The 72,089-nt window shown below is 38.8% G+C and overlaps 1 protein-coding gene across 1 annotated transcript; it reads left to right on the forward strand.

Moving 5' to 3' along the window:
- Positions 1 to 20,998: 20,998 nt before the first annotated feature.
- LOC133832743 (uncharacterized) lies at positions 20,999 to 21,532 on the forward strand. Its single transcript, XM_062263051.1, has one exon. It carries the CDS (start codon positions 20,999 to 21,001, stop codon positions 21,530 to 21,532), a length of 534 nt encoding a protein of 177 aa, XP_062119035.1.
- The last annotated feature ends 50,557 nt before the right edge of the window (positions 21,533 to 72,089 follow it).

Raw genomic sequence — 72,089 nt, forward strand, 5'->3', positions numbered from 1 at the left:
TGAGTTTTTCTTAGAGAGTGAAAGAGAGAAAAGGATAAGAACTATCTTCAGCTGGAAGGAAAAAGTAAGTGTCGATTTCTTAAGCTTCTAAATGATTCTTCCTTTTTTTTTTTATTTAACTTAATCTATGTGGTTACCTCAAGGCTCGGGGTACCAAAATGTCCCTGAGGGCAAAATGGTAAACTTCCCCAATATTCCCTCCTAGACATTCTATCCTCGAATATATCTCCAAATATTTATTTTCTTAACCCGATAACCCCATATAATAACTAATACCCAAATTACCCCTCGACTCACCCTGGGTCGGATTCTCAACCCCGTTGTGACTTCCTAGCTAACCGCTCCCCAGGACTGTCTCGGATCGTGCTGCACAGTCATATCACATATATATAGTATTTATCACATTTATACCCCTAATATCCAGTCGAGGCCCACATGCACATTTAACTCAACTAAACATGCATCATTATCACATATTCACATAAATCCACATATTAACATATTAAATCATTTATTGCCCTCCCGGCACACTAATCAAGGCCCTAAGCCCTATTAGCAAATTCGGGTCGTTACAGGAGGCTTGGCTGGCTTTGTTGAAGGTTCGTTAAGATGACGTTTGGAACAAGTCTCTCTCGTACATTTTTGCGTGTGAGCCATGGTATAGTTTGTTGCTATGTTGTGGGCTCACGAGCGATTCAGCCTTGTTGATGTTTGTATTTTTTGGACACGTGGTGAGATTTTTACTTATAACAAATCCTAACTCTTTTTTTTTTTTGGTTAATTTCAACTTTTTTTTATCTTTCTATATTCCTTTCAAAATAATATATATAAGTTTTATTTTATTTTTTAATTTAAATATCTTCCTTAAAGATTAAAAACATATATTTTCTCTATTAATTTTTTAGGGATAATACTTTTTTATCCTTTGTTTTTGCTAAATACCCATATAGACCGCTTTTGTTTTGAAAAATATTTTTTGGGCCTGGTATGTTTGTAAAATGGTTAAAAAGAGTCATCTAAATTCGATTTTGGTTAAAATATTTTTTATATCAAGTTTTATTTAGAGGGTCATCAACTTGGGAAACACGTGATTTTTTTAACGAACATCGATCTTTAAGGGTCATTTTAAAAAATATTTTGATAAAAATTAGATTTAGAGAACTATGTTTAATCAATTTATGAAATGTGGGGTCTAGAAAATTATTTTTCAAAATGAAAGTTCTAACTAGATATTTAGTAAAAACACATTGTCCAAATAGGTTTTTTTTTCTAATACTAAAGAGAATAAATATGATAAAAAAGGGGTACGTAAGTTTTGAAATTTAGGTCTCAATATGATACATTTTAAGGGCGTGTTTGGAAGTACCTGTGTAATTACTAGGTGTTAGAATTAATGTCCTAAAAGCATGTAAATATATTTTATTGAATTAAATAAAAATAACAATTTTATTATATATGAATATTATAACTATCGTTTGAATTAATCATATGATAATATCAAGAAATTTCCTTATTCATTCATGAGAATATGTTCTTGTATAAGTACGAGAGAATTAAGATCGTATATAATTAATAAAATAGTCAGTAACATATTAAAGTAATGAATCTTTAATGAATGGTTACTAGTGCGATTTACTAAGCATATGGGATTCAAGTGATCTAGATTCGAATTACTGATGTGGATAGACATCTCAGTAAATGTGTTGTATATAATAGAGATTATATATGACAGGACTGATAAGAATTAATTATCTTTATAAACTTGTCGTTTGACATAAAGATTTGAATCTTATCATAATAGATGATAATTTGTAGATCAGTCTAAATCTAGAGTATTCATGAACTTCTGTTTGTGTTTATTTGATCTTTTGATTCACTCATAAAGGTTTCTTAGTATAATGAGGCTAATGACTTTTGTTTTGGAGATTCAATATCATGAATGACTGGGAATTTGAATTACAGTAATGGAATTTATACTTTCCTAACATATCGAATATTGGTTCCCTCAAGGGTTAATTCTGGAACTGAATAGTCATTGAGCTCAAATTTATAATTTGATTATAGATTAATTATTCGTTAGTGAATTAATGGTACTAGGATCAAGAGGTAATTAGAAGGGTAAAACAGTAATCTTGACCAACTCTAATTAACGAACCAATAAATGGAGGACATAACTACATTTATTGATTATATCAATGGACTACAAGAGAAAACTATGTAAATATAATTCTATAAATACTTGGAGTGCAATTCCATATTTACAGTGGAGTAATCGTGGAATTAATAAATAAGATTATTGGATTAAATATCATCATTAATAATATGGTTTATTGGAGATTCGTATTATAAGTCCATGGTCCCCAGTTCACGACTGTCCTACACTGTCAAGGGTAAAGATGTCAAAAGAACGATTTGTAGAGAGAATGACTTAATTGCAAAAGAATTATTTTTCCAGGGAAAAGAAATAATTATGGGAAATTGGTTAAATATTTAACTATATAGTTTTTATTTTGAAAAACTATAGGTTAACATAAATAGTAATCATGTTTGGATTAATATAAAGAGAGATTAATAGTTATCTTATTTATAATAAAATATTTATTTAAAACTGATATTTTAAGATAAAGTTAATTTTGAATTAACTAATATTTATTTTTGGCTAAATATATTATCTTAAATATTAATTAAATAAACAAATGAGAAAATTAAGGATAACCCTAATAGTGTGGTCAAGACACTCACTATACAGTGAATGTAACGCCCCAATTTCTTGGAACGTTAACTAACTACTACCTTAATTGATTTTGGAATAAAAAAACTCTTTTATTTATAGAAAATCCATCGTAAATACAAACCAAACGTTTAAAAGAATGAAACTCAGGAGTTTCGTAGTTATCATAAATAAGGTTAAAATAAACAACTTCAAATCCAGCCAATAAACTAAAAACATGATTCTAAAAAAGAAACACTTAATAAATTCACAATGTAGGTCTGATCCCTTATGGTCGTTAAATTCTCGACATGTACGCCCTCCACCAATGCTCTCCAACTTATTGCTTAGTAACCACATCTTTGCATTTACTTGCAGCATAGAGTACCCATGAGCCAAAGCCCAGCAAGAAGAGTTGTGTATGACACAACCCCATAACCTTAACTAGTAGTTCAATTCAATAATAATAAAGATAATTATAACATAAATCATGAAATATCTTAGCCCAAGTTGAATTGAACAAGTATCGTATAGCGTAAGCATTTAATTTCCAACCTATCATAAGCATGCAGTTTCGTAACGTAAACATGCATTTTAAAACGTAAGCATGTCATGCAGTTATAACGTATACACATAAAACACATAAACCAAAATTACATGTACTCTAATAAACATAATCATACACCAACATAATCATACATTAGCATAAACATATCATATCAAACAGTTACTACTGTAAAGTACATCAAGTGTACGCCCTGTGTGCAAGTGTCCAATCTTCTTACCTTAAAAGCAACAACGATCCACACACTCTAATGTGTCTCTTCAAGTATCCTTGGCAAACCTATACATAACACATAACATCAAAGTTTTAAAAACCTCAACCAAACAAAACCGTAATTAGACCCACTAATATTCTTTTTAAGACTAATTCATCCCCATATTATCCTTAAGAAAGTCTTATCACCCATCTGCATAAAGTTCCAAAAATTACAAACTTATATAAAAAAGGTACATAAAAATCCCAAAATATTATGTTTCTGGGCAACTAGCGCGTTCGCGCTCACAGAGCGCCAGACCGAACCAGACACGTAGCGCGGTCACGCCACGGCTGGGCACAGTAGACCCTTTTTTTGGAAATCGCAAATGCAATTTTTAAATCAAGGAATCGACCCTAATCGCAAAATTTTGACCCTAGACCATCAATTAAGCTATTCTAACTTGTTTCTAACCCTTGGAACCCAGATATTATGAATCATAAACCTAAATTAAACATTGATAATCCAATAAATAATAAAAAATAGTCCCACAACTTCAAAAAAAAAAAACTTAGATCTGACAAAACACTTAAACAGTAAAGTTTTGAAAACTTACAGATCAAGATCTAGCCACAAAACTTAAATCCTTGCCGTCTATGAGATCTCATAACCCTTCAATAACCAAGATTGGTGATCTCTTCCAAATCCTCAAGTGATGAAGAATGAGAGATTGTTCTTGGTCTTTTTCCCCTTTTGTCTATCGCAAAACTAGAGTCTGAAAAATTGTACGACATCTAAACCTATTTTACTTATTAATTAATTATTTAATCTGATTTTAATCGTATAAAACCAAATTAAAGTATTGTCCCCAACCTCTAATTTATCCTTAATAATCACTTAAGCCCTTTATTGTAATTTCCACCCAAAACTAATAGTTTTAACTTCTCATAATTACACTCGCTATCATTAAACCATAATTCTACTTTGACCCTAATACTCAACTTCATTTACACTTTGGCCCCTAATGCTTGAAGAAACTAATGTGTGTGGATTGCCTGACGGTACACATAAAATAAACATACACCATAAATCATACATATCATAGTTCATATAATTAAACACATAAGAACATACAATTTACCATAATACACCGACCCAAGCCAGATTACCAAAATACCCTTACTAGTAGAAACAAATATTACAACTATCCCCTCCTAAAAAGAAATTTCGTCCTCAAAATTTACCTGAACAACTGGGTATTGCTCCATCATGTCTATTTCCAATTCCCACGTTGCATCTTCAGTAGAGCCGTTGTCCAAAGGACCTTGACTAACTTGATCGTCTTATTTCGTAATGCTTTATCTTTCTTATCAATAATCTTTATTGGCTTTTCTTCATATGATAAGTTTGGTTGCATATCCAACGCCTCATAACTAAGAATGTAAGACGGGTCTAAAACATACTTGCGTAGCATGGACACATGAAAAATGTTGTGCACTCCTGACAAAGCTGGAGGCATGGCTAACCTATAAGCTACTTCCCCAATTATCTCTAAAGCCTCGAATGGTCCAATAAATCGAGGACTTAACTTTCCTTTCTTAACAAATCTTTTAATTCCTTTCATAGGCGAAACACAAAGGAATGCATGATTTCCCACTTTGAACTCAACATGCTTACGCTTAGGATCAACATAGCTCTTTTGTCAATCTTGTGAGGCAACCATGCGAGCTTTTATCTTGGCAATAGCTTCGTTCGTTTCTCATACCGCCTCTGGTCCTAAATACTTACTTTCGCCTGTCTCATCCCAATGAATCGACGATCTACATTTCCTTCAGTATAGAATCTCGTATGGTGCTACTCCAATAGTCTACCGATAACTATTATTATACCAGAACTCTGTCAATGGGAGGTACTTGCTCCATGATCCACCAAAATCAAACACGCACGCTCTAAGCATGTCTTCCAGAATTTACATGTGAATTTCAGGTCTCTATCTGAAACAATTGACTTCGATACTCCATGAAGTCTCACAATTTCTTGCACATAAAGCTCTGCATATTATTTTTGCTGTGAACACTGTTCTAACAGGTATAAGGTGTGCCGATTTCGTAAATCTATCAATGATCACCCATATTGAATCATGTTGCTTTGTGGTCTTAGGTAACCCCACCACAAAGTCCATATTAATCTCTTCCCATTTCCATTTTGGAATGTTTAATGGTTGTAACAAACCAGACGGTCTTTGGTGCTCCGCTTTGACTTGTTGGCATGTGAGGCACCTTGTGACATATTCTAATACGTCCTTCTTCATCCCAAGCCACCAATATAGCATCTTCAAATCTTGATACATCTTCGTATTCCCTGGATGTAAAGAATATGGAGTAGTATACACCTCATCAAGAACTACTACAAAATTGTACTTAGACGACATGCATGAGATGACGTTTGTAGTAGAACTGTTGTGTCATGTTAAAAATATACATGACACAACAGTCGCTCACAAATTTTTGTGCCATGCAAATTAAAACTCACATGAAACGACAGTTCTAATGAGACTGTTGTAACATGCCTATTTTTAACATGAGACAACATTTCTACTTAAACTATTGTCTAATGTGTTGACCCTGATTTTGGTCAACTGACACGGAGTCAAAAATGCTTGATGTGGACAGATATGTTGAAATGAGAATAATGACAAAAACAATAAAACACACAGGAATTTAGAGTGTTTCGGCCCCAGAATCTGGTAATAATCTACGTCCACTTGAGTTGTTGTTGATATAAGATTCAAAGGAGTGATCAAAGAACTAGGATTCAATGAGTTTCACAAACCTCTGAAGAACAAAGCAATATATGGAATGTGATAGCTCTAATACACTTGTAAAAATCTAATCTCAAATAATTAGAAAGCCAAAAGTCCCTTCCCTGAGCTATCTTTCTCTATTTATAAGCTCAAGGAAGATTACATTAATTTGTTACAGATATTCTTTCCTAATTAATCGGATAATCAGGATTTATTGGAGACAATCTCGGGATTGAATAAGATCTTTATAAAATTATCTTGAAATACGCGGAATGTACGACCATGCTGGTCGTAGGAAAAGCCCAACTGCCTATGCTTGCAATATTTTACTGGTCGATACTCTAACATAATTCTGCCAGGTGCCAGCCACGTGTCCAGAAATCACTTACCACGTCATCCGTGCCTTTTTTTTTTATAACATTTGCCCCCCAAGTTTATTTATTACGAGCAATAAATAAACTTTTAAGGAAACGACCCTTCGGTTACCCCACCAGACCTGTCAGAATAATTCGTGCAATCTTGGGAAAAGTAACCTACCATTGTCTAATCACGGCTTTTTGGCTCCCAAGTAACCTTTCGACGGCTATCACCCTTCCCAATGCTTCGAAAAAGAGGAAACTGATGATTACTCCCTTTTGATGTCACGGACAAAAATATATATAGTCTCCCCAAAGTTTTCTTTTTCTTTTTACGCAAGTTATTACTCTTTCAAGATACCCTAAAATCAGAGCTTCCATTTTCTTCTGGAGACTGTCTTTCAATGTTTCAGGATTCAGTCCATGAGTTCTCCGACCCTCGAAAACTCTCTCAAATCTCCACGATCTTTTTTCTGGTAAGTCTCAGAACTTTTATGCTCTATATTTTTGCCATGCATGCTTCTGTGGATTGACTGTTGAGTTCATTTGTTTCTGGGTTGAGATGCATGACAGTAGGGGGTTTTGTGGGTGATACTGTATAGGATGATATTTCTTCTGCCATTAAGGAGTCACGAGTTAGTTTGATAGTTGAGATCACTGCTTTAGGACGTAAAACCGAAGTAAAAATTCGATTTTTATGCCAGTTGAAAAACTAAGTTTTTCCCGCCCTAAAAGGAGTTGAAAAAGCTTTTTCAAAAAACTTTTTGCTTTCACTTTTTGATCTGTTTCTCAAACTGTTTGTGCGGAAAAATTAGTTTTTTGTTAGAATGCTGTTGTGTAAAAGCTTAACTTTTATACTCGACCAGCGTTATTCTAAAAAACTTTCAAAATTCTTCATCCTCACCTCCCCATTCTTCTGTTCGCAGATTTTAATGCCAGATTTGTGGGGAGGTGAGTGGCCCATCGACGACGATCTTCTTGCACAGCTGCTCGAAGGCAAAGAACAACTAATCGACCGAGTTCACAAGATTCCATTTTCCAGAGTTTCTTCTAGACCTCAACCATCACCACCTTAAATGGCCCGTTCTAAGTCTCCAGGCCAAAAAAAACCAAACCCTGAAAACAATCCAAATTCTCCTACCCAGCCTGATTCGCAGGCTAGGGTTCCCTCGACTAGTAGTCAAGAAAATGTTGCCCCAGACCCTCATATTCAAGTCAGGGCTCGCCCTCGGCATCAAAACCTTCCTGATGTCGAGTGGTATCTCTCTCCTACCAGCCAGGTGACTCCCCGGATGCTTGCCAATTATCGTAGGAAGTATCCTCTTACCGGGGTTAATCTCACAATCCCTGTTGCTGACCAAAGAGCTAACCTGCCTGGGGGCGTCTATAGCGCTTGGTCCAGATATCATATAGAGGCAGGGGCTATCCTCCCTCTACATCCATTCTACCAGGGGGTGGCCAACTACTTTGGTGTTGCCCCCTTTCAAATTACCCCAAACGGATATAGAATGCTGGTCGCACTCTATATCCTTTATAAACTCAAAAAATGGCTAGAACCCACTCCTCATGAGATCAACTTCCTCTTTGACCTTAAGTCCAACCCTCAACAATACGGGACGGGCTTTTTTCATCTCTGTCACCAGGAAACAAGCCGAACGTTCCTGAGTGACACTACTCATATTTCCAACATGGGGCAGTACAATAGAGAGTACTTCCTCACGCCAGACATGACTACGAACAACCTAGCCTTCGCTCGAGGAGGTAAATGCTACTTTCACTGGTCGATACTTTTCCTTATCAAACTCTTCTACACTTCTCTAAATTATATTGTGCCTTTCAGGACCATTGTTAAATCCAAACCCAATACCAGACATGGTGTTGAGGTCCAACGCACTGGCCAAGATGGCAGACGCTGAAAAAAGCGTTAAGTCCCTGGTCACTGATGAAAATCTGAGGTTATCTGGCCTCCTGGCTCCTCGCCATGAAACAAGAGGACCCGTGGTGGCTGATGCCACAGCCGAGGGGGATCCCGAGCAGCAACCTCCGCCGTCTCCTCCCCGAAGGAGGCCAATGGGGGTTACGATCAGGGAACCCACTGGCGTCCCTTCAGCAGAGAGGCCTTATGTGCCCCAAGGCAAGGGGAAACAAAAGGCAACAAAGTCTGTCATAAACCTAGATGAATCCTCAGATGAAAACGGTATTGTTATCTTTCTTTTAAATAGCTTGCCAATTCCCTGTCACTTGTTTGACGGGGACGGAAATTTTACGTATACTCCAAATCTAGGGCCAGACTCCTTCGTGCCAGATAGTGAGTGTATGACTAATAGAGTCAGTAGTATAGCGACCAGTAGTTGTAGCTCGGGTATTAAACTTTGTGACCTCTTTTCTGATTTGCCATGATTTTTTATCCGCCTTTGTCTTACTGTCTGCATGTTTTTCTTTATCTGCAGAGATGGCTTCCCCCAACGTTTTTGATCTGTATCAGACCCAGGAGGAAGAGGAGGTCCCCCTAGTTCACCGAAAATCAGCTAGGAGGCATAATGGCGAATCAAGCCAAGCACCCGAAGCCAAGAAGGGTCGAACAAATGATCCTTCCAAGGACGGACCTACTGGCCAACCTTCTGCCCAGCCTTCTGCTCCTGCTGAAAAGGAGACTGCCCCTGCTGCCAACCCTCCGCCTGCGGCCCGAAGGGAACAGGCCCCGCAAGCAAAACTTCCTGGGACCAAACTCTCTAACTGCTCCCTGCGATCAGCTAAAGATCGCCTTGCTCATATCTTGAAGCATGACCGTTGCAGGGAGGCAATGGCTGAAGCTGAGAGCATGGGGGTCGATCAGATCCTTAACAGGGCTCTTAATGAAGTGGCCAGTGTAAGTATTCTTCCTCTTGGTCTTTACCTTTCCTTCTTATAATATAGTCTAACTTTTATTCCTTGACTGCAGGCCATGCTGAAAATAACTGCCGCCCGTACTCGCGCTAGTGCTAGTATTGAGCAGGCTAGGGCAAAGGCCATCGAGGAGCTTCAGGCTGCAGAGGCCAGGCATGCTGGGGAGTTGGAGGTGGTCACTCAGCAGAAGGATGCTTTGGTGGCAAAGCTGGCGGAGAATGAAGCTTCTCAGGCAGCTTTGAAGAAGCAGAAGGATGATTTACAGGAGTCCAGTCGAATCCAATATCGTGAAGTCAAGAGACTTAAGGAGGAGCACCTTGCTAAGGACAAGACCATAGCTGTTCTTGAGAGCCAGGTGGAGCAGCTGAAGCTCACCAATGCTAAAGATCTGGAGAGGTACAAGAATGCGACACTTCGGTGTTTCTACGACTTTTGGAAACACAACCAGAGTGCCAACTTCAACTACCTTCCAGAGGATGTCAGGAACGCTGAGTTAGCCCGCTGCATTACTCGGCTGGCTGCAGAAAAAGAAAGAGCCAGAGTTCCTGCTTCCCCAAGTATCCAGCCAGCTGCTGGCGCGGAGGAAGGAGGAGTTGTCGAGGATGCGGCTAACCAGAATGCTGAGCAAGACCCTCCTGCTCCTAATGCTCCTTAAACTTTTTATTCTTTTTCTTTTCTTTAATTTCACAACCCACGGGTCGTGATGTAAAGACTAAATTTTTATTTTTAAATTTGCTGCATGGGCAGCAAACTTTCCTTTTACTTTAAACAATTACATCCAAGCAGTACTGCTCGCGGTGTAAAAGAATGCCTTTTGATATTATAATATTTTTGTCTATTATAACATATGTTCGCATGACCGAACTTAGCATAGTACTTTGGCTTGATTTAACAAAATATGAATTTTGAAAATTACTCTAAGTACCGTAGCATGCTTTCACTCATTTTTTTCATGTGTTTACATACCTATTGGTATGCTTTGCTATCGATGTACCTTATATGCCCCCCAAGTGATCAAGGAGCTTTAGGTCCTTGGTCACTTGCCTTGACCACGACCTGTGCGAACATTACTGCTCGGTAGGAAACGTAACACTTATAATACAACAAAACAACACACGTAATGAACAAATACTTGTAAAAATAAATTTACAAAGGTTGGCAAGAATGACTGGCTGCGCATAGTCCCTTATAATTCTCGTATTAAAATGGACTAAACATGTCTTTACGAGTGATCTTAAAAAGATCTTACACTTATAAGCAATTAGCCATACAACGTGGCTAACCCTTTTTCAAAACTTGTAAAAAGTAAAAATTAATACAAGCCAGTCCTTTAAAAAGGACTGTTTATTGATAATACTTGCGCAGGTGTTCTCCGTTCCAATAGCGTGGAACGAGATTTCCATTTAAGCGTGCAAGCTTGTATGTGCCTGGATGAAGGACTTCCTCAATCTGGTAAGTTCCTTCCCAGTTTGGTCCGAGCACTCCAGCAGTTGGGTCGCGGGTGTTTAAGAAAACTCGTCGTAGTACTAGGTCTCCGACGTTGAATTTTCTTTCTTTCACTTTCGAGTTAAAATACCGGGCAACCTTTTGCTGGTACGCAGCTACTCGGAGTTGGGCTCTTTCTCGCTTCTCTTCAAGTGAGTCTAGGGACTCCATCATCATTTGGCTATTCTGGTCTTGGTCGTATGTAATTTGTCGATGTGAAGGCGGATCTAACTCGACGGGCAACATAGCTTCATACCCGTATGCTAAGGAAAATGAGGTATGACCTGTCGATGTTCGATGGGACATTCTATACGACCAGAGTACTTTAGGCAGCTGTTCTGGCCATGCTCCTTTAGCGTCTTCAAGTCTTTTCTTCAGGGTGTCCTTAAGCGTTTTATTCACTGCTTCAACTTGCCCATTTGTTTGTAGATGTGCAACTGAAGAAAAGCTTTCGACGATTCCATGTCTCTCGCAGAAGTCTGTGAATAAGTCACTGTCAAACTGGGTGCCGTTGTCTGAGAAAATTTTTCTAGGCAAACCATACCAGCAAACAATATTCGTGATGAAAAAGTCAAGAACTTTCTTGGTCGTTATGGTAGCGAGCGGCTCAGCTTCGGCCCATTTGGTGAAGTAGTCGACTGCTACAACTGCATATTTTACTCCACCTTTCCCTGTTGGCAGGGATCCAATCAAGTTTATACCCCATACTGCGAAAGGCCAAGGACTCTGCATCTGCTTTAACCCATTGGGAGCTACGCGTGGGATCTTGGAAAATCTTTTACACTTATCGCATTTTCGCACAAATTCCATTGAGTCTTCGTTCATAGTCGGCCAGAAATAGCCCTGCCTTAGAATCTTTTTGCCAGACTTTGCCCCCCAGCGTGATCCCCGCAGAAGCCTTCATGCACTTCCCTCATCAGTTCTTTAGCCTTTTCCGGTGTAATACATCTGAGTAGTGGCATGGAGTATCCTCTTCGGTACAGAACACCATCGACCAGTATGTACCTAGCAGCCTGTCGTTGAAGAGTTCTGGCTTTGTTTCTATCTGCCAGTAATACACCATTCGTGAGATACTCCAAGTATGGTGCCATCCATGTATTCTCCATCCGGATTTCCATATTGGTTTCGTCTGCTCGTATGCTCGGCTCGCACAATCTTTCTACTAGCACAATATTCAAAGTGCCAGCGTCTTTTGCGCTTGCGAGTTTGGCTAAGGCATCTGCGTTCAAATTCTGATCTCGAGGTATTTGCTGGAGGGTATACTTCTTGAACTGAGCCAACAGATCTCTAGTTTTGTTTAAGTAGGCCACCATTTTGAGGCCTCATGCTTGATATTCCCCTAGGACTTGATTCACTACCAGCTATGAATCACTGTAAATATCCAGCAACTTTATACTCATGTCTTTTGCCAATCTTAACCCAGCAAGGAGTGCTTCTTATTCAGCTTCATTATTTGACGCAGTGAAGTCAAACCTAATAGCGCAGTGAAATCGATGCCCTTTTGTCGTTACCAATATCACTCCTGCTCCCGCATGAGATTCGTTGGATGATCCATCCGTGAATAAATTCCACGAAGGAGCTTCAGCTTGGGGCTCAGGTGCTCTAGGCTCTTCGTACTGCTCATTGTCTGGGAGCTCAGTGAACTCGGAGATAAGATCAGACAAGACTTGTCCTTTTACTACTGCTCGCGGTGAATATGTAATATCGAACTGCCTGAGTTTGACTGCCCATTTTAATAAGCGTCTAGCCACCTCAGGCTTTTGCAGAACTTGCCGAAGGGGCTGGTCAGTTAAGACTGTGATAGGATGGGCTTGGAAGTAAGGACGTAACTTCATTGAGGCCAAGATCAAGCAATAGGCTAGCCTTTCAATTGGAGGATACCTCAATTCAGCCCCGATTAACCTCTTGCTTACATAGTAAACCGCCTTTTGTACGCCTTCTTCCTCTCGCACTAGCACCGCACTGGCAGCAAATTCGGTGATCGCCAGGTAGATGAACAAAGTTTCTCCTTCGATAGGCTTTGATAAAATGGGAGGTTGTGCCATATGTGCCTTTAGGGCTTGGAAAGCCTGCTGGCAGTCTCCTGTCCATTCAAACTTCTTGTTGCCTCTAAGTAGATTAAAGAAAGGGACGCATTTATCCGTCGACTTAGAAATGAATCTACTTAGTGAGGCAATTCTTCCAGTTAAACTTTGCACATCCTTGATCTTCTCTGGCGATTTCATGTCGATTAGGGCTTTTATCTTGTCGGGGTTGGCCTCGATTCCTCTTGAATTGACAATGAACCCCAAGAATTTCCCTGATCCGACTCCGAAGGAACATTTGAGAGGATTTAATCTCATTTGATACTTGTTCAACACATCGAAACACTCTTGTAAATCCTTCACATGTCATTCTACTTTTTTCGACTTTACCAGCATGTCGTCTACATACACCTTCATGTTCACTCTTACCAACTTCTTAAACATGTGGTTAACCAATCGCTGGTAAGTCGCACCTGCGTTTTTCAGTCCGAAGGGCATTACTTTGTAACAGTATAACCCCGTATCGGTCCGAAAGCTGGTGTGATCCTCGTCAGGGGGATGCATACTAATCTGATTGTATCCTGAGTATGCATCCATGAAGGAGAGGATCTCATGTCCTGCAGTTGCATCGACCAGCTGGTCGATCCTTGGGAGTGGGAAGCAATCCTTTGGGCAGGCTTTATTAAGGTCTGTGAAATCCACATAGGTTCGCCATTTGCCATTAGGCTTGGGAACCAGTACTGGATTAGAGACCCATGACGGATAAAACGCCACCCTGATGAACCCATTCTCCTTTAGCCTTTCGACTTCCTCCTTTAAGGCTTTCGATCTATCTTTATCAAGCAGCCTTCTTTTTTGTTGCACAGGTGGAAAACTCTTGTTAACGTTCAGGACATGGCTGATAACTGCAGGATCTATCCCAGCCATGTCTTTGTGTGACCAGGCAAAGACTTCCTGGTTCTTTCGTAAAAATTCCACCAGTGCATGCTTCGTGGTTGCTTCTAAGTTTTTCCCGACCTTTACGACTCTGGCCAGGTCTTTTTCGTCAAGTTGGACCTCTTCCAGGTCCTCGACAAGTCCAACATTTTCCTCAAAATCCCCAAAGCAAGGATCTAAATCCCTATCCTCACTTTGGGCAACACCCTATTTGGTGACTCCATCACCAGATTGGGCTTGTGTATCAATAGCCATCTGCGACCTATCTGGGGGAGTGCTCTTTGACGTTCCCTTCTTCGCCTTTGTAACTGAGGCATTGTAGCACTCCCTTGCTTCTCTCTGATTTCCCAACACGCGTCCTACCCCTGCGTCTGTCGGGAATTTCATGGCCAAGTGCCATACTGAGGTGACGGCCCGAAGATCAACCAATATGGGCCTTCTAATGACGGCATTGTACGCCGAAGGACAATCGACTACTATAAAAGTAGTGAGTAATGTCCTGGTAGCAGGCGCTGTACCTGCTGTCACTAGAAGTCTGATTGACCCCGCTGGGGCGAGTCCCTCACCAGAGAAGCCGTAAATTGTTTGGTTGCAGGGCTCCAATTCCTTAACGGACAACTTCATGCGTTCCAACGAAGATTTGTACAGGATGTTCACTGAACTTCCTGTATTAACTAGTACTCTTTTCACCATCATGTTGGCGATTTGAACGTCCACGACCAGCGAATCGGAATGTGGGAACCGGACATGCTGGGCGTCGCTATCAGAGAAGGTTATCTCACCTTCCTCTGACCGAGCCTTCTTTGATGCCCTGTCCTCCACGGTCATCATCTCGATGTCCTGGTCGTGGCGTAGGGTCTGAGCATATCATTCCCTTGCCTTTCCACTGCTTCCCGCGAGGTATGGGCCTCCATAGATGGTGAGTAAAGTGCCAACTATGGGGTCAGGCTGCAAAGGTGGTGAGCGTTGGCGTGTGGGTGCATGCTCGTTGCCACCTGGAGCTTCTCGTTGGGAATTTCCCGAGGCTCGTATATATCTTCTCAAGTGTCCTTGTCTAATAAGGAACTCGATTTCATCCTTCAACTGGTTGCATTCATTTGTATCATGTCCGAAGTCGTTATGATAACGACAGAACTTGGTAGTGTCTCTCTTCGAAATATCTTTTCGAATGGGAGCATTTTATAAGGCACACTGGAACTCGTGGCCTGATACACCTCTCCCCGAGACTCAATAAGGGCAGTGTAGTTAGTGAACTCAGGTTCATAATAATTACCCTTGGCTCGTTTATTGTAAGAGGTGGAAGGCTAATTGTGCGGCTGCTTCCCCCCATTCTTGCCATTGCCATTGTCGTTTCTGTTGCCTTTGTTGTTGCCATTGGGTTTGGATCCATTGGCGGCTTTGGCGGGCTCGGCAGTCCCCTTATCCTTGGCTGGGGGCTTTCCTTCATTGGCTATGGCGTCCTCGAGCTTGATGTATCGATCAGCTCGATCCAAAAATTCCTGGGTAGTCCTGACCCCATGCTTTTTGAGGCTGTTCCAGAGAGGCGTGCAGTTATGGCCATCATCTTGCCTTCGTCTCCCACTGTTTTCGCTCCAGCAGCTGCTCGCATAAAACGCTGGACATAATCTTTCAGTGGTTCTCCGTCTTGCTGGCGTATTTTGACCAGCTGATTTGCCTCAGTTGGGTGCACACGACCCGCATAGAATTGTCCGTAAAATTCCTTCACGAACATCTCCCAGGAAACTATACTTGCAAGAGGGAATTTGAAAAATCACTCCTGTGCAGCATCAGAAAGTGTTGCAGGGAAGATCCTGCACCGAGCGTCTTCGGACACTTTTTGAATGTCCATTTGTATCTCAAATTTGTTGATGTGAGATACCGGGTCACCATACCCGTCAAAGTTCGGAAGCGTAGGCATCTTAAACTTGCTAGGAGTTTCTGCCATAGCTATCCTTTGAACGAAAGGAGTGCCCTTTCTCCTATCATGATCGATATAAGATGTTCCTCCCCCGACCAGCTGTTGCACTGCCTGGTTGATCTATCTGGGCCTGCACAGCGCCAGGAATCGTCGGGGCCTCCACTGCTGCTGGGGGAATGTACTCATCATGTCGTTCCCTGCAATCGTTGAGTACATCTCTTGAATCTTCGTCCCTTCACCGCTGTTCACTGGCTCTAAGACGGTTAAAGACGTTATTTTGTTTGGGCTGCCCCCAGCGTCACGTCTTTCGGGTTGGTCGTCCCTAGGTGGTAAGCTTCTACCCCCACCTCTTTCTTCATTTCTCCGACCGGCGTTTCCTCTGCCTGAGTCAGCCTCATTATAATCATGGCCATCTCTGAATCTTGATTGGCTATGATGGGATCGACTGTTCCCTCGGTTGCCTTCCCGGGCTGGAACCTCCCGAGCGTTAGAGGGTGGCCTGCGTTGGTCGGTAGGTCCTCGTGCTGTGGGGGGCCCCGTACCGCAGAGCCTGTCTCTGAGTTCCTTCTGTTGCCAGAAGGATGTTGTCCTCTGCTCGGAGGGTTTGGCTCTTTGCCCCTATGGCGTCTAGGACTGCGGGGCGGCTGCCCGGCCCTATTCTGCCTTGGTTGCGGGGGATTGCCACGACCATCCTAGGATGGAGGCTATGCCTCAGGGTCCCTAAGCGGGACATCGTCCTGAGGCATCAGTGGCTGCTCGAGCCTTTGGGGGCTCGAGGGCTGGATAGGCGGGCTAGGATTAGGACCCCTTTGAGGTGGCCCATTTGTAGGTTGATTAGGCTACGGAGCAGGTGCAGCCTGATTCCTAGCCAGCTGTAAGGCTGCTTCGAGGGCTGCCATGGCCTCCCTTTGATGGAGGTCCATCTCCGCCTGCCTTTCACTCAGTTCCAGGCGCTGTCGCTCAATCTCTTGTTGGTGCCGTGCCATAATCTCGGCAGCACTTTCTTGACTGGCCCTCAGATTGGCCAGTTCATCCTGCAATACCCCCAGGGTATTCCTCAGCGTCTCGGAATCCAATTCTTCCTCATCGAATTCCAAATGTTGCTCATCTTCGGTCACGTTTGGCGGAGGAGGAGGCAGTTGAGATGGTGCAGCGCTAGCCGCCTGTCCAGTCTTCTTTGTGGTTTTCGCCATTGAAAATTCAACAATATTATATCAAGCTCTCAATGAAAGCACCAGAATGTTGACCCTGATTTTGGTCAACTGACACGGAGTCAAAAATGCTTAATGTGGACAGATATGTTGAAATGAGAATAATGACAAAAACAATAAAACACACAGGAATTTAGAGTGGTTCGGCCCCAGAATCTGGTAATAACCTACGTCCACTTGAACTGTTATTGATATAAGAATCAAAGGAGTGATCAAAGAACTAGGGTTCAATGAGTTTCACAAACCTCTGAAGAACAAAGCAATATGTCGAATGTGATAGCTCTAATACACTTGTAAAAATCTAATCTCAAATAATTAGAAAGCCAAAAGTCCCTTCCCTGAGCTATCTTTCTCTATTTATAAGCTCAAGGAAGATTACATTAATTTGTTACAGATATTCTTTCCTAATTAATCGGATAATCAGGATTTATTGCAGACAATCTCAGGATTGACTAAGATCTTTATAAAATTATCTTGAAATACGCGGAATGTACGACCATGCTGGTCGTAGGAAAAGCCCAACTGCCTATGCTTGCAATATTTTACTGGTCGATACTCTAACAGAATTCTGCCAGGTGTCAGCCACGTGTCCAGAAATCACTTGCCACGTCATCGGTGCCTGTTTTTTGGATAACATAATGCAATACAAATTTTCTAATCAAGTACTAATTTAATTTGTATTTTTTTAATATAATTTAATATATTTTATGTAAATATATTAATAAAAAAGTATTAATTAATCATTTGCAACACACAAAAGCTACTAGTTAAAGAATTAGTTTTGTTTTTAAATGAGTTATTCAAATAATTGTTTAAATTTTTAATACTTTTTTGTAATATCAATTGCTAATTGAATTGCTTATTATATGTTTAATAAAAGAAGATTTATTTTATTAAAAATTCATTAATGATGGTGTTATTTGGTAACACTTAAAAAATAGTTTTTTATTTAGTTAATTAAAAATTTGACAATTAAACATAAAACAGTGCTTGGTAACTTTATTTTTATTTATTATTTTTAAAAATTTTAATTAAAATTCATTAAAGTTTGAAAATATAATTTTTTCACTTTTAATTTTTTTTAAACCGTTTTGACTTTATGTTTCTTCTCTTCTTCAAATAAACACCTCATATTGTTAAACAAAAAATAAAAACAAAAGTTATCAAACGCGTAATAAATGCATTTGATAACTTTGATTTTTATTTTTTGTTTAACAATATGAGGTGTTTATTTGAAGAAGAGAAGAAAAAAAAACGAAACAAAAAGCTGAAAACGGTTTAAAAAAAATTTGAAATTGAAAAAATTCTATTTTCAAAATTTAATAAATTTTAAAAAATAACAAATAAAAATAAAGTTACCAAACACATTTTATGTTTAATTGTTAAATTTTTAAATAATTAAATAAAAAACTATTTTTTTAAGTGTTACTAAAGAATATAATTTTTTTACCAATTAAACACAACCATACTTATTAAAATTTTATAGTATTAATTTTATTTTTTTCTTTTAAAACTAATAAAAACTATTTTCTAAAAAACAAATAATTTTTTCTCAGTGTTTTGTAAAAATGACCTAAATGGAAACTTTTATTAGGCAAATAGCTTTTCAAAAAAATTTATTAACAAAATGGCCTTTCTTTTTAATTAACAAAAAATCTTAATTAAAACTCATTTAATTAACATTAATGTATATTTTTTGGCTGAATCCTCGGAATTAGATTGAAAATAAAAAAGAAACCCTAGGAAAGAGAAATCCTCATGCACTCTTGAACGTGAGTGGTCTGATTCTCCTTTCCTCATTTACTGTAAATGTTAGTACTTTACTTGAATCTCAGTTTTTACAATTGGGTATTCATTATTTCAAGTTATATAACTATATTTAGCATAAATATACCTTTTTCTACTGAAAAAATGAAATTCTAGTGTAAAAATAGGTCCAACACAAGGTTGAAGACGACTTGGCAATATGCGACGCATGTGGGTCTCACAGAGTCTCTTAGTGCAATTTTCAGCAGTGACCAAAATTGTACTAAGCGACCATGTGCGACCCATATGGGTCTCACAGGGTCTCTTAGGGTTATTTTGTATGTTTTAAAATGAACTTGTATGGCTTTAAAGTAATTATAAGCTAATTGATATGTTATTTTTATTTTATACTTGTTAATTTAAGTATTTAACTTTATGATAGATATGGATTATGCCTTTATTTGCATGGACTATAATGGTGAGTGAAAGATTGTAGATAAACGCATTTGGGAATGGTTTGGTACTGGTTGCAACAAGGGACTTTTGGTTGATAGAAGTATAAAGTTTCATCAATTAGTGGATAAAGTCTACAAAAAATAGGTGTTGGTCGAAATTTGTATGAAATTGAAATTACTCATAAGTTAGTTAGTGAAACATTTAGTAAGATGGCACCAAGTCAGGTTTGTAATGATTCTGATGTTGAGGATCTTATGTGTGCGTTAAAAAGAATAAAGATAAAGGAAAGACAAATCTTGTCAGTGATGGTGATGATGATGAGTTTGGTTGTGATGATAGTGATTTTGATAGTGGAAGCTTTTATGATAGCTATTTTGGTTTTCATATAATCGAACAAGTTTCAAATGAAGATCTAGTGCAGAACAATGGAGACATCATTGGTTCCAATCCAACACCAAATGATATAGTACACGAGGGAGGTGACAATGTACTCGAGGAATGTGATAAATTAGTTGAAGAAAATAACAATGTAACTGAGGGAGGTGACAATGTAGTCGAGAGTGGTCAGATCATCCCTTATCAAAATTTTGATATTGGAGAATTTACCAGAGAAGCAAGTCAAAATAGTGGGAGACACGATGGATCTGATTTAAATGTGGGTCGACACTCTGCAAGTAAGGATGAATTGAGTTATTATCTTAGTGTCATTGCCATTAATGGGAGATTTGAAATAAGAACAATAAGATCAAACAAATCATTGAAGAAAGTTTGTTGTATTAGTGAAAATTGCTTATGGCGAGTACGTGCTACAAAGATGAAAGATTCAGAATTCTTTGTCATTCGACAATACCATGGTCTACACACTTGCCCATTGATGAACCAAAATTCCAATCATAGACAAGCATCCAGCCGTGTTATTGGTACTCGTGTACAAGGACACTTTAAGAACAGTAAGGATCCACTCAACCCTAGAAGCCTCGCAGGATTCATGCGCGAGGAAATGAAAGTTCAAGTCAGTTATTGGAAGGCTTGGAAAGGAAAACAATGGGCTCAAAATTTGATTAGAGGAACAGCAAAAGAAATTTTTCCTTGCTCCCTTCGTATTGTCATATTTTAAAGCAGGTAAATCCAGGCACAGTTACCCACATTTAACTTGATTCAGAAAATATGTTCAAGTACTTTTTTATGGCTTTGGGAGTGGCTATAAGAGGGTTCACCTACATGAGGAAAGTAATTGGTATAGATGCGGCTTGGATCAAAACTAAGCATAAGGGTGTATTATTAGTAGCAACTACACAAGATAGTGAATATCATACTTACCCCATTGCATGGGGTTTGGTTGATAATGAGAATAAGGCTTCATGGACATGGTTCTTAGAGACGTTGAAGGAGTTGATACCTAATAGCTCAGACTTGTGTTTTATTTCTGATAGACATCAAAGTATCGAACATGTAGTGCGTCATGGTTATGTTATGGCTTCTCATGGGGCATGTTATTGGCACGTAAAGCAGAATATAAAACATCGTTTCAAAAGCATTGCTTCGACTAAATTGTACAAGAAATTTGCAATTGCATACCGTATCGAAGAGTTTAATAAACATTTTGACCATATTCACAAAATATATCCACGTGTTGCTAAGTATCTTGAGAAGTTGTCGAGTTCAAAAAGTGGTCGAGACCACATTTTGGTGGTAATCGATATGAAGTTATGACAATTAACATAGTTGAGACTGTGAATAATTTGATGCGAAAGGCAAGAGAGTATCCAATTATTGCTATGATCGATTTTATCATAAGCACCATGGGACAGTGGTTCCTTTCTCGTCGTCGAGAAGCATATGCTGTGACAACTCCATTAACACTGAAGAAAGAGGAAACCTTAAGAAAAAGATGGGATGAAGTTGGTTCATTGATAACACTCCAATTAAATGAGAATGAGTACAATGTAATGTGTGAGGAATTCGATGCAATAGTGAATTTAAGGTCAAAAAGTTGTACGTGCAAAATTTTTGATATCGAGAAGCTTCCATGTGTTCGTGCCATAGTAGCAGCAGGAAAGTCCCAACCTCAAAATATTGGGGAACTTATATATTCAATGTGTTCAAAATTCTACACTTCAGAATATTGGTTGTTAGCATATGTTGAAACTATATACCCTGTTCCCCCAAACTCGCAGTGGACCAACATTCCTAAAGATGTTATTGCAATACAGGTGATAGCACCACCTGAAGACATGACTTAAGGGCGACCAAAAATCAACCGCATACCTTCCCAAGGTGAAGTTCTAAGAGACAATATAATTGTGGGGCATGTGGGCAATCAGGACATAATGCACAGAAGTGTCCAAGTCGTCATGCGCCATCAGATGTTAGAAGCACAACTAATATGTGATTTATTATTGTATAGTTTTGTAAGCACTATGTTCACAGTTTCTTCTTTTAATCTATGTAAACTCTGTTGAGATTTATCTTTCTTTTAATCTATATAATCCAATGCGGCCCTTAGGGTCTCTTGGTGCAATTTGAGGGTCTCTTATAAATTAGATGTAAATGCTTCAATGCGACCCTTAGGGTCTCTTAGTGCAATTTTAGGGCTTCTTATAAATTAGGTGTAAATGCTTCAATGTGACCCTTAGGGTCTCTTAGTGCAATTTTAGGGTCTCTTATAGATTAGGTGTAAATTCTTCAATGCGACCCTTAGGGTCTCTTAGTGCAATTTTGGGGTCTTTTAGTGCAATTTTAGGGTCTCTTATAAATTAGGTGTAAATGCTTCAATGCGACCCTAAGGATCTCTTAGTGCAATTTTAGGGTCTCTTATAAATTAGGTGTAAATTCTTCAATGCGACCCTCAGGGTCTCTTACTGCAATTTTACGGTTTCTTATAACTTAGGTGTAAATGCTTCAATGCGACCCTTAGGGTCTCTTAGTGCAATTTTAGGGTCTCTTATAAATTAGGTGTAAATGCTTAAATGCGACCCTTAGGGTCTCTTAGTGCAATTTTAGGGTCTCTTATAAATTAGGTGTAAATGCTTCAATGCGACCCTAAAGGTCTCTTAGTGCAATTTTAGGGTATCTTATAAATTAGGTGTAAATGCTTCAATGCGACCCTAAAAGTCTCTTAGTGCAATTTTAGGGTATCTTATAAATTAGGTGTAAATTCTTCAATGCGACCTTTAGGGTCTCTTAGTGCACTTATAAATTAGGTGTAAATGCTTTAATGCGACCCTTAGGGTCTCTTAGTGCAATTTTAGGGTCACTTATAAATTAGGTGTAAATGCTTCAATGCGACCCTTAGGGTCTCTTAGTGCAATTTTAGGGTCTCTTATAAATTAGGTGTAAATGCTTAAATGCGACCCTTAGGGTCTCTTAGTGCAATTTTTGGGCCTCTTATAAATTAGGTGTAAATGCTTCAATGCGACCCTAAGGGTCTCTTAGTGCAATTTTAGGGTCTCGTGGGCAATTTTAGGGTCTCTTATAAATTAGATGTAAATGCTTCAATGCGACCCTTAGGGTCTCTTAGTGCAATTTTAGGGTCTCTTATAAATTAGGTGTAAATGCTTCAATGCGACCCTTAGGGTCTCTTATAAATTAGGTGTAAATGCATATAAAGCGACCCTCAGGGTCTCTTAGTGAAATTTGAGGGTCTCCTGTAAGTGATGTCTAAATTATAATAGTCTGATCGTTTAATAATATTGTATAAGTGATTTACTTATTGAATTCGATTTTATTGTTGATAAATGATAACTCTACAAAATAGAGTTATTTTACCACTTTTTATGTGTTAATTGTTGCTTAGTTCTTGAATTCTTAATTGATTTATTAAGTTTTTAAGTAATTTTACATTTATTAGTCTTATTGTAATTTTCTAGATTTTTATATATTTTTATAGATATTTTATTATAATATGTTGTAGTTTAAATTATGTGTAATTAATATAGTTTAGTTAGAAGTAAAATAAAAGTGCAATTTTGTTGATCTTTATTGATAAATTAAATTAAGTTCTAATTAAGTATTTTCAAATAATTAATATGATTTATTTATAATTGAAAATATTTGATTGTTATTTAATTTAATTTTTTATGGTGTAGGAATTATGTTGTATCTTTGTTGTGTTTGAAGAATAAAGAGAAAGAAAGAAAATTGGCATTTGCGAAGAAGAAATAGAAAAAATTAGCACAAGGCCATCTTCTTCAGCAGGCCCACACCAAGGCCCGGTTGCTTTCGAAGCCCAGGCCCACGCCGAAACCACCTCAGCATCAGCACTCCACCGAAGCCACCTTCGGACCAGCAAGCCCCAATCCACGCCAGCTGTCCTCTTTTGCCCAGCTGCTCCCAGCCGTTTGTCTCCACCAACTCAGCCAACTGACCATTTCCTTCTCCCCAACCGTGGCCCAATTCATCTCTCCAGCCCCAAGTCAAATGCCACCAGCCATTCAGCGCCTGCCACCTACCCTCACAGCCAGCCTCCAAAGCACCCACCCAAGCACACCTGGGCCCTCTTCAGTTCACTCCCCAGACAGCATCTCCTCACGGGCCAGCCACAACCGAACACAGCCACCAAAAAGGCTAAAAAATCATATTCTTTCCCAATGTTTTATTTTTCTTTTCACTCAAATATCAATTCACTCTTCTCTATTTTTCTCACCTAAATAAACATTCCTAATTCATTTTTTTTACCCTAGCTTTTCACTAATCTTTTACCCAACCAAACATTTCATATTTCCAATTCTCTTACACTTACTCTATTTATCCTACCACTTCCCAACACAATTAAATTAATCAATTTATTTATTTTAATTTGATTAATTTAATCTCCATATTTTGCCTATAAATAGAGTCTTGTAAGACCATTTGGGAGAGCTCTTCTTCATCTTTTCAACCTCTCCTACACTTCATATTTTCTCTCTTCTTTTCACTATTTTCTCTACCATTTTCATCTTTTGAAGAGCATGTCAAGTATGTTATTTTGTAATTTTTATTTCAATCTAGTTATGAGCTTCTAATCTTTTTTCAAGATTATTAAGATGATGATGAAGCAAAATGTAACTAGATAGTATTTTTTGTTGTATGTTGATTTCCCATTTGTGCAACATTGTTTATCGATTTTTCTATCAAAGATATGCATTTTTCATCTATTATTGATTTTTAAAGCATATTACACTTAGCTCTTCATTGTACAAAAATATGATATTCTTTGATTAAATGTTTTTCATTAAATTGTTCACATCTAATTCTTAGAGCATAAGTATCATATTTTGCCTAAACATGATCTCTTTGATTTTTTGTAGTTTCATTAGGTTGTAACACAACTAATGCTTAGAAATTATATCTTATATAAGTGAAGAAATATCCTACATTTTTTAAAGTAACTTGTGCTTGAATAGAAAATGTATTTTGAAAAAAAGTACAGTGTGATTTATTTCAACTATATCTAAACTTGGGAATCAATATACTTATAAATACTATTGAACTTGCATTTTGTGGATTCTAATCTCTTAATAATTTTATTTTACATATCTCATTTGAAAACCATTTTTCTATTTAATCTTAAATCTTTTTATTACTTGTCTTTTATTTTTCTAAAACAAAATCTCATCAAATATTTGGAGCTAGGTTAGAATATTCTTGCTTTGTTTGAAATAGTTTCTTTTGATGTTAGTCAACTCCCATGGGTTCGACCTCGTACTTACATGAACATTATATTCTGAAACGATTCATGCACTTGCAAGTTTAAATATTAAAACACCCTCTTTTGGGATCAACAATAAATAATCCAATTAGTATCACTCCATAAGTACTTTCATCATTGAATTGCAATATAAAAGTCCAATTTTAGGACTACTAATTAGGTGTAAATGCTTCAATGCGACCTTTAGGGTCTCTTAGTATCTATTGGGCTCTTAATGCAATTTGAGGGTCTCTTATAAATTAGGTGTAAATGCTTCAATGCGACCCTCAAGGTCTCTTAGTGCAATTTGAGGGTCTCTTATAAATTAGGTCTAAATGCTTCAATGCGACCCTCAAGGTCTCTTAGTGCAATTTGAGGGTCTCTTATAAATTAGGTGTAAATGCTTCAATGTGACCCTTAGGGTCTCTTATAAATTAGGTGTAAATGCATAAGTCCTTCAATATAGTAAGAAATACATAACACCAAAAGTGGATGTTCGTAACAAAAAAAAAACATATCTAACTAGGGATCTGCACTACCTTCATATAATTGAATTGCATATGTCTGTCTAAAAGTATCTATGTTGTCATCGTTTAGCAACGTTCTAGCTGACTCGTTGCACTTACCAGCAATGTGCATTTCTATTGTTCTTCAGCATGAATATACCACAATCTCCTCTATGAAAGACAAGGTTAACTATATTAGTATTATCTTTAAAAGTTGACTCATACATGTAAATTTAAATGAAACTTACATTCTATTGCTTTGAGGAACAGTATCTGCGGGGGCAACTTCTATCTTCATGAAGTACATACATTGAGCACGAAATTCATTAAAATGACCACTATCATGAAGTAATAGCAGAAAATATTATGCAAGTGGTTGCACTGATCTTTCCATTACTTCTATGGAGATCCAATAGTCTGGATTGGAGTTATAAATCCATATTGTCCACATTCTAATGTCTACTACCAATGCCATCCAATTTTTGTTATTATTGTTCCATGGCACATAGAAGTAATTCACTTTGGACCAAGCTCTCCCTCTAATGGGTCTGATTGCATCAACAAATGACATTAGTTGTGGAGACTTTTTGTATACTGTGGTGCTAGTCTTTCGAGACTTGCAATATAACTCACAAACATATTTCCCAAACTCATCAGTCAAAATGCATCTATCTTGTGGAAAGATGTCTTGAAATTTTTCCATTCGTTTTCTAAATATATAGGTTATTTCATCCACATGCTGCCCAAAAGCATCAACTATTCAATATTAGTTAAGTTGGAAAATAAAACTAGTATTAACTAATTATTATGAAATAATTGAATGATAAAGCTTACCTCTACTCCCACAATAATACGAGGATTATTACACAAGATGACATTGCCGCCTAAAAATGAAGAAATCTGAACTATAGTGTCATCTGCATTGTCTACATAGTTATGAAGTCTTTCATAGAACAGTTGTACCTTCTCTTCCGCACTTGGAACTAGAGTAGGTCGCACAAAGAACTGAAAAACCAAATAAAGAAAAGTAAAATAAGTTAACATAACCAAATATATTTGCGTTTTAAAAAATTCATAAGCAATTTTTATAAGTGGATAAATACCTCATCATCTTCTTCTATTACTTTGGATATTCTTGCAACTGTGATATTTTGGACCTTAACATTTATTTTCCAACCAATCCACTGTGGAATATGATTTCCTGGAATTCTTTGTCCAATCATTTCTCCCAATTTTGGCATTGCTTCACAGATCCATATCTATAAGAATCAAAACATAAATTATAGGCATGAAAAACATATGATAAGCCATACTTATCAAAATTTAGATACAAAATTTTAGATTTTTTTACCTGAAATATCCAAGGACAACATATGAAGTTCCACCTGATAATATCTTTATTATGATCTTTCCGGAACTTTACACGAGTGATTTGATCTATAATCTTCTCATATACCAGCCTCCCCCAAGGATATTTATCAAATATTTCCAAATTGTCCACTAGTCGTAGCCAAGATAAATCTATTGTAGTACCGGCACTTGAATTTAACAGAAATGCAATTAGTAGGTAGATAAAGCACAACTTCACTCTGTCTTTCGTTCTCTCCTCTTTTGGTATATTATCTAGCACATTTGCTACATCCTCTATTTTTATAGACCTATCCTTGGAGTACTTATTCTTTAAATTGTTGTTTGATGAAACCACATTTAGTTCTTCTGGTGTTAATTCGCCACCAGTGTATAATCCAGATACTATTGCAAACTCTTGGATAAAGAATCTCACAAGTTTGTCATTTATCAAAAACCACAACTCATGCTTTTTTTTTACAATTTATCCTCCTTGCAATTATCTGGTGCGATAAGGCCCCCCAAAACTTCCATTTCCAAGGGAGGTCCAACAAATGACCCAACTGACCATATTTTCTAAAAACAATCTTGTCAGTTTTTGATAACCAAGAATTTATTTTTTCAAATATTTGCATCGAAGACCTAATGGTAACTTTAGATTTCGTTTGAACATTTTCATTCATAATAACACTCGAGACACAAGAAAGCTCTGTTGTCAAAATAGTTCTAGAAATCTGAAATTTGCCAAACAAACAAAATACAATGTAAATAATAAGTGCAAATATTTATTACAAAATTGAAATAAGCGACCCTAAGTTGGGTTAGGTCTCTTAGTGTATATTTACATCAACAAGAAAATTGAAATAAGCGACCCTAAGAGACCCAAAGGGTCGCAAAGGTCGCTTAGTGTATTTTAACATCTAAGAAGAAAATTGAACTAAGCGACCCTCTGAGTCGCAAAGGTCGCTTATTGTATTTTAACATCAAGAACAAAATTAAACTGAGCGACCCTAAGAGACCCAGAGGGTCTCAAATGTCACTTAGTGTATTTAACAATTAAGAAGAAAATTGAACTAAGCGACCCTCGCTTAGGGTCGCTTAGTGTATTTTAACATAAAGAATAAAATTGAACTAAGCGACCCCAGGGTCGCTTAGGGTCGTTTAGTGTATTTTAACATAAAGAAAAAAATTGAACTAAGCGACCCTGTGGTCGCTTAGTGTCTTTTAACATAAAAAATAAAATTGAACTAAGTGACCCAAAGCGACCATAAGCGACCCTGAGGGTTGCTTAGTTCAATTTTATTCTTTATGTTAAAATACACCAAGCGACCATAAGCGATGAGGGTCGCCTAGTTCAATTTTATTCTTTATGTTAAAATACACTAAGCGACCATAAGCGATGAGGGTCTCTTAGTTCAATTTTATTCTTTATGTTAAAATACACTAAGCGACCATAAGCGACCTAGTTCAATTTTATTCTTTATGTCACAGAAGGTTGCTTAGTGTATTTTAACATTAAGAAGAAAATTACACCGAGATACCCTAAAAGACCCTTAATTGCACTAGGCGACTCTATAAGTTACATATGGTCTTTTAGTGTAATTTTCAACTCAATATTCATATAATTTTCAGAACAATGATGAACTCTAACAATGAAAATAAACTTAAAATTATAGAATTTTCACTTTTTTCAAATTGTACATCAATTTACTCAAAATCAAAATTATTCTAATCCATTAAACTCATAATCTTAATCATTCTAATTCATTAAACTATAATCATAATCTTACTTGTTCATTTGATGACAACGGAAAAAATGTAGTTGATTCTTCCATTGTTGCTTCCATTATATTTTCTTCAAAATAAAGAGCATAAGAGAGAAAGGGAATGAGTGAAAGTGAAACTATTGTGGAAATAAGTAGAAGAAAATAAATACCAGGAAAAATCTTGTCGCTGTTGAGGGTGGCCGGAGCTCGTCGCCAGCGAACTTTTCATGGTAGAATGAGGTTGTTGTCTTCAATGGAGAAGGAGAGGGAGAGGTATGTGAAAGAGAAGGGAGGAACACGATGGACTATTGTTTAGGGTTTTGTTATATGTATTAAACTTATTTTGTTTAAAAATCCTGCCACATCATCAGATTTTAAAAAATGTAATAACTATAAAAATTAATTAAAATAAAAAAGTCATTTTGCAAATATCAATATCTGATAAAGGCATTTTGGCAAATTCCTCATTTTTCTCTTCTTTATTTTTTTTAAAGAATGACTTATTTCTAGGTTAATCGTGACCCCCTCCACCTCTGTTCGACAACCCCGCGTGCAACACCTCCTCCGTGACGGCACCCCTCACCTCCGTTCGACAACCCGGACAGCACCCCAAGACAATAGCCCAACCACCGTTCGACCCCAGGACAGCAACACCTCAGGTGACTGGTTTCCTCCTTCTCAGGCGACAACACCTCAGGTGCACTACGGATTCCCCAGGTATGACCTCCGCCCTCTCTCATATTTCCTTTTTCTTTATTTTTTTTCCTCTCAAAGTTCAAACTCCCAAAAATTCTTCTCAACTTTCTTTCTTCTGATTTCTGGGATTGAAGATTTAGAATGCCGAATTGGGTCTTTTGTAGAGTCTATAGAAACTGTCTTGTATTGTAGAAGAGCTACATTTTGTTTGATTCTTTTTTTGCTTCTTGTTCATGTTGCAGTCCTAGTTTAAGTTGATTGATTGGCTTTCAAGTCCTGCTATCTTTGGAAGTTAAAGGCCTCTTCTTTAGTTACTTTGCAAGATTCATCGATCTACCATTTCAATGTGGTATACTTGTTGGGTATTTCTTAATTTGTTAAGAATCTATTTGATTTTTGAATAGTTTTGGATTTCAATAATGCTAACAGTACTTGTTGGATTCACTGAGCTATTAGTCATTACTTTGTGGATTATTAATTTTCATTGTTTGATTAATAATGCACCATGAGCAATGCAAAGAATTGGTTATGACTTTTTGTGCTCTTCCTATAACAATGGAGCTTCGTATTAAACTTTAAATTCTTGATTGTAACTACGACTATTATTTGCATTATTGAAGACATCATATGCTTCATATTCTGCAAGACCGTAACTAATATTGAAATTGAAATAATGCATTTTTCATTGTTTACCAGCATATGCGTAATATCCCTCTAGTAATTATTTTTGAAATCATGACAAGGTGGATCGTCAAGCAAGAATTAAAATGTTTTTTTCCCTAGTCATTCATCATGTACCTTACTTTTTCTTAACAGACTCCTATAGATGTCTAAATAAGTGACTAACTCAGTAGGTCTCAACTCAAGTATAATTTGGCTCATGTATATCTCATGTCTTTTTTAACACCTCTTGTAAATATATGTAGTACCTTTGCGCAAAACTCTTAAATTGTTTTCTTAAGGGCTTTCATTTGTGGTTTTATAGGGTTTTGATGAATACATGAATTTGGTTCTTGATGATGCTGAAGAAGTCAATGTCAAGAAGAAGAGCAGCAAGACACTGGGTATGTGTCTTTAATTTCTCGTCCCATTCTCTTGTGCTTGTCGATATACTTAGGTCTGATTTTTTTTCCTTGTTCCTCAAGGAGGATAATTTTGAAAGGAGACAACATAACTCTGATGAAGAATTCGAAAGTATGCCATAAAAACAGCTTATATTTGTATGTATATGCTATTTAAATATTTCCCTCTCCCTCATTGGTAACTTCTTTTCTTTCTCAGGGGAAAATGATGATCATGTCACTGATTGGATTGATTAGGGCGTACAATGTTGTTCCCGTAGCATAGCATGTATGTTGAGTTAATTTAGAATTACTATTTTGGCTGCTTGGTTTGAGTATATTGTTGGATAACATGTAGGGGAACTCATTGAATGTTGATTTTATATGCCTATAAGTAGATAAGTTGTTGCATTCGCTTCTCTTAATTAGTATTTGCTATGCTCTGATTTGTCATGTTTGTGAAATCTAATCATGTCATTTCTCCTAGGTGGAACTATGATGTCTGAGGCTGAGTCATATCCCCTCATAAGTTAATAACCATGTGAAATTGTCTGCATCCTCTTTCAAAAAAAAACTGTTTTGGAAAATTACTCTTACGGAACATTTACATTTACCTCTTGGAGTTTTCCAGGCACCACATTGTAATGTCACAAATTTTCAAAATTTTAGTCACAGGATGGGGATAACAAATTATCATGTCTTTAGGAAGGGTTGCTATATTCTGAACCCAAGTATCATAGAAAATTCTTTGCATCTAGACGGAAAAACTGGTGATGGAAAAGAACAAGGAATAAAAAAATAGATTTAAACATTATAAAATATAATATAATAATAAAAAAAATCTTGTAGTGCATTGTAGCTACCACAGCATCACCATATTTGCGGCACGTTGGAGATGACCTTAATCCATTTATAATCAAAATTTTACTAAGTAATCAAATTTTTATTAGATAAAATCAATTAGATATTTTTTTTTTTTAAAATGATCAAATTTAAATTTGTACTTATTTATATATATTAAATTTAACTTATACAAACTAAAAAATAATAAATTAGTATTATATTTTAAATATTATTATTAATAATAGTATTTTAATTTATATTAATATAATTATTAAATATTTATATACTTGGCTTAAAAATTGTTTTACAGATATTTATATACTTGGGTTATATTTGTATTTCTTTAAAGCATTTTAGAAAATTTTAATTCGGGAATAGAAGGAAACAACTCGAGCTCTTTCGGAAACTGCTGCAGGTCTGAATGGACCTCCGTCACCTTTCATTGTAGCTCTGTCTGAAGAGCTTCGAACTTCTCTTCCAAGGCTTCTAGCTGAGAGTCCTTCTTCGGTCCCATATTGAATCTTACTGGCTCTGATGCCAATTGATATGCGGTTCCTGCTTAGGTTAGAATAAACCAGTGAAATCCAGGGAAACAATGGCAATGGAAATGGATATTTGTATTAAATTATCACGAATTTGAGAGCCTGAGTTCTCTCCAAAAGTTTTACAGATTACCACAATCTTCTCACCCAAACAAACTAACCAATACTCTCTTATTCTAAACCACTCGAGTAAGCCACAATACCGTATACCCTACTCACACACAAGTTGCTCTCCTATAACTAATTCATGATGTGCCCCCTCCCCCCTCCCTCTGTGCTGACTTGTCCAATTCCTTCCCTTTCCCCTTCTAGTGTAGACATAAGTGATGGGAGGCCTGTCAGTTTCTTTTCTCCTTGTTCTCATTTATTACTTTATATTATATTTTCAAATTCAAAATGCATAAGAAATGTTGATGTATTGTATTGATACTTCTATGCAGGGCGTAACTCTAGATGAACGAGGACTTGTTACTAATGAAGAAGAGAAGAGACTTGAAGAGGTATTATTTTCTTCCCTTGTAATTTTTACTCGCAATAACAAAATAGATGTAATTTATAGTTGAGGGGTCTGTTTTTTTATTTTTTTTCTTTCTATTTATTAAATTATTCTGCTCCTTCTTTTTCTGCTCATTTTGTTAATAAAACTTTATGCATCATATTATAAAAGGAAAAAAAAGATGAAACATAACAGTGTTCGGGTGTATGTGAATATCGTTTTGGGTTTTCTCTTCATGTGCCTGAATGTCTCTTTTATTCTTCCTTGTGCCCGAATGTTTATTGTTTATATTATTATGTGTTTTCATATGTAAAAGTATGTTTTCTCATGAGATTTTTCTCCCCTTCCTCTTGTTATAGCTTGGTAGAAGGTTACAAGGTTCTTCTACAACCAATCGCTTTGAAGATCTCAACTTGCCTGGAAAAACAGCATCAGATTTCTGTACTTCTGAAGAAATGGTTCAGTTTAAAAAGCCCAAGAAAAAGAAATCATTGCGAAAAAAAGGATAAGCTAGACTTAGATGCCCTTGAAGCAGAAGCAGTTTCTGTAGGTATTGGTGATCTTGGTTTCCGTAAGGATGGGAAGTGGCAGTCTGTTAAACAAGAGCAAGAGAGAGCTGAGGCTGAAAGGAGGAATATTGCATACCAGACAGCATTGGCTAAAGCAGATGAGGCATCTAAATAATTACAAATGGAACTGTTGAAACAGAGGAATTAGAAAACCCTCCACTATCAAATGAGGAAACACACGATTAAAGCTGCAATATTGTGACCGTTGCTACAGCTGTGCAATTGTCCTTGGAGATTCCCTCTCGTACACAAAATAAGGAATGGATGTACCATATTTGATGAGCTGTATTTTCTCTCCAATCACAGCATGTATTTTATAACCGTTTTGGTCTATTTATTCTCTTACTTTCCATTTTGTAAATTGAGCCAATTGAATACAATTAATTGAAGGAGAAAGTTTAGTCCTCTGTTGCCTTTTTTACTCTGCAATTTATTACCTTTTATCTTGGTATCAGAGCCCAGGTTCTCACGTCCATGGCTACCCGACAAGAATCAGACACAAACTCCTCTGCAACAAACCAGAGTGCTGCTCTGCCCACCACAGTCGCCACCACCCTTCCTGGAGTCGAGACTCCTTCACCTTCCATTTCTCTTCCCATTCCAACACCACATGCAGCTTACTCTCTTGGGTCATCAACCCTCAGTCAAGCCCCAGGCTTCTTCCCTTCTTCCCATTTGGCTCCACTCACAATAAAACTCGACAGAACAAACTATTCGTTTTGGAAATCACAAGTCCTACCTGCACTTCGAGCTCAAGAACTCGATGGGTTCATTCTCGGCACTAAACCGTGTCCACCACAGTTTGTTGACAGCACAATCGGAGGAACTGTCCCTGGTGAATCTCGCCAAGTCAATATCGGATACACTATCTGGATACGCCATGATCAAGCTATCCTAAGTTGGCTCATGAACTCTATCTCTGAATCAATGTTTGGTCACATAGTTCGATGTCAAACCTCCATGGAACTGTGGAATACCCTTGAACTTCTTTTTGTCACCAGCTCTAAAGCCAGGACACTTCAACTACGATTTCAACTTCAATCAATGAAGAAAGGAAACCTCTCCATTCACGACTATATGCTCAAAATGCGAAATTTGGCAGACAATCTCTCTGCTGCTGGCCAACTAATTCCTGATGAAGAACTTATTCTCTACATCCTTGGCGGTCTCGGTCATGATTATGAAGCCGTGGTCATTAACCTCACTTCTCGCCATGACCAACTCACCTTTCAAGAAGTTCAGTATATGCTTCAAAGCCAAGAAATGCGTCTGGACCAAATCAATACTCCCACGGACCAGACTCCTCCAAGTGCCAACTTTGCCTCTCAATCTAGAAGGCCTTCAAACTTTCAGTTTCAACCTCAATCCCAATCTTTCTCTGGTCGTGGTTTTCCCAATCGTGGCCGCGGACGTGGTCGAGGTGGTCGAGGAAATCGTATAGTGTGCCAACTCTGCACTCGTCCTGGTCACATCGCCTCAAAATGCTATCACAGGTTTGATATCTCCTTCCAGGCACCTGCCAGTTCCAACTTCTCCTCACCAAACCAGCAAAACCACTCTGGCTATCCTTTCAACAACCAAAATGCCTCAGGTAACCATCAACAAGCCTTCCTCACCTCAACTATCAACCCTGATGAAAATGCCTGGTATATAGACAGCGGAGCCACAAATCACATCACAGCAGATGCATCCAACTTGCAGCAAAAAATGGACCAAAAAGGTATAACTCATCTTGTTATTGGAAACGGCCAATCTCTCTCAATCACTCAAACTGGTAACAGCAAACTCACTCTATCACATTCACCAAATTATTTGCATCTCAAAAATATTTTATGTGTCCCTGCCATAACCAAAAATTTGCTCTCTATTTCTCAACTTACAAAAGATAATCATGTTTTTGTTGAGTTCCATGCTGACTGTTGTCTTGTGAAGGATCGAATCACGGGGAAGGAGCTGCTTCGGGGAATGCTTAACCATGGATTATATCAACTGCAGTTTACACAGTCATCTTCTCCACATGTTCTGCTCAAGTCCACCAGTCTCTCAAACACTTCAAGTTCTATCGAGTCTGTCAAAACCACCACTGTCCATGGTGGAGAGTCTTTACTTGCTTAATCAAAATCTGATGTTAGTGTATGGCATCAACGTCTTGGTCATCCTAATCTCAATGTAATGAAAGTCATGTTGGCTAATGAAAAAGTTGCTTTTAAATATGAAATTCCCTTTTGTGATGCCTGTCATATAGGAAAATCAAAACATAAACATTATGCCATTTCCCAAAACAGCTCCAGCAAACCTCTAGAGTTGATTCACTCTGATGTTTGGGGTGCTGCCCCCATTCTCTCTAAAGATGGATATAGATATTATGTCCATTTCATTGATGATTTTAGCAATTTTACTTGGATTTTCCCACTCAAACTGAAATCTGAAGTCAAAGACATTTTTATTAACTTTCAAAAGTTTGTTGAAAGAAAGTTTGATACAAAAATTAAAACTCTCCAATCTGATTGGGGAGGTGAATACAGAAGTCTTGCACCATTTCTCAAATCCATAGGTGTCCATTTTCAACATCCTTGTCCACACACTCACCCTCAAAATGGAAAATCGGAAAGAAAACACCGTCACATTGTCGAAATGGGCCTCACACTACTGTCCCAAGCCTCACTGCCCTTGCACTACTGGTGGGAATCCTTTAGTACAGCCACATTTCTTATAAATCATCTGTCAACTCCCACCTTAGATCACAAATCACCAATCGAAGTCCTCTTTCAAGTCAAACCAAAATTACACTTTCTCAAAGTCTTTGGCTGTGCATGCTTTCCCCATCTTAGAGCTTACAACAAACACAAATTAGACTTTAGGTCCACCAAATGTGTCTTTTTAGGATATAGTCTACACCACAAAGGTTATAAATGCTTACATCCAACTGGCCGTATTTATATAGCTCAAAGTGTCACTTTCAATGAACATGAATTTCCTTTCTCCACTGATTTTCACGTTCTTGACTCCACAGTTCAGTCTTCCTCTTCCCCAACTATCCAATACAGTCAATGGTTACCTTCTCTCTGTACTTTTCAACAGGAAAATGATTGTGTAAATTCGGCACCAGCTGAAGAATCCATGAGTTCAGCAATCCCAGATGCATCTTCACCTCCCCGTGGCACACCTCAATCCTCCAACATTCAGCATGAAACTCCAAGGTCAGTTCCATCCTACCCTTCCATACCTCTTGGCACTCATCTCCCTTTCAATAACAACTCTCCAATTTCAGCATCCACATCATCGTCCTCTCCACCAACATCTTCCCCACCTCCCCTACCCACTCATCCCATGATCACCCGCTCCAAAGCCGGCATCTTCAAACCAAAAACTTTTCTTGCCTCTCTATCCGCTAAAACTGCCTCTGCCCTTCTCACTTCCATTCCTGCCACCATCGCTGAAGCCATTGCCATACCCGCCTGGAAACATGCCATGGATGAGGAATTCTTTGCCTTAATCAAAAATAAAACTTGGACGCTGGTTCCCTTCCACCATACAATGAATGTTGTCGACAACAAGTGGATTTTACGCATCAAACACAACTCCGATGGCTCCGTTCAACGCCATAAAGCACGCCTTGTTGCCAAAGGATTCCAACAACAACCAGGTGTTGATTTCTTTGAAACGTTCAGTCCCGTCGTCAAGCCACCTACCATTCAACTTGTTCTCACTTTGGCCGTCACATACGATTGGGACATTCAGCAAATTGACATCAACAATGCCTTTCTCAATGGCACTATTGATGAAGAAATTTACATGTCTCAACCCGAAGGTTACATTGACTCTACCTATCCAAACCATGTCTGCAAACTCAATCGGGCTCTCTATGGGCTCAAACAGGCTCCTCGCGCCTGGTTTGACCGCTTGCGCAACACCCTTCTTCAACTTGGTTTCCACAATTCGGTCTCCGACACCTCCATGTTCTATTTCCATCAAGGTGATGCTCTCATGTTTGTCCTCGTATATGTTGACGATATCCTACTTACTGGCACTAAATCACAACAGGTTACCTCCATTATCTCTCAACTCAATGTCTCTTTTGCCCTCAAATCCTTAGGCTCAGTTCATTACTTTCTTGGTTTTGAGACAACTAGGGGGGCTGATGGCATTCATTTGTCCCAAACCAAATACACAATTGATCTTCTCACTCGAACCAACATGATACATGCCAAACCATGCCCCACTCCCATAAACCAGAACAATTCTCTTCACCTACAGGACAGTCAACCTTTTGAGCATGTCACACTCTATCGAAGCACAATTGGGGCGCTCCAATACCTCACGCTTAGCAGGCCCGACATTGCATTCACAGTCAACAAATTGAGTCAATTCCTACAAGCTCCCACTCAAAACCATTGGCAAGCATGCAAGAAAATTCTTCGGTATCTGGCAGGGACAGTTGGAGAAGGAATTAAATTTACACCAGCAACAAATCTCTCAATTGAAAGCTTCTGCGACTCAGACTGGGCTAGCTCGTTGGATGACCGGAAATCAACAACTGGGTACTGCGTTTATCTCAGTGGTAATCTGATAAACTGGAGCTCTCGAAAACAAAAATCGGTGGCTCGTTCAAGCACCGAAGCTGAATATAGAGCTCTTGCTCAAGCGTGCACCGAGATAGTATGGCTTCAATCTTTACTCAAAGAAATTGGAATTACTAGCAACACTCCAGCCATCATTTGGTGTGACAATTCAGGGGCTCGACAATTGGCCTCAAATCCGGTATTTCACTCGAGAACTAAGCACATCGAAATAGATGTCCACTTTATCAGAGACAAAGTTTCAAGCAAAGAAGTCGAGGTCAGATATGTCCCCTCCAGTGAACAAACTGCAGACATACTCACAAAGTCTCTATCGATCGCAAGCTTCCAATACTTAAAAGGCAAGCTGGCTGTTGTCTCATCACCCCAGCACAGCTTGAGGGGGCGTGTTGAAACAGAGGAATTAGAAAACCCTCCACTATCAAATGAGGAAACACACGATTAAAGCTGCAATATTGTGACCATTGCTACAGCTGTGCAATTGTCCTTGGAGATTCCCTCTCGTACACAAAATAAGGAATGGATGTACCATATTTGATGAGCTGTATTTTCTCTCCAATCACAGCATGTATTTTATAACCGTTTTGGTCTATTTATTCTCTTACTTTCCATTTTGTAAATTGAGCCAATTGAATACAATTAATTGAAGGAGAAAGTTTAGTCCTCTGTTGCCTTTTTTACTCTGCAATTTATTACCTTTTATCTGGAACAAACTCTTCCCTCCAAACCAGAGGAAGATTCAGTTTACGCAGATGATGATGAAGATCTTTATAAATATCTGGCAAGAGCAAGGACATTAGCTCTCAAAAAGAAAGACGATGCACCATCTGGTCCTCAGGCTTTTGCACTTCTTGCCGCCAGCACTGCCAACAACCAGACTGCTGATGAACAAAATCCTACAACTGGAGAGCCTCATGAAAACAAGGTTGTCTTTACAGAGATGGAAGAATTTGTATGGGGTCTTCAGCTTGAAGAAGGTATTTTCTGTTTATTTTTAGTCAAAATAATAATGTAGAATAATTTTTTGAGAATAGGGATCTATTATATTTCATGAAAGTAATATCTAGCGTACTGTACATGCATGGTGCTATATTCTCATTTTCTAAGCTATGTTTTAAGGAATAATAACAGGTTGGAGAGTCTGGTGTCCTATCCATAAATCTTGTTCTCATATTTTAGATTTAGAGAAATTTTAAACATGTGATTCGTAAATGGAAAGAAATAACTTGTATGTTTCTTTTTTATTTTTCAGAAGCCCATAAGCCTGATGGCGAAGATGTTTTTATGGAAGAAGATGAGGAACCGGAAATTTCTAACGAGGAAGTAAAAATTGAGCCTGGTGGGTGGACTGAAGTTAATGATACTGAAAAAGATGAAGATCCCAGTAAAGAGGATAAGGAGGAGATTGTTCCAGATGAAATTATTCATGAAGTTGCAGTTGGTACAGGATTGAGTTACTTAAAGAGAGAGGAACGCTGAAAGAAAGTATTGATTGGGGTGGTTGAAATATGGACAAAAAGAAAAAGCAAACTTGTTGGCATTGTTGGGGATGATGATGATGAGCCAAAGAAGGGGATGCAACCACCTCGCCAAAATAAGGATGAGACTCGTACTTCATCTTTGGTCCATTCAAAGGAGACTCACCCACCTAAAGTCTATCATGAAAGGGACATCCACATTGAAAGGACTGATATTGTAAGCATTTCATTTTCTTAGCCTTTTGATCTTTTCATATGCTTTGTTATATATGATGTAAAATGTTTATGTAAAGTCTTTGGCTTTGGGGGTTAGAGACCTCTCACAGATCTATATATTTTAAATTAATACTCAACTGAAGGTTCGGAGACTATAGTGTTTGCTCTGTTGTTGATTAGCTAGGACTCAAAAGGCTTCCTTGGTGGATCCATGCCATTCAACTGTTGTTGGACACTCACAATGCACGAGTGAATTATGTCCATGCAAGCACTCCTCAAAATTAAAGGAATAATTTTATTTTTTGAACTTTATATTAGAAGAATTTTTTTTAGTCACTCATCCACCAACTTTATATTAAATACTTTGATTGCTTGCTTATGCATGTATACTGATAACTTGAATTTTCACTATAGACTGATTTGGAGTTACAACCTGTCAACATGTTTTGACATTATGCTTCTTTTTCTTGCTTTTTCTTATGATCACGCAAAAGCATCTCTTTTCTCACTAGTGCTTTATTTGATTCTGACAGCCGACTCCAAAGGAAGCCTTTTAGATTCTTTCTCATAAGTTCCATGGAAAGGGGCCTGGAAAAATGAAACAAGAACAGCGCATGAAGCAATTCCATGAAGTGTTGAAGTTGAAGCAGATGAAGAGTTCGGATACGCCATCATTGTCTGTGGAGCGGATGAGAGAAGCTCAGGCTCAATTAAAGACTCCATATCTTTTCCTTAGTGGTCATGTCAAACCAGTATGTTTTGTTCTTTTGTTTATTTAATTATTTTCTCTCACAATGTTGGATATTAATTGCAGAATTTCTGAAGTTCAACAAAATATTTAAAACACTTTGAGCCTTGAGATAGTGAATCTGTGAGGCTATTAAATTTGAATCAACATATATGCTTGTGATCCAGTGCACTGGAAGTTAGTGATCATTAATCTAGATGACCATACATGTTACTATCTTGATCCACTTAGAAAATCTCCTCCAAATGATTTGAAGAACCTTATGAACAAGTAATACATTTGAAACTCATTTTAGAATATAATATAGTTATTTGATATGGAAATAAAAAATTAATATGCTGTTCATATTGATGTATATGCGTCTCTTCACACATTATGCGAAAGACAGGAAGGAATGAAAAAAATTACAAGTGGAAAGTAGTCAATTGCCCTCGTCAAACATCTTCAGTGGAGTGCGATTTTTATATTATAATGATGATGAAGGACTATTTCTTGAATGAGACACTCATGCGATGGCTAACTAGTAATGTAAGTGTATTTATTATTATTGAACTACAATTCGATTGAATTTAATTTCTGACTTAATTTTTTATTTTCTGTTTTGTAGTGTGGTGGGAAGAATACATATACACTTGGAAAAATTAATGAAACTCGAAATGAAGCCAAGCTTCTTGAGCGGATGAGTCATAGCTAGAGTAACTTTTGAAATCAGAATTAAAAAAATATACTAATTGTAGTTTTTAGTTAGCAGTTACATAGTTATTCAAAGTGTACATTTTGATCTTGTAATTTTTAGATTTGGAACATACTGAGTTCTATTGATTTTGTCTGCCTATTGATTTTGTCTGAACTATGTTGTAATTACACAAGAAATTATGAATGAATATAGTTGTTGAAAATAGAGAGATGAAAAAAATTTCATATTCTACATGGGACGTCGATCTCCACAAAACTGTTGTCTTATGTATTACAGGGGATGATGCTTGCACATAAATTTTCATCTCATGTACTGCAAGAGGATGACACTTGAGTAGGAACTGTCGTCTCATTTACTGCAGTGGATGACGCTTGCACAAAAACTATTGTCTCATGTACCACAAGAGACAAGGTTTGTATAGGAACCATCGTTTCATGTACGATGGGAGATGACACTTTTATTTAAATCGTTTCATGCTTTATATGACATGACATTGCATGAGATGACGGACGTATGAGAGTCCATACGACGATCTAAAACCATCGTCCCATGTCAATTTTGTAGTAGTTTGTAATTTCTAAATCTTTTGACACACATATTCGTTCCTTATATCTCATTGTTCCACGGTTACTGAGAGTAAAATCTTTGCTATTTCCATCTTGGATTCCTTGTTTATACATTTGTATTTGCAGATCCTTATTCTATCCTTATGTAATTGTGTCTAACACAGTTGAATGTAGAGTCGAGTTTGCTAATCCCCCTATGATCAACTCTATACGTGCTCGTTCTACTTCTTCCATCAACTTGGCACATATTTTTCTTATAGCCATTACTTTCCCTTGGCTTCTACGACTTAGGGCCTCGGCTACCACATTCGCCTTCCCCGGATGATACAATACTTTACAGTCGTAGTCTTTGACTAATTCTAACCATAGTCGTCGCCTTATATTTAACTCCTTTTGAGTGAAGAAATATTTCAGGCTCTTATGGTTCGTATAAATTTCACATTTCTCCCTATAAAGATAGTGTCGCCATATCTTCAGTGCGAATACTACTACTGCCAATTCTAAGTCATGTGTCGGGTAATGTTGTTCATACTCTTTCAATTGCCTAGATGCATATGCTATCACCTTCTCTGCTTGCATTAATACGCACCCTGGTCCCTTCTTCGATTCATCACAGTATACGACAAATTTCTCATTATCTGTAGGTAGACTTAATACAAGTAACATAATAAGTCTATTCTTCAAATCCTGAAAGCTCGGCTCACAGTCATTAGTCCATACAAACTTGATGCCCTTTCTGGTCAGTTCTTGTTAGGGTTTTATGCCCTAATTAAAACCCAAATTCTTTGTAATATCATTTTATTATCAATAAAAGAATAAAAATCATTTTTTGACTTGGTCAATCACTTTGCTCACATGTTTTATTTTCATGATTATTTGTTTAATATAAACTTCTATTAAATCCCGAGCATATAGTTGATCGTATTTATAGTGACGTAATCACAGTGGAATATAAATATGATTATATGTTCAAAATAAGTTAGTCTTAAGATTAGTCAGTGCACAGGATTTACACTGACTTGTCAATCTACGATATGATCTACTTACACATTGTAGTGTTATGTTCTTTCCAGAACATTAGCAAAGTAGATAAGATCGGATGTATTTGTTACATCGGACATGACCGATATTGACAGTTGATAAGATAAGTAAACATACCGTTATTATCTATTCTAGTCATATCATATAGTTGACCATAGGTCAATTCAATCTCAATTTTGAGTGGTTAGTATTCTAACTGATTGTATTATTTGAGTTCTTTGACTTGTTCGTTACCAACTTACCCTACGGACTAGCCCATACTTACATCTTGGGAGCTCGGTAGTATAATTGAGTGGGAATGTTAATCATAGATATGAATATCTATAGCTCCTGGTGAAGAAGTGAAACGGTGGTTTCCTTTTAGTTTGGTTCAAGGTGTTAAATGATAGAGATCTCATTTCAGTAATTAAATTAGTTTACTGAAATATCATTTATAAGGAACTAAGTGTTTTAAGGATAAAATACAATGAGAGGTAAAACGATATTTTAGTCTCATCTCATTGTAGATCGTCTATAGATGATTGAGTGACAATTGTGGTTGTAACAATGGATAATTAGTAGCGTATATATATTTGTTATAGGGCGTTCTATGAATTCAAGAGTGCAATTCCAAGTCTATAGTGGAGTCACAAGGAATTAATAAGTTAGTAAATTTATTTGTTAGATTTATGATAACTTATTGGAGCTTGATTTCATAGGTCCATGGTCCCCATTGTACCTTGGATAAAATCATCTAGATAGTCTCAATTAATTGATTTAATTATCAATTAGAATTATCAAAGTTGACCAGGTCAATTTTGGATAGTTTCACAGAGTTATATAATTTAGAGAAGAAAAGAGAAATTAAGGCAGATTTATTAATTAAGATAAATTAGAATCTAAATTAATAAATAAGTTTAAATCAAGGTTCAAATTATAAATAATTAATTAGATAAATGATTTAAATGATTATTTAATTAATTAAATCAATATAAAATAATACAAGCCTTGATTTTAAGTCCAATGGGCTTATAATCAAATGGGAAATTTCACGGGCCTAAAGCCCATGATAATTTCGACCTAGGGCTTCAAATTGGCTATTATTTTATTGATTTTTTAATTAAATTAAATGGCCTAATTGATTTTATAAAAGGAGTGCTTAGAGAGAAGTCAAAACACAAGTTTGATAAGTCACAAGTCAGATTTTCTGATAGGTTTTAAATTCTCTATAAACACAAGTCATTTTCTAAGCCTCTTTGTTATTTTCTCTTATTCTCTTTGTATCTATCTCATGTGTTGAGAATTGCCCACTCTAGTCTAGGTGATTCTAAGGATACTTTGGAAGGCTGTGAAGAAAATAAAAGATCGATTCAGTTTCTTGATAATACTTTGCGACAGAAATGATACAAGGGTTAGAGAAACTGAAGGAATGACTCATTCATTCCGTTGCGTATACTGTAAGTATTCTTATCATTGTTTCTCTTTGAATTCAATTTTAGAATCATGTTCTAGGTTATCTAATATTAATTTGTTTAATATTAGATGTACATGAAAATAAATAAAGATCTTGTATAAGTTTTCCCAACAGTTCTGTCAATGGCGTGGCAATCTTTGAAAACCCTTCTGCGAACTTCCGGTAATACCCTGTCAACCAAAGAAAACTTCTCACCTCTGTAGCATTCATTGGTTGTGGCCAATATTTTATGACTTTTATCTTTACTGAGTGCACCTTAATACCATCCTTACTAACAATGTGTCCTAAGAACGCCACTTGAGTTAGCCAAAATTCACACTTCTTGAATTTTGTGTACAATTGATGCTTCCCTTTTCAGTGTCAACCTTAGATGTTCTTCGTGTTCCTCTTCAATTCGCGAATAGATTAGAATATCATCTATAAATACTATCACGAACTCATCCAAGTAGTCCTTGAAGACTCTGTTCATGAGGTCCATAAATGTCGCAGGAGCATTGGTAAGTGTTTACCCAAAAACGGCTGCTGATGACGTGGCAAGGATTTCTCACACGTGGTTGACACGTGGCAGATTCGAAATAAGGAGATGTTGTTCGATTATCGACCAGCTACACATTGCTTCGTCAAACCTCACGATTAGATACGACCAGGCTGGTCGTATGATTTGGTTTATTTCCTTAAAAGATTGTAATCTTGTAATAACTACATTGATTATTTCCTCTTTATTGCCTTGATACACGGATATTAAGGATAGTTAAGGCCCATTGGCCCATGTAACCCCCCTTGAGCCTATAAATATGCATGAAATAGCTCAAGGAATGGACTTTTGACCTTTTAATCTTTTTCCTGAATATTGAGAGATGGAGCATACAGTGGGATTATCCTCCAAATAGTTGTGTTTCCCCTAAAGCTTGTGAAACTCAAGAACCCGAGTTCTTTGATCACGGCATTGGGATTCAATATTAATAATAGCACTAAGTGGACGTAGGTCATTACCATTCATTGGGGTTGAACGACTATAAATCATTTGTGTCTATTCTTTACCATTAGATTACATTTTTTATTATTATCACATTTCTTGTTGTATTCTTGACTCCGTGTCATTGGACAAATCAAGGGTCAACATTCTGGTGCTTTCATTGAGAGTTGAACTCAAGAAGCTGTAAGAAAATCTAATGGCAAAGACATCTAAGAAAACTGGATCGATTGCTGGCGCTGCATCATCTCAACCTCCTCCTCCAAATGTGGCAGAGAATGAACTACATTTAGCGTTTGAAGAGGAGGAGTTGGATACGGAAACACTGAGGGCAACACTGGGGGTGTTGGAGGATGAGTTGGCCAATCTGAGGGTCAATCAAGAGAACGCAATGGAGACAATGGCGCTGCAGCAAAGAGAAATTGAACGTTAGCGTCAGGAGCTGAGTGAGCGGTATGCAGACATGGGCCGTCGGCAGAGGGATGCCATGGCCGCTCTCGAAGCAGCCATTCAATTGGCTCGAGGACAGGCTGCACCGGCCTCTCAACCGGATCAGCCACCGAGCGCGCCACTGCAGCGGGCTCCCAATCCAAGTCCTCAGCTCCAGCCAGTAAGCCCCCAAAGGCCGGAGCAGCCACCTGTGGCTCAGGATGATGTCCCAATTCAAGATCCTGAGCAGCAGCCTCCATCTCAAGCTGGTCGAGGCAATCCCCAGCGCCAGAGGCAGAATAGGGTCAGGCGACCGCCCGCAGCCCTAGATGCCCAGGGGACGAAGAGCCAAATCCACCGAGCAGGGAACAACGTCCTTCTGCCAACAGAAGGAACAACGAGTCAGGCTCTGTGGTCAGCCCCCCCCCCCCCGACATAATAATGCACGGGGACCCAACAACCAGCGCAGGCCTCCCCCTGACGCTCGGGAAATTCCAACCCGAGGAGGAAATGTTATATTATTTCATATAATATAATATTAGATTAAATAATGTGACAAAATGTGATTTGTCACACCTTGTAACATATTATTGAGAGTCACAAAATTGGGCACATGTGTGTGTCCAAATGTGACATATTTTGGAGTTACAAAATCAGTTACAAATTTGTAACTCCCAAATATTACCCAATAATGTGTATATTATATGTTACACATTTGAGATTGGATTTCATAAAGCCATATGAGAAATGGTTGATAGAGATGTGATTTTAACTCCCATATTGTGTATGGAAGTTACAAAATCAAGTGGGAATAAATTGGAACGTTTTGGAAAAAACTTAAAAAATTAGTTGCTGAAACTGACCAAGGGCCGCGACGCTTGAAACAAGCGCCGCGGCGCTAGTGGCTGACAGATTCATACTAAGTCGGTTTTTATCCAATTTTGAACGTTCCCAACAGCCAAGTAACTCCCAAATCTCTATTTTAATTCCATAAAACATCCAATTAAACATTGGTAACAGCCATGGGGGTTGGTGGAATTTGAAATTCAAAGGGGTATCTCAAACTCTATAAATAGGAGCCTAATGCTCACTTGTAAGACACACCATTTTTCATCCACAAAGCACTTGGCTGAAAAATACACCAAAAGGCTTGATAATTCCAGAGAGCTATTTCCTAGAGAGATCCCTTAGTGCTTAGAGAATAGGGGGAAATAAGCTTTTGGACAAAGGTCTTGAACCTTGTTCAAGTTGGTGATCCCCACTACTCTACACTTTGGTTGTGTGAGAGTTAGTTTGTGTTCTTATTCTTTTGTTCTTCTTATTTACTTGTATTGTTATAGTATTGAGTTTGTAATATTCTTCTTCTACATCTTTATATTTACTTGTATTTTGAGCAATTGAGTTGTAATACTTATTTAATCAATATTATCTTGTCCATTGTATTTTTGCATAGAGTTGTAATTGGTTTTTCCATATTTCCATTGAGCAATAATATATATATTCTCTAACAATCAAAAGCTTATATTCCTTTTCAATGGAAGGAGAAGCCATAGAGATTTTGTGAGGATCCAACTTTGAAAAGATGGTAAGATAAGGTAATGCTCTTTTTTGGTTTTCTTAGAAGATCTAATGGTTTTTATATAGTGATAGAAATGAGAAGAAGAAAAGTTTATAAATGAGATTCATTGTTTTCTAATCTCCTTTGTTTTATAATGGTTAGATTAGAAGATAATTCAATATGTTGAGTTTTTGTTATATGTGATTAATATGTAAATAATATAGTAGATTATTGGGTAATATGATAAGCATGTTATAGAATTGTCTTATTATGAGATAATGATAAATTATTGAGATGATAATTTATGAGTTTTATATGACATGCCTATATATTGATTTTGTGAATCAATAGAAATGTGAAATCATATGTGTATGATATTTGTAACTCATGTTTTCATATTAATAAAGAGCCATATTGTATGATATTTGTGATATATTTACAATATCATTATGAGATTAACAATGCATGCTAATATGATGGATATATGTTGACAAATTGTGTGAAATTTCTTTGAGACATAATTATGTTAATATATAAATGTATATTGATACATACATGAGAATTATCATGATTATTATGATATGCCATATAATATGATTATTAAGGTGATAATAATGTAAATATGATTATCATTGCAATGTGATGAGTTACCATTTATTTGGTAAATAAAGAGAATTATTTTAGAAATTAAACTTCTCATTTAAGTGTTGACCATCTCATTTTTATGAGATAAGAAAAGATGAACCTAAAGGGGTTACATTTTTTAATAGTTGTGTCTTGCCATTGCAAGGAAAATGAATCAAAGTGGATTCAAAAATTGTGGGATGACATATTGACTCAATAGAGTTATAATCTATAGTGTGGTCAAATAAAATATATTTGAGAATTATTTAGTGATAATAATTCTTAAATATTCAATGAGGAGACATTTTCAAAATTGGAGAAGCAATTTTGAATCTTTACACCAATGATGAATTCAAGAGAACTTTATTCATTTTGGTAAAAGATGGTGATATGTTTAAATTAATCTCAATGAGGAGATAATTTTAAACAAAAGAAATCAAAGTGTTTAAATAAATCAATAAGGGTTTATTTTCTTTGATTTAAAGTGTTTTAAAATTGACATCTTCATTTTGATTTTGATGAGAAAAACAATGGATGTCAAATTGGTGTTTTCAAAAGAATCTCAAAGACTCTTAAGAAATACCCAAAAGTTGTTTAAGTGATTTTGAGATTATTTAGACAACTAAAATTGAAAATTTGTGATTATTTGTTTGAGAAATTCTCACATTACATTTGTGTTCACATTTTTATTTTGTGAAATATATAAAAGAAAGCAACCAAGTGAAAGTTACTTTCAAATAAGTGTGCCTTGCTTTAGCAAATAAATGAATCAAGATAAATATTGAGATTTTTTATCTTGATCTATTGAGTGTTTATCATGAAGCTTAAGGACTCATGATGAACTTTGAGAATCATAGGTCTAGATTTATCTTGGAGGATAAATGACTTATTAGAAATGAAGAGATTTCTATTTTAAAGTGATGTTTTATTATCATTATGTGAGAAATGTGGGGGTGATGCTCCAAAGTTAATCAATTTATTTTGTTGTTAATCAATTGATTAATTTGGTCATCCTATCAAATATGTGATTTGGAATTCCACATTCTAAATCACATTGGCTATATGTGTATATAATGAACAAATCTAGACATGTTTGGTGTCTAAAGTCATTGTTTGTAATATTTTGATTCAAGAAGGAATCAATTTAAACATAAAGGAGAATTTTAGAAACAAAGAGGTTTCTAGAATTAATATTCAAGGAAAATGTTTATCTTGGATATAAAACTATAAAAATAGTGGGGGTGTTGACTATGGTCAAAATCACCATTTTAAAGGGGTAACTATTTTAATCAAACTATGGCTAGCAACAAAGTTTGAATAAAATAATGAGAGTGTCTAAGTATGCATACATGAGAAAAGAAATGATTCAAATGGAATCAAAATTACATCTCAAGAGATGGGACTAAGACTCCCTAAAAAGATTCACGGTTGATGGTAACCTATCTTGATACTAGTAACCAAACTAGTATTAGGTTCAATAGGTAATAACAAGTCAATCAAGTGAATAGTAGTAGTACTCAAACTTTGTCCCATCTGAGATATGAGTACTAGTGTGTTACCAAAATGAGGGTTAAAACCGAAAGGTTTTTTAATAGAACTCAGTCTTGAAAAGACAAGTATTTTAGGGTAACAAAATACTGTAAGAGTTCTACCTATATAGACCTAGGGGTGGTGCCGCCCCTCATGAGAATTGGGAGTCATTCTCAAGAAAAGTCTAAGAATGGAATGTGCACATGGCCATTAACGGTGCAAAAGCGAGACATTGAGGTCTCAAGTGAACACAGCAAAAGTGTGTGTGTGTTATCACCGGATTGTTATCAAGGGATAGTGGTTCAATGCTTCGGCAACCAAAATTTCAACAAACTTTGTGATAATTACACTAAGATAAAATTCAAGTCGAAAGACATTTTACTTTATGTACCAATGCAAAGGTTTCTATAGAGAGTGATTATTTAATCAAGTGGGGGAATATTATATTTTAATATAATGTTTGATTGATTAAATAAGTGTTACAAAAAGTGATTATTTAATCTAGTGGGGGAATGTTATATTATTTCATATAATATAATATTAGATTAAATAATGTGACAAAATGTGATTTGTCACACCTTGTAACATATTATTGAGAGTCACAAAATTGGGCACATGTGTGTGTCCAAATGTGACATATTTTGGAGTTACAAAATCAGTTACAAATTTGTAACTCCCAAATATTACCCAATAATGTGTATATTATATGTTACAGATTTGAGATTGGATTTCATAAAGCCATATGAGAAATGGCTGATAGAGATGTGATTTTAACTCCCATATTGTGTATGGAAGTTACAAAATCAAGTGGGAATAAATTGGAACGTTTTGGAAAAAACTTAAAAAATTAGTTGCTGAAACTGACCAAGGGCCGCGACGCTTGAAACAAGCGCCGCGACGCTAGTGGCTGACAGATTCATACTAAGTCGGTTTTTATCCAATTTTGAACGTTCCCAACAGCCAAGTAACTCCCAAATCTCTATTTTAATTCCATAAAACATCCAATTAAACATTGGTAACAGCCATGGGGTTGGTGGAATTTGAAATTCAAAGGGGTATCTCAAACTCTATAAATAGGAGCCTAATGCTCACTTGTAAGACACACCATTTTTCATCCACAAAGCACTTGGCTGAAAAATACACCAAAAGGCTGGATAATTCCAGAGAGCTATTTCCTAGAGAGATCCCTTAGTGCTTAGAGAATAGGGGGAAATAAGCTTTTGGACAAAGGTCTTGAACCTTGTTCAAGTTGGTGATCCCCACTACTCTACACTTTGGTTGTGTGAGAGTTAGTTTGTGTTCTTATTCTTTTGTTCTTCTTATTTACTTGTATTGTTATAGTATTGAGTTTGTAATATTCTTCTTCTACATTTTTATATTTACTTGTATTTTGAGCAATTGAGTTGTAATACTTATTTAATCAATATTATCTTGTCCATTGTATTTTTGCATAGAGTTGTAATTGGTTTTTCCATATTTCCATTGAGCAATAATATATATATTCTCTAACAGGAAATAGTGTGAACAACCGGTCATGCCGTAGTCGGCCCCCCTTTCGAGACGGCTACGATTATAATGAAGCTGATTCTGGCAGAGGGAATGCTGGTTAGAGGAATGAGGAAAGAGGTGGAGACAAAAGCCCCCCACCTAGAGAGAATAGGCCAGCTAGCCATAACGTTGGGGGGAAACCCAAGCAGCATAATGTCTTTGATTGGCTAGGGGTTAGCGAGCAGAGACGCAGGGATGATGATTTAAGGGACGTGCTCAACGACCGTCGTGAGAGGCACGATGAGTACGCTCCCTCGGCATCGGTCGCCCCAGCGATCCCGGAAGCGGTTCAGGCTCATATTGATGCTCTGAACCAGGCAGTATAATAGCTCGTCGGGGGACGAACACCCCACATAGAGTATGATCGGAGGAGGGGCACTCCATTTGTGCAAAGGATTGCTGTGACTAAAACCCCCAGTAAATTCAAGATAACGACACTGCCAAAATTTGATGGGTGCGGAGACCCAGTATCTCACGTCAACAAATTTGAGATACAAATGGATATACAGAAAGTGTCAGAAGATGCCCGCTGCAGGATCTTCCCCGCAACACTATCTGACACTGCCCAGGAGTGGTTCTTTAAGTTCCCTCCTGCTAGTATAGTATCCTGGGAGATGTTTGTGAATGAATTTTACAGACAATTCTATGTACGTCCCGTACACCCCACAGAGGCCAACCAGCTGGTCGAGATACGCCAGAAGGAGGGAGAGCCCTTGAAGGAGTATGTCCAGTGCTTTATGCAAGCAGCGGCTGGAGCCAAGACAGTGGGTGACGAAGGCAAGATGATGGCCCTAACTGCTGGGGTTAGGTGCCACTCCCCCCTCTGGAGTAGCCTAAGAAAGAATGGGGTAAGAAGTACCCAAGAGTTTTTGGAACGAGCTGATCGATATATCGAGCTCGAGGACGCGATTGCCAATTAGGGGAAATCGCCAACAAAGGACAAGGGGCCAAAGGAAGAACCCACCAAGGCCGCCAACAAGTCGGAGAAACCCAATGGCAATGGCAAGGGCAACGGGAATGGCAATGGTAGGAATGGTGGAAAATGGGCAAACAATGAGCCGCCAACCTCTGACAATAAGCGCCCCAAAGGCAATCGATACGAACCGAGATTCACCAACTACACGACCCTTGTCGAAAGTCGAGCGGAAGTCTACCAGGCGGCCAGCTCTAACGTGCCTTATAAGCGACCTGCGCCTATAAGGAAGGATATCTCTAAGAGAGATACGACGAAATTCTGTCGTTTTCACAATGACTACGAGCACGACACTAACGAATGCAACCAGTTGAAAGACGAGATTAAGTTCCTGATTAGGCAGGGACATCTAAGGAGATATGTGCGAGCCGCAGAAGGGTCTCAGCGAGAGGCTTAAGGTGGCAACGAGTAGGCGCCTACACGCTAGCGCTTGCAGCCAGCTCCTGTGGTAGGCACTTCACTCACCATCTGCGGTGGCCCACACCTTGCAGGGGACAGTGGGAAGGCAAGGGAACGATACGCTTGAACCCTACGCCACGACCAGGACATCGAGATGATGAGTGTGGAGGATCGAGCACCAAAGAAGGCTCAAACAGAGGAGGAATTAATAACCTTCTCTGAAGACGATGCCCAGCACGTACGATTCCCACACTCCGATCCACTGGTTGTGGAAGTGAAAATTGCCAACATGATGGTGAAGAGGGTGTTGGTTGACACAGGAAGCTCAGTCAACATCCTATACAAGTCTTCACTGGAGAGAATGAAACTGTCCGTCAAGGACCCGGAGCCATGCAACCAAACCATCTATGGTTTTTCCGGCGAAGGGCTCGCCCCAACTGGGTCGATTAGGCTTCCAGTTACCGCAGGAACTGCGCCTGCTAACAGGACGTTACTCACTACTTTCATAGTAGTTGATTATCCTTTAGCATATAATGCTGTAATTGGGAGGCCAATTCTAGTCGACCTGCGAGCCATCACTTCAATGTGGCACCTTGCCATGAAATTCCCAACAGACGCAGGGGTAGGATGCATGTTGGGAAATCAGCGGGAAGCAAGGGAGTGCTACAACGCCTCGATAACTAAGGCGAAGAAATGTGTATCGAGGGAGGTTCCCGGAAAAGAGTTACAAATGATAGTTGATGTACAAGCCCAATCAGGTGATAATGTCACCAAATAGGACATTGCCCAAAGTGAGGATAGAGACTTAGATCCTCGCTTTGGGGATTTTGAGGAAGAGATAGGACCCATCGAGGACCTTCAAGAGGTCCAACTCGATGAAGAAAATCTAACCAGGGTTGTGAAAGTCGGTAAAAACTTAGAGACAACAACAAAACAAGCACTGGTGGAATTTTTGAAGGAAAACCAAGAGGTCTTTGCCTGGTCGCATAAAGACATGGTTGGAATAGACCCTGAAGTTATTAGCCATGTCCTTAATATAGACAAAAGTTTTCCACCGGAACAACAAAAAAGGAGACTGCTCAATAAAGATAAATCAAAGGCCTTGAAAGAAGAAGTCGAGAAGCTTAAGGAAAATGGATTCATCAGGGTAGCATTTTATCCATCATGGGTCTCTAATCTCGTGCTAGTTCCTAAGCCGAATGGCAAATGGTGAACATGCGTGGATTTCATAGACCTTAATAAAGCCTGCCCTAAGGATTATTTCCCACTCCCCAGGATCAACCAACTGGTCGATGCCACTGCACGGCATGAGATTCTCTCATTCATGGATGCATACTCCGGGTATAATCAGATTAGCATGCATCCTCCTGATGAGGATCACACTAGCTTTCGGACTGACACAGGGCTTTACTGTTACAAAGTAATGCCCTTCGGTTTGAAAAACGCTGGTGCGACTTACCAGCGACTGGTCAACCACATGTTTAGAGGGCTGATCGGCACAAACATGGAGGTCTATGTTGACGACATGCTCATTAAGTCGAAGAAGGCAGAATGGCATATAGAGGATTTGCAAGAGTGCTTCAACATCTTGAACAAATATCAGATGAAGCTGAATCCCTTCAAGTGCTCCTTCGGGGTAGGATCAAGGAAGTTCTTGGGATTTATAGTAAACTCGAGAGGAATTGAGGCCAATCCCAAGAAGATCAAAGCCCTGGTCGATATGAAATCTCCAGCAAAGATCAAGGATGTTCAAATTTTGACCGGAAGAATTGTTGCTCTCAGTAGATTTATTTCCAAATCAGCGGACAAGTGCATCCCATTTTTTAATCTACTTAGAGGCAACAAGAAATTTGAATGGACGGAGGAGTGCGAGCAGGCTTTCCAAGCATTGAAGACTCACATGGTGCAACCACCCATTCTCTCGAAGCCGGACAATAAGGAAACTTTGTTCGTCTTGACGATCACAGAATACGCTGCTAGTGCTGTCTTAGTAATAGAAGAAGAAGGCGTGCAGAAGCCTGTTTATTATGTAAGCAGAAGGCTAATTGGAGCGGAGCTGCGGTATCCACCTATAGAAAAGTTAGCCTATTGCTTAATTTTAGCCTCTAGGAAGCTGCGACCTTACTTTCAACCTCACCCAAGCACGGTTCTGACCGACCAGCCTCTATGGCAAGTTCTTCAAAATCCAGAAGCTGCAGGAAGATTATTGAAATGGGCGGTCGAACTTGGGTAGTTCGATATCTCTTACTTGCCATGAGCAGCAATAAAAGGGCAAGCCCTAGCTGACTTCATCGCAGAGTTCACTGGGCTCCCAGATAACGAGCAGTCAGAAACACCTGAAGAACCTGAAGAGCCTGAGCCTCAAAACCGAGCTCCCTCGTGGAAGTTATTTACAAATGGTTCTTCTAACGAGTGCCACGCAGGAGAAGGAGTGATTTTGATAATGCCTGAAGGACATCGATTTCACTACGCAATCAGGTTTGACTTTACTGCTTCTAACAACGAAGTCGAGTATGAAGCATTGCTCGATGGGTTACGATTGGCCAGGGACATGAACATAAAGGCACTTGACATCTACAGTGACTTTCAACTGGTAGTAAATCAGATCATGGGAGAATACCAGGCCCAAGGTTTAAAGATGGTTGCTTACTTAAACAAAACGAAGGATCTATTAGCACAGTTTGACAAGTACACCCTTCAGCAAGTACCTCGCGACCAGAATTCAAACACTGATGCTTTGGCCAAATTAGCAAGTGCAAAGGATGCTGATACTCTAAACATAGTGCCAGTTGAACGGATGTCTGTGCCGAGCATCAAAACAGAGAAGATTACTTTGGTGATCCAGATGGCAGATACATGGATGGCACCGTACATAGAGTATCTGACACAGGGCGTGTTACCAACGGACAGAAACAAAGCTAGGACTCTTCAGCGGCAGGCCGCTAGGTATATCCTGGTCGATGGAATCTTGTACCGAAGGGGATACTCGATGCCACTCCTTAGATGTATTTCGAAAGAGAACGCCAGAGAATTGATGAAAGAGGTATACGAAGGCTTTTGTGGGGACCACGCTAGGGGCAAAGCTTATCAAAAAAGATCCTGCGGCAAGGGTACTTCTGGCCAACAATGAATGAAGACTCAATGGAATTTGTGTTGAGGTGCGACAAGTGCCAGAGGTTCTCCAAAATCCCACGAGCATCCCCTAAGGAGCTGAAACAGATGCAAAGTCCGTGGCCGTTCGCAATCTGGGGTATAGACTTGATTGGATCTCTACCCACAGGAAAGGGCAGCGTCAAGTATGATGTGGTTGCTGTCGATTACTTCACTAAATGGGCCGAAGCCGAGCCACTCGCTACCATAATGACCAAGAAAGTGCTGGATTTTGTGATCAAAAACATAATATGTTGCTACGGATTTTCGAGGAAAGTCATCTCAAATAACGACACGCAGTTTGATAGTGATCTGTTCACGAATTTTTGCAAACGACATGGAATTATCAAGAGCTTTTCCTCAGTCGCTCATCCCCAAGTAAATGGACAAGTCGAAACAATCAATAAAACGCTAAAGGATACTTTGAAGAAAAGACTTGAAGAAGCTAAGGGGGCATGGCCAGAACAATTGCCTGAAGTCCTTTGGTCGTACAGAACTTCCCACCGAACAGCAACACGCCATACCCCATTTTCCTTGGCTTATGGGTATGAGGCTATGTTGCCTGTTGAGTTAGATCCGCCTTCGCATCGTAGAATAACGTACGATCAAGGCTCTAATAGCCAACTATTGATGGAATCCCTGGACTTAATCGATGAGAAGCGTGAGCAAGCCCAACTCCGAGTAGCTGCTTACCAGCAAAAAGTCACCCGGTATTTCAATTCTAAAGTGCGTGAAAGGAAATTCAATGTCAGAGATCTAGTACTGCGAAGATTTTTCTTAAACACCTGTGACCAGGCTGCTGGAGTACTCGGGCCTAATTGGGAAGGACCGTACTAGATTGAAGAAATCCTTCATCCAGGCACCTACAAACTTGCTCGCTTAAATGGAGATCTCATTCCTTGCTATTGGAATGGAGAACACCTGCGCAAGTACTATCAATAAACAGTTCTTCTTAAAGAATTGGATTGTATTAATTTTATTTTTTACAAGTTGTGAAAAAGGGTTGGTCATTTTATGTGACTAATCGCTTATAAGTGTAAGATCTTATTGATCACTCGTATAGACACGTTTTTTCCATTTATTACGAGAAATATAAGGGACTGTGCGCAGCCAGTCATTCTTGCCAATTATTGTATTTATTATTTCTCATTACGTGTGTTGTTTTGCTATATTATCGTTTAAATTCCTTTGTTCCGAGCAGTAATGTTCAAACAGGTTATGGTCAAGTCAAGTGACCAAGGACCTAAAGTTCCTTAATCACTTGGGGGGCATATAAGGCATCTAGTAAGCAAAGCATATCAAAAGGTATGTAAACACAGGAGCAAAATAAGTGAAAGCATGCTAAGGTACTTAGAGTATTTTTCAAAATTTGTATTTTGTTAAATCAAACCAAAGTACTATGCTAGGTTCAGTCATGCGAACAAATGTTATGATAAAATGCAAATATTATAATATCTAGAGGAATTCATTTACACCACGAGCAGTCCCTGCTCGAATGTAATTGTTTGTTACAAGTAAAAGCTGCCTATGCAGCAATAAAATTTTATAATTAAAAAAGTAATTGTCTTTACATCACGACCCGTAGGTCGTGTAGTCAAAAGATAGAAAGAAAAAAAGGAAAAAGACTACGAGGCTGGAGGGTCTTGAGGAGCGTCCTAGCGACAGCAACGCCAGCTTCATTGTCTGCGCCATCTATCCCCGTTGCCAAGGAAATCTCTGGGGAAGCAGGAATTCTAGCTCTTTCTTCTTCCTCCAGGCGAATGGCGCACTGAGACATTAGAGTCTGTCTCAAGCGCTCAGACAGGTAGCTGAAGTTTGCCTTCCGGTTGTGCTTCCAAAACTCATAGAAGCAAAGGTGGGTGGCTTCCTTGCACTTCTCCAAGTTTTTGGCTTCAGTTTCCTCGAGCTCCTTCACACGCCTTTCCAACTCCTCCGTCTCCTGCCTGCTCGCAATCAGATCAAGCTCAAGCTGTTTAGATTGTTGGTAATTGAGCTTGGCACTCTCCTTGAATTTTTCTTTATCTTCATTAGATTTCTTCAAGGCATCCCGGCTTTCCAACAGCTCCTCGGTTAGCGTGGCCTTTTGCTCGAGTAGTTCATCATTCAGCTTGGTCAGCTCTGCGTTTTTCTCGAGCAGTTCACCATTCTTCTTGGTCAGCTCAGTGTTCTTCTCGAGTAGGTCAACATTTTTACCCTCGAGCGTTTTCATGGCCTCAGCGAGTCTGGTGTCAAAGTTTTTGTTCTGGAACACCATTGCACCCGCACGGTGTCAGCCAGCAGTCATGGTCAGCAATCCTTGCAACTAGACGAAAATAATAAGGCGAGGGCAGAAAATCAAAAGTAAATTACTCAGCAACAAAAAGCAACTTACACTGACTATCTCATTCAGCCCTCGATTTAGTATTCGGTCGGTCTCCATGGAGATGGTGCCGTCGATGGCCTCTTGACTGCGTTTATGTTTGGAGAGCTTGTATATTCTATCCCTGGCTGAACTGACCACGGAGCTGGACAGGGAGCCTTTGGGTTGAGTGCGGTGTGTCTGGCTAGTAGGCGCCGAAGGAGTGGAATATTGGTCGGCTGGAGGCATTGAGGCCGGCTGCTCGAGTGGAGATGGAGGTGGCGTGTTTTCCTTCGAAGGAACAGCTTCTGAAGGACCCTCGGTTCGGACCTTCTTTGAGGCAGTTTTGTTGCTCTCTCCCTGAGTCCTCTTGTTGTCTTCCTACCTGAGAAAGCAGCAGCGGCCTTGTAATGTTTGAATACGTCTTCAAACGACATATCTGCACAAAAGGAAACAATACGAGTAGTGAGACAATATATATAGATGGAACTAAAAAAGAAAGTAAGAAGATTATAAGTAAGCAATGAGACAATATGCTACAACTACTGGTCGCTACATTACTTACTGCTTGGAAGAAATCTGAATTTAAGTTTGGAGTATACTTAAAGTTGCTGTCCCCGTCAAATAAGTGACAGGGAATTGGCAAACTATCTAAGAATGAGAAAACAATACCGTTCTCATCCGAGGACTCGTTGATGGGGGCAGAGGGTTCGGTAGCTTTCTTTTTTCCCTTTCCCAGTGGAGCTGAGGGAGCAGCAGCTCGCGGGGTGCTGGAGGGTTCCCTGATTGTCACTCCAGTCGTCCTCCTCCTTTGAGGTTGCGACACGTCTGGGTGCTGCTCGGGAATCTCCTCGCCGGTGGCACTCCCCATTGTTGACTGCCTCACATCCTGGTGAGGTGCCAAAAGCCCGACCAGCCTCGGGTTAGCCTCTGTGACCAGATGCTTGACGCTCTTCTCTACGTTAGTCATGTTGGCCAAGAGTTCGTGAATAGATTAGAATATCATCTATAAATACTATCATGAACTCATCCAAGTAGTCCTTGGAGACTCTGTTCATGAGGTCTATAAATGTCGCAGGAGCATTGGTAAGTGTTTACCCAAAAATGGCTGCTGATGACGTGGCAAGGATTTCTCACACGTGGTTGACACGTGGCAGAGTCGAAATAAGGAGATGTTGTTCGATTATTGACCAACTACACATTGCTTCGTCAAACCTCACGATTAGATACGACCAGGCTAGTCGTATGATTCGGTTTATTTCCTTAAAAGATTGTAATCTTGTAATAACTACGTTGATTATTTCCTCTTTATTGCCCTGATACACAGATATTAAGGATAGTTAAGGGCCATTGGCCCATGTATCCCCCCTTGAGCCTATAAATATGCATGAAAGAGCCCAAGGAAGGGACTTTTGACCTTTTAATCTTTTTCCTGAATACTGAGAGAGGGAGCATACAGTGGGATTATCCTCCAGATAGTTGTATTTCCCCTAAGTCTTGTGAAACTCAAGAACCTGAGTTCTTTGATCACGACATTGGGATTCAATATTAATAATAGCACTAAGTGGACGTAGGTCATTACCATTCATTGGGGCCGAACCACTATAAATCGTTTGTGTCTATTCTTTAGCATTATATTACATTTTTTATTATTATCACATTTCTTGTTGTATTCTTGACTCCGTATCGTTGGCCAAATCAAGGGTTAACAGTAAGTCCAAAAGACATCACCAAAAATTCATAATGGTCGTACCTAGTACGAAAGGTTGTCTTTAGAATGTCCCCTTCCTTCAACCTTAACTGGTGGTAACCTGACCTCAGGTCTATCTTTGAGAACACTGCCTTTCCTTGGAGTTGATAAAAAATATCGTCTATCCTTGGAAAATGGTATTTTTTCTTGATGGTGACCTTGTTAAGTTCCCTATAATCAATGCACGCCCCCATTGACCTGTCCTTCTTCTTTATGAATAACATTGGTGCTCCCCATGGTGAGTAACTTGGCCTAATAAAACCTAGGTCAAGTAATTCCTGTAGCTGAACCTTTAACTCCTTTAATTCAGCGGGCGCCATTCTATATGGTGCTTTTGAGATTGGCGTTGTTTCCGGTGCTAGCTCAATCGTGAACTCAATTTCTCGTTGTGGTGGCAATCTTGGTAAATCCTCTGGAAATACATCCAAGTAATCACGTACTATCCTTATGTCTTCCGGTCTCTACGTTCCCGTTTCTGTTGTGTGAATCACGCAAGCCAAGAATCCCATGCACCCATGCTGTAACATCTTCCCAGCTTCTAATGTTGAAATGATTGGAATTCGTAGTCCTGTTGCTATCCCCACAAACGCAAAAGGCTCCTCTCTGTCAGGCTTAAATACCACCATTTTCTTCTTACAATCGATGGTAGCATTGTACTTTGTTAGCCAATCCATCCCGACAATTACATCAAAATTAGTCATATCCAGCTCAATCAGATCTACAAATAGCTCCCTACCATCTACCCTCAAAGGCAAGGCTCTAAACCACTTTGTAGATATTACCACCTCCCCGGTTGGTAACATGGTCCCAAACCCCTTAGCATGCATCTCATAAGGTCTATTAAATCTATCCACTATTCTCTTAGCAACAAATGAATGAGTGGCACTAGAATCAATTAAAACATGACAATCAATTCCAGTGATAAAAATCTGACCTGAGACCACTGAAGTGCTTGCTTCTACCTGAGGCTTGGTGCGAATGAACACACATGCTGGAACCAAATTATCATCCTTCCTATGTTGTTCTTTGACCCCTTCCTGACTCTTCTGTGGGTAGTTCCTCTTAATGTGTCCTTCCTTACCACAACCATAGCATGTGTTTGCCCGATATTCACCTTGATGGCACTTCTTACACTTCTTGCACTCTGGGTACCGTACCCATTCCTTGTTCCCAGTGAGATTGTTTCCTTTATTATCTCTGGCCCTTTTATCTTAGCTTGATTGCCCCGCATGGTCATTTCCTTTCCTCTTCTGATCATTAGATTTATGACCTTAGGAGGCATTATTTCTTGCCTCTCTCTTAGCAGCACCTTCCTTCCAGATCCTGTCTTCCATTCTCTCAGCAATGAGGGCCCTTTCCAAAACCTGAGCATATGTAATGTTGCCCCCTACTGATATAATCTCCACGTCTCTGACTATCATGGGTTTCAAGCCTCGAATGAACCGGTCTACTTTGGTTGCATTGGTTGGCACTAAGTCTGCTGCGAACTAGGCAAGTCTGTCAAACTTTAACGCATACTCCGTCACCATAATATTCCCTTGGGTCAAGGTAGCAAATTCATCCACCTTTGATGCCCATACTGGAACAGTGTAGTACTTATCATTAAATTCTTGCTAAAACTCTGCCCAAGTCATTGCAGTAACATCTCTTGCCTGGGAGATAACTTCCCACCAAATTCTTGTGTCGTCCCTCAGCATGTGAGTTGCACAGGCTACCCTGTCATTTCCTTCAACTCACATGAAGTCCAGAATTGATCCCATCATGCTCATCCATTGCTTTGTCTTCCATGGATTAGCGCTTCCCTTTAACACTGGAGGATGTTGCTTCCTAAACCTTTCATACAATAGCTCCAGGTGATTGTCAGCTTCAAGAATAGCTACAATCGTTGCTATAGGTTATTGAATATCTCTGATTAACGGTGATGGCTGCGCTTGTTGCTGCCTCAGCTGTCTCAGTTCCCTCAATTCCTCAGCCTGTTTCCTCATGTCTTCTTGTATGGCCATAAACTGTGCCTCCAACCTTTGGTAGGAAGTATGAAGATCTTCTTCGCACCTACTTCCCCCATCAGCTGGTGGAGAGTTGCCATTGTGGTTAGCTCGCATATTGGGTCGCACAACATGCGAATTTTTGAGGTTGTGGTTAACCCCATTGTTTCTTCATACTAATCTTCTAGGAGGCATGATTTCAGTTCGTTCCTGAAACCAACAATGTATCTTAGTGTAACTCTTCCAAATCAGGAACCAAAACATACATTTTAATCCATCAAACAACTAATCTTAAATTATTCATAAAGCCAAAAATATCTTGATACATCCATCATTCACAAAAGCCCACAAACCAAAATAAGAATAAATCAACTAAAACCAATATGTATACAACGAAACGTCTACAACCACATTCTATGCATAGAAAAAGAACTTTTGAACTTAACCAACAGTTCTACAAAAATTCCTTGATCATATGATTCATTAAACATTTCGAGCCCTTGTTGTCTTACGAGGGCCTTAAGTGTACACTTGTACTTAGCACCTTCCAGAGCTCTATCTTGTACGTGCTTCCACATCGCCTGAAGCTCTTCCAGCATCCTTCTTGAGGAAATCGTATCTCTAAATGTTGGAAAAACAATCAGAGTGCACAGCAAAAATGGCGTGGTGGGCCCAGTTTTATTAACACAAAAAAAAATTCATCTCTCATATAAACATTTTATATGTTCAAGAAAACATCCAAAAAGAAACATTAATATGCAATATCATTAATCATGCAACATATATATATTACACATACTTATATATATATATATCATATGCACATTTATACAAATATTCAAGAACAAAAATATTTACCTCTTGAAGTCTATCAAGTGTCCTTGAGTATTTTTGTATATATAACGATCTTCCTATCAAATGCTTAGAGTACTCAAACCACGATCTTTCGGAGTATTGTTCACACCTCAAGATGTGTGTGGGCACGTAGAGAACAAGTGTTTGTAATTTAGAAATCACAAATATATCTCAACACATGAGAACTTGGATTATGGTTTGAGAAATGTTAGAATAAAAGAAGAAGATGACAATTTCTTGTCTGACAAATTCTGAAATTTTTTCTGAATTCTCACTCTTTTGTTTTCTTCTTGTTATTACATAATTTATATATATATAGAGATTATATATTACCTTATTATTTCTAATAATAATAGTAATAAATTAATAATATCATAATGATGGTAAGAAATGATTTAGGTAAATATCTAACTACCAAATTTGAAAAAATCTATTTTCAAATTATTAATTGATTAAATAAATAAAATAACATAAAAACAACACAGATACTTTATCTGCATTGTCTTACACGCATGGCACAGTCCCTGGACTGTGTCATGCGTGTAGCAGTATTCCCTTTTTCAAGGATACTGCATTTTTGTAACACCCTCGATAACCAAGACCGTTAAAATGTGTATTTGAAATAGTGCAAGACTTGCTATTCAAATCATTTGAATAAAAAATGTGATCCTAAATTCATAATCAGGTTAGGGTTAAAAGATTTTGATCATAAATGTTTAATTCTCATTATAATAGATGTTTAGTACATGGGATCCCAAAAACAAGGTTTAAAAGACAATTTACAAACTCTCAAAAATTATATACAATCAGTGGCCACTCTAATGGAAAAATACAAGTTTTAGGCTTCTATCCCTGTACTTTCCCTCGGCCGTGGTGGACGAGCAGCTGAAAATGTACACCTCACCCCTAGAGCTCTCCAACTCATGGTTGGTCCAGCTTACCCTTGCCTTTACCTGCACCACGTAGCACCCGTGAGCCAAGGCCCAGCAACAAAACCATAGCAATGATACATAATCAATTCATTCACAAGACAGTTAACCAGATATTCAACAAGCCATAGCATCAAGCTAACAATAGTAAACATTTATATTCAACAGTTTATCTCAATTAATACGCAATACTCAGGGTGGACGCCCTTAGGCCGCACCCTCTGTTTAACCCACTCACTCCGGCTCGCTTAGGTAGAGTCCAGTGTTTATCTAGCTGACCCCGACTCACAGTGGCCGAGCCGCATCCTGTGCGCAAATTATCAGCCCCCGGCTCTCTTAGGCCGTTCATTTTCATATGCTAAATCATTCATTTAGCCATACAATAAACATGTTCAAGTATTGGAAACTCAGTCCCGTTACAACCACTCAAGGGTGCAGTTTTCTTACCTTTAATTCCGAACGGAGATAATGCAATGGTCCCGAGCACGATCCCCACTCCTAAGCCTTGGCGATAAACCTAGTCACAGTTTCCAATGGGTAATTGTTAACTTCCAATCCAAATAAATACTTAGGAGACAGAAACAAGCCTCCAGGAGCTCAATTTCTACTAAACCGGATAGTAGAAATTGTCTCGAGCGCCTAGGTTCGAATCCCCGAGCCTTACCAATTCTAGAAACCATTCTAAGGCTAAAATCCCTAGGAAGGTCGCGACCTGGCTTAGTGGGTCGTGATTTGCCCCCAAGTCAAAGAGGAGAAGCCCAAGCCAGAGGGGAGGTAGGCCACGACTTACCCCTAGGGTCGCAACGCGCCCCCAAGTCAGAGGCCAACCCAGGTCCTTCTGGGCACACGCGCCGCGGCGCCCCAAAGCTAGGTTGCGGCGCACCCTCTTCGAACCCAGAAATTCTAGGTTCTCTCCAACCTTTTCCAGCATTTTTCACTCAAAACTCAAATCCAATAAGCCTCCCCATTATAACCAAACATAACCACGAGTTCAAGATTAAATCACATACTTTAAACATAAAATTCCTAACAATCATACTAGAATCAATATCCCAATTCAGTAGAAATTCACACTCTCACTAGCACCCAAATTCAACTCAGAACCAACTAACAAAACCAGACCTTATGTAGAGTCCAAGAACTTTACTTAGTTAGATAGATAGTAGTATTATAGTATTTATAGTATTATCTTTGTAACTGTGGATTTTTGGTTCAGACCGGGAATTTATTTGGACACTCATAGTAGTACTTATAGATTTTCTAAGTTTAACCTATAGTTTAAGAATATTAAGTTTAACCTAAGGTTTGATTATATACCTGATATTAAGAATAATATAAATTATACTATAAGGTTTAGATATCAACCAATAGGATTTTAAGCACATGTTATGAATGGGTGATTAAGGATTAAGTATTTTGAGGATTAAATTTAATAAGGAGTAAAGTTTGAATGCTTTAAGGTCAGTCAGTAGCTTTGAATACGTTGAGGGCTTAGTCAAGGCTGTTTACTCCATTCAAACTTAGCTAAAAATGTGTAATTTCGTGTTTAAATATTCAGCGTGTGCCGATATATCGCAGCACGTAGATACGGAAAATACGAAACGATGCACGGTCGCCTCGGGCATACTGGCCCAGGCGATATATCGCCTACAGGGGGCGATATATCGCCTCCCTCAGCATAATTCAAATGTTTTTGAATTCTTTTTCCTTTCAGCCATTCAACTTCTTCATAAGTCCAGCATCTTTTGAACGAGTCTTCAGCCTCTGCTGAACAATTATTCAAATATTTTTCACCTAAAAAGCTATTATTTTTATTCAAGTAAAATCAAGATCTTTTCATTCCTAAACTCTATAAATAGGACCTAGTACCCAGACATTATTCATCTTTTGCTCTAAGTTCAGAGGCTGCATGTGCTAAGTGAGTGTGAGAGTATAAACACCTGGGTTTGGGAATCATAAGCTTGATCATTATAAGCTTATCAAACACTTTGGGAAGTAAGATTTCATAGTATTTAGGTTCGAGGGTTAGATTGATCTACAAGTCCTCAAGGTATTCAACACACTCTAGTTCATTGGTTTTATGTTATGTTTCCCTTCTCTTAGTCTTCTACTCAGTTTTCTAACCTCATTCTTATTTTGGTTAGGGAATCTAAGTTCTTGAGCACATAAGTTTTGGTAAGTGTGACTTTCAATGGTTTAGTCTTTGCATTCCTTACATTTCATCTCTTTTTCTTCATTAGACTCACCCTGTTATATATGGTTTTAGGAGTGTTCCAAAAAGTCCCAAAGTTGTCCTCTTATCCCGGTAACTTTGGTAAGGAAAATAGGCTAGAATCTATATGTTTTATGCTTGTGTTATCTTATGTGATATGTTATGAAATATGTTATAAATATGTTATGAAATGTGTATGTTTGTAGGCTTGGGCATATGACCCATATGACTAGCAAGACCCCAAAAAGATTATGGGCATATGACCTACTTAGCTAGTAGGACCCCACTAATCTCATGGGCATATGACTTGTTTAGTCTATGGGACCCCAAGTAATAATGGCCATTATAATAAGTGTATGTAGTAAGTGTTATGATATGTCTTTATGTTTATTATGAAATTTTATGTTTATGACTATGTGTTAGATTTTCCTTGCTGGGCATTAGGCTCATTCCTTTTTGTTTTATGTGCAGGAAAATAGCTTTAGAGGCGGTAAGATTCGTGGACGCTTAGAGAATGTGTATCGATGATGAATGGAGTCAAGGAGTCGAGAGTTCGATTTCTCGAGGATGTAGTCTTGTTTTACTTTTTATGGTTTTACATGTATTTTTCCGCATTTTCTATGTAACTCCTTTTTACTTTAAGTTATGTTTTGTTTTAAAGACAATGAGTACCCATATCCTTCTTGATATTTTGTAAGTAACTCTTATTTTTACAAGTTACTTAATAAAATTATGGTATTTTCGCAAATGTAAGTTCTATTAAGGTTTTGTATGTATAGTTTCGTTAATGGTCCAAAAGTCTAGAGTAGTGGGTCATTACACCTTAAGCAAGATTAATCCTCAACATAGTTTCAGCATAATCCAGAGATTCTAACCAGAATCCTTACCTTATGTGGCCACCAAATTTCTTCACAATTTCTCTAAGTATTCCCAGCTTGATCACTCGAATTTCCTTCTGTTTTTCCCTTAGCTTCAAGCCCTCAATTTCAGAGTTTGGTTCCCCAAAGTTTCTTAGCTAAAACTCAGCAAAACACCCAGCTTGACATATCCTCAATCTTCAAGCTTCACTAGGTTTCACAAGGGAGAGATAAAGAGATAAATCATGAGAGAGAGAGATGAGTGAGAGAGCTGAACCTTCCTTTAGTTTCTAATTACCTCTATTTCGTAAGTTTCTGAGTATATCCCTTAGTTCTAAGCAAAAGACCTTGTTACCCTCCTAAACTTACTAATCATCCAAGGGTAAAATAGTCATTTTCCCCCAGTTCCCACTAATTCCTCAAGTGTTCCTAATATTTACCACTTAATCCATTCATCCAATTAATTATCATTTATTTATTCAGTATCTAATAATTCCCAAGACATTCTCTAAATTCCCAAAAATACTCCCAGGCTTTCCCCGAGCCGGGTATTAATCCCCGCTGTGACTATTTCGCTAATCCACTCACTAGGACCGTCTCGAGCCATATGCTGCAAATATATCCACATAATAATGTGGTCTCAAAAATTTATCACATTTAAGCCCTCAATGGGCCAAAATTACAAGTATACCCTTATAAGCTATAAAGGGCCCACATGCATATCTAATTCTCACAAACATGCATGTCATATAGTCATATAATCATGTTAATCATGCATGCCACATAATCATGCATTAAACCATTAAATCACACATATACCAATTATGCCCTCCCGACACGCTAATCAAGGCCCTCAAGCCTTATTAGCAATTTTGGGTCGTTACAACTATCCCCTCCTACTGAGAATTTCGTCCTCGAAATTTAACTGAATAACTCGAGATACTGATCCCGCATCGCTGAATCAAGCTCCCAAGTCGCTTCCTCAACCCTGCTATTCCTCCACAATACTTTAACTAGAGGATTCGTCTTGTTCCGTAGAACCTTGTCTTTCCTATCTAAGACCTGAACCGATCGCTCCTCATAAGACAAATCTGTTTGCAGTTATAAGTCCTCATACTTCAACACATGAGTCGTATCTGAGACGTACTTCCGAAGCATAGAAATGTGGAATACATCATGAACTCCCGACAACGACGGTGGCAGTGCCAATCTATAGGCCACATGCCAGATCCTCTCCAGGATCTCAAAAGGTCCAATAAATCTAGGGCTCAGCTTGCCCTTTCTCCCAAACTATCTCACCCCTCGCAATGGTGAAACTTGCAAAAACACGTGATCCCCTACCTGGAACTCCACGTCCCTATGCTTAGGATCAGCATAGCTCTTCTGTCTGCTCTGTGAAGCGAGCATTCGAGCTCGAATCTTCTCGATAGCCTCATTAGTCTTTTGAACCATGTCCGGTCCCAAATACTTCCTCTCACCCATCTCATCCCAATGAATGTGCAATCTACACCCCCTCCCATATAACATCTCGTATAGAGCTACTCCAATCATTGATTGATAACTATTTTTGTACAAAAACTCAATCAACAGGAGATACTTACTCCAACACCCCTCGAAGTCTATCACACACGCTCTGAGAATGTCTTCAAATACCTGAATCATTCTCTCAGACTGTCCATCAGTCTGAGGATGAAAGATCGTGCTGAACTTCAACTGAGTCCCCATAGCCTTCTGCAATCCACCCCAAAACTTGGAGGTAAAGGTAGGATCTCGATCTGATACTATAGACTTGGGAACCCCATGGAGATGTACAACCTCCCTCACATACAGCTCCGCATACTGATCCACAGTATAAGTCGTCTTCACTGGCAGAAAGTGAGCTGACTTGGTGTATCTGCCCATTATCACCCACACCAAGTCATGCAGCCCCAATGTCCTGGGTAAACCTCCCACACAATCCATCATAATGTCCTCTCATTTCCACTCGGGAATACCCAAAGGCTATAGCAACCCCACTGGTCGTTGATGCTCAGCCTTCACCTGTTGATAGGTCAAACACCTGGCCACGTACTCCACCACATCCTTCTTCATTCCAGGCAACCAATACAAAGTCCACAGATCCTGATACATCTTCGTGGTACCTTGATGGAGTGAGTATGGTGTAGTATGGGATTCATCGAGTATCTCTCGTCTAATCTCTACATCAGTTGGGACACAGATCCGACCCTTATATCGCAATAACCTAGTCTCTGAAATGGAATAGTCCTTAGCCACTCCAGCTAGGACATTCCCTCTAACCTCCTGTAACTGTGCATCTACCAGCTGACCCTCTTTTTTCCTCTCCAAGAGGGTCAACTGTAAAGTAATATTGGCCAACTAGCCCATAACCAATTATATCTTCGCTCTAGTCATCTCTTCTGCCAGCTCTCTTGATATCTGTGTAGAGTTAAACAACTACCCTGGGTGTTAGGAAAACTTATACATGATCTTTATTTATTTTCATGTATATCTAATATTAAACAAATTAATACGAGATAGCCTAAAATATGTTTCTAAAATTGAATTCAAAGAGAAACAATGAATAGAATACTTACAGTATACGCAACGGAATTAAAGAGTCCTTCCTTCAGTTTCTCTAACTCTTGTATCCTCACTGTCGTAGAGTATTATCAAGACACTGAACCAGTCTTCTATTTTCTTCACAATCTTCCAATGTATCCTTAGAATCACCTAGACTAGTGTGGGAAATTCTCAACACATGAGATAGATACAGAGAAGAAGAAGAGAAAATAATCAAAGAGGCTTAGAAAAGGACTTGTGTTTAAAGAGAATATAAAACTATCAGAAAACTAGTGATTAAACTTATCTGTCGTCTCAGAAATCTTAACTTCTGACTTCTCTCTAAGCACTCCATTTATAGACTCAATTAGGCCATTTAATTTAATTAAAAATCAATAAAATAATAGTCATTTTAAAGCCCTAGGTCGAAATTATCATGGGCTTTAGGCCCGTGAAATTTCCCATTTGATTATAAGCCCATTGGACTTAAAATCAAGGCTTGCATTATTTTCTATTGATTTAATTAATTAAATAATTATTCAATCCTTTATCAAATTAATTATTTATAATATGAACCTTGATTTAAACTTATTTATTAATTTAGATACCAATTTATCTTAATTAATAAATCTGCCATAATTTCTCTTTTCTTCTCAAAATTACACAACTCTGTGAAACTATCCAAAATTGACCTGGCCAACTTTGATAATTCTAATTGATAATTAAATCAATTAATTGAGACCGTTGACGCGATTCTTTGGCAACAGATAATTATAAGAATAAGGAGAGGGATTAGTGCTAAATAATGAACCGTAATAGATGAATGATCTCAAAGTAAAATGATAACATGAATACTTTTTTAGGTGGTTCAAAGGTTAAAATCCTTCTAGTCCACCAGCCAATATTATTGATATCTCTCTAGTATTCTTTACAGGGTATTTCTTTACAAATTAGAAGCCAACCCTTTGCAACTCCCAGGGTCTCCATATTTATAGGGAGAGGGCACCTGGGTGTTGGCAAAGGAGGTCATCCCGTGACCTTCTTACCCATCATGTCACTTCAGTGACATTCATGATTAATTCCTAAAACTTGACAATGAAGTGTGGTCTAATCAATAGGTAAGGGGGATAATGGGCCGAACGACCCAACCCAGTCGTGGGCGCCTGAACACGCACGTTTAGGCTGCGTGTCTGAGAATTCAGGAATGGAGTAGACACGTGATGTCTAATATATGCACGTTTACATTGCGTGGTTGACTTTATAAAAGGTCAGAGGTGCCAACTCAAGTGAGCACTCCGAGCTTGATGTAGTCCCAGCCCGTGATATCCACACTGCTGACTCGATGCCTTAATAATCGCAATAAACCTTTGGTTACCTCGAGCTAAAGAGGTAGAACCTTTCAACAGCAGCTTCGGGTAAAGGGCTTCCACGTGGTTGATATAATCATGCCCTTTCTTAGCTCGCTAATAACCCATGGATATTTAGGGCGTACATATGCCCCCCAAGCCCCTACTCGTGGCATATGACGTCACCTGGGGCCGCAGTGGGGTCTTTTAGGCTTCTTTGTGGACTCTTCACATTCTGCCCATTACGCTGGTATCGAATACGTGGAGCATCATAGTTGGTGATGGTCCGTCTTCCGAGAACCGCATTAAATGGCCTAGCCTATCTTCCGCCGTCGTTTCATCTTTCGAGTAGTGATCCTCGTATCCTACATCAAGACGATCGAACAGCCCTCATCCTTTGGCCTTTTACGAATATAAAAGGCTAGCCACCTTTCGCATGAGCCACCCTTTCATTTGAAAATTTTCTCATCTTCTTCTTTCTTCTCAGTCTCAAAACCCTTTCTTTCTTCCGATCATTATTCCCAGCGTTCCAGGGGTTCAGACACGAGGGATCTTTCGTGACTCTAGTACCAGCGATTCCAACAGGATTTCAACCCAGACGCTCCTTTTAGTCTCTTCACAGCAAAACATTTCTGTAAGTTCTCCGTTTGTGCATGTTTTAAATGTTTTCCCTCATTGTTGCTTAGGTAAACTTTCTCTTTAGTTGCATGCAGTAGGTTGCTTGTCTTCTGCTCTTTTTTGCTGGTATTTTATGCGTAGGCTTTTATCCAAGGGGTACCGACCGTAGGAAAAACCACTTAGGAGCATGACTCATAGGATACAATTTCTAGGGTGATTTTCTGGGTAAAAATTTTTATGCTTGTTTGGAATAACAAGCTCTTAGGGTGCAAAAACTGGGTAGCTTAGGGGACATGCTTCACAGGCGGTTTTCTCTACTGTTGCCTACTGAAACTTTCCTTCCAAGGAAAACTTTTATTCTGACCCTCCTGACACACGGATTCCGAGTAATCGGGGACCCGTTGGGAGCACAAGTGCGTGTTCATAGAACCACGTGGTCTCACTCGCCGCGGGCTGAGATTACCTCTGCCCGTGTAAAGGAAACCCTTCGTACTAGATTCTTTCTTATGCTTAGGTCGCCTTTTCTAAATTTTCTTCTTTGTTCGCTAGGCGACCAGATGGGACCCAAGAAGAGCGCACCCAAGAAAAATGTTGGCAGCTCGTCCTCCCAGCAAACCAGCAAGGGGAAAGAGGTGGTCACGGACTCCCCGATCCCCACCTTCGGTCCCACTATGGAGAAGGAGGACAAGGTGGGGCCCGACGCCTTTTTCGAGGCCGAGAGGATCGCCTCAAAGGTCACCACCCAATGGAAAGTTAACAAAAATTTTCTTTCCCACAACATTGAGATAGGGAGGTGCGCCCTGGATGCCCGACCTCCCCTTGAAGGCTAGCGGAGCTGCGCACCGCTCGACAAGGAGTATGCCGCCTGGAGCGATGAGCATCTTAAGGCTGGGGCCTTCCTCCCATTGGACCAGTACTTCGCGAATTTTTTAAATTGCATGAAGCTGGTCCCCTTCCAACTCCCCCCTAACTCCTACCGTCTGTTAGCGGGGTTGAAGTATTTATTCCTGAAGCAGGAATGGGAGGTCCCCATGCCGGCAGACATCTTGTACTTCTTCTGCCTCAAAGCCAACCCGAAGCAACGGGGGTGAGGTGACGGGTTCTACTACCTGACCCGTTTTCCAAATTCGGCTGCGGTCATCGAGCTGCCCAGCCACCCCAATGACTTTAAGGACCAGTTCTTTATGTCAAAGGGGTTTCGTAACTACGAACACCACTACTTCAACCGTCCTCGTAAGTTCCTTCTATCTTCAGCTCGTAAGTTGATTGCTGATTAGCCTCTTTTTATTCGTTCTTGACTTAGAAACTATCATGCAACTATTTTCGCGAGGATGGCCAAATCAGTGACCCTTGGGGGTCAATATGAAACCTTGGCGGGGCTCCCCCCAAGTTAAAAGGATTATCGCCGGGCCAGACTCTGGCCTTGAGGAGACCACGGACCATCCCCGCTGCTCGTGAGATGGCGCCCATCCCTGAGGAGGCGGCAGCGGATGAGGATGAAGACGAGATGCCCCTCGTGCGGCGGAAGCGGGCTCTGGAGGTCGCCCAAGAAGTCAATGCAGAGAGGGCCCAGTCCGGGGTAGCAGCCGGCCCCTCCGGCCAAGGTAACCCTTATTTATTTAGGGACTTAGATAGGGCCACTGCCGACCTACGGCTTACTAGGTTTAATCCCAGCCAACCCGTTCATCGCCACCAAAATGACCCAGACCGCGACATCACCCTACTCCAATGCGTCGACCAGCTCGTGCTGTGTTATGACATGAGCCGCCCTAGTGGTACTATAGTTGTAGATAATACCTCGGCCTTTAGTTCGGCCTTTTTCGAGGAGGACGGGACCAATCTTAGGTCGTGGCCCTCCCTCCTGGAGGGTGTAGTAGCTCCGGGTCTTAGGCAA

The sequence above is a fragment of the Humulus lupulus genome, chromosome 4 (assembly GCF_963169125.1).
Source record: "Humulus lupulus chromosome 4, drHumLupu1.1, whole genome shotgun sequence".
NCBI classification, from domain to species: domain Eukaryota; kingdom Viridiplantae; phylum Streptophyta; class Magnoliopsida; order Rosales; family Cannabaceae; genus Humulus; species Humulus lupulus.

Bases quoted from the DNA above. Each gene is read 5' to 3' on its own strand.
- LOC133832743 (XM_062263051.1), top strand. From the start codon at position 20,999: ATGACAATTAACATAGTTGAGACTGTGAATAATTTGATGCGAAAGGCA.